This window comes from Rhopalosiphum maidis, chromosome 4 (assembly GCF_003676215.2).
Source record: "Rhopalosiphum maidis isolate BTI-1 chromosome 4, ASM367621v3, whole genome shotgun sequence".
NCBI lineage: Eukaryota > Metazoa > Arthropoda > Insecta > Hemiptera > Aphididae > Rhopalosiphum > Rhopalosiphum maidis.
In genome coordinates, this window is record NC_040880.1 from 15,502,190 (window position 1) to 15,557,572 (window position 55,383).

General features: G+C 31.5%; 1 protein-coding gene across 5 annotated transcripts; it reads right to left on the minus strand.

Moving 5' to 3' along the window:
* Positions 1–632: 632 nt before the first annotated feature.
* LOC113550243 (protein pangolin, isoforms A/H/I/S) lies at positions 633–53,723 on the minus strand. 5 transcript variants are annotated; one of them, XM_026951971.1, is made up of 13 exons: positions 52,734–53,723; positions 49,256–49,322; positions 44,152–44,252; positions 26,938–26,976; positions 17,224–17,344; positions 15,921–16,011; positions 15,020–15,112; positions 12,219–12,359; positions 7,296–7,378; positions 7,080–7,210; positions 6,706–6,880; positions 4,539–4,611; positions 1,276–1,798 (listed from the first exon to the last, which is right to left on the minus strand). In XM_026951971.1, exons 1-13 carry the CDS (start codon positions 52,896–52,898, stop codon positions 1,276–1,278), a joined length of 1,803 nt encoding a protein of 600 aa, XP_026807772.1. In that variant the 5' UTR covers positions 52,899–53,723. The 5 variants fall into 5 exon arrangements, with proteins under 5 accessions (XP_026807769.1, XP_026807768.1, XP_026807772.1 ...); XM_026951968.1 differs by lacking the exons at positions 6,706–6,880; positions 26,938–26,976; positions 44,152–44,252; positions 49,256–49,322; positions 52,734–53,723 and adding exons at positions 5,081–5,234; positions 17,567–18,738 and having other exon boundaries at positions 633–1,798; XM_026951967.1 differs by lacking the exons at positions 26,938–26,976; positions 44,152–44,252; positions 49,256–49,322; positions 52,734–53,723 and adding an exon at positions 17,567–18,738 and having other exon boundaries at positions 633–1,798.
* Positions 53,724–55,383: the final 1,660 nt, after the last annotated feature.

Here is a 55,383-nt window from a genome sequence, read left to right on the forward strand (position 1 = left end):
TATTAGTTTTCATAACTGGCACAATCAATAAAGGAGGTAGAAACACAATAATATAGGGCTGTGTAGTGTATCGGATATGATTATATAATACATACAGATTATACATATTTGATTGGCACCTACGGTAATATTCATGAACGTTAACACAATGCATGTAAGTAAAATATAGGAACATATTAAAAAATAACAAGTGATTTCGGCGGCAAAGGGTAATATTTGCACATCGATTGGAGATAATAATTTTTGGAAAATATGGACCACGAAAATACAACAAAACGCATCGTCTCACTATGTCCAATCATACTAATACAGCCCTATACATACGAGTACAATAAATACGAACGAACCGTCGGTTAAAGTATCATTATGCTTATTGTGTTATACATAGCGTCATATTATTATCGTCATTGTTATTATTGTTACGATGTATCATGAAAAATAACGCGAAATAACAATATTATTGTTCGAAACGTCGTTTTGCTTTGATCGTCGCACAAGTGAATAATAATAATAATAATAATAATAATAATAACAACGACAACCACGAAGCATTGTGTATTCGTTTTTTTTTTCGCGTGGGTGGGGGCGTTTTTGTATTTTTTTTTTCGATTTTTTAGCGGCAAACAAACGTCGTTTATATTATTATCATCATGAACAATTATACACACACAACATGATTAAGAACTAATTAAAAATTAAAAAAAAAAAAAAAAAACAATTGCGTTTAGTCTTTGAGGTACACAAAGGGATTCTATACGTAAACATTCTCGAAATGGCAATAAAATAATATCAATAATAATAATAATCATAATAATTTAAACGTTATCTCGTTTCGAACGAATTTAATTATACGGTCAAGTGTAAGTAGGTAAAGTCCAGCGGCGAACCGCGAGCGTCCGCCGTCCCGTGTGTAGTGATTTTTGTCCGCTTAATTTGCCTCTATATGACCAAAACGATCGTCGCCGATCGCACAACACGCGTCCCGCCGATATCGTGTTATCTATCGCGGTAGGCACGTTCGCAAATACATCGACATAACGTTATATAATATAATAATATGATATATACATATATATATATATACTTCGTTCGTATTGCGCGGAGAATAACAAAAAAAAAAAAAAAACTATACGATAAATTGAGCGGGTGGGTCGATAATAATAATAATAATAATAATAAACATCATATATAATATCGTATAGAACTACGTAACAACAACACAATATTATTACAATTATTATTTTTGTTACAATTATTATTATTATCATGTCTTCGCTACGTCACGCTGATGGCGGGCAGCGTCCGGTTGCTGTTGTTGGGTCGTTGTTGTTCGGGCTGGTTGTTCGGGTTGGGTACGGTTTTCAGATCGTTCTGCTGCTGGTGCTGATGCTGCTGCTGCTGCTGCTGCTGCTCCCTGGTGTTGTTATGGCACTTGTTGTTGACGACGCCGCCCGTCAGCTGGTTGACGCTGAGCGGGTTGTTGATGTCGTGCGGGTTGGTGCCGACCGGCTGATGGTGTCTGGTGGGCACCACCACCGCCAACGGCATGCGCACCGCCATCGGCGGGCACTCGTACTCGGACACGTGCGGCGTGAGCGGCGTGGCCGGGGAAAGGCTGGCCTGCGTCAGCATGCCCGGGCTGGTCAGGCTGGACAGGGCGCTCAGGCCGCCGGGGCTGGACGCCGAGTCGGCCTCCTCGTTGTCCGAGTGGCCCATGCTGCCCGTCGATTGGTTGTCGTCCGACTGGTTGCCCGAGTCTCCGCCGCTCTCGATGTACCGTATGCAACGTTTTTTGCGCCTAGAAAATCGCGTACGAGCAAACGTTAGTACATACAATAATCACACCGTGTGGCCGACCGACGTCGTCGTAGTCACGATAAAATATCAAAAGAATAATATTATAATATAATGTTATATATCATATAGATCCGTGTACGCATAATATATAATATACATTGATTTAGGGCAGAGGACTTCAAATGTTTGTGCGTTTGTTAGTGATATTGTTTCGTGTATCGGACATGTACACGTTCAAGTTATAATGAAGTTAGTTTTTATTTTTTGTTGCGTATTTGCAATAAAGGTGTATTTTTTGGTTTTCATTATTTCATGGGGAGGGGTGTATTTTTGCATATATTATTGAGCGATTAAGTTTTTTTTCAAAACTACAATCAGTTTTTTACCATTTGATTATTTAGAAACCTCCGCGCACACAGCGACAGTGGCCGACAGCCTGTGCGTACGCTCGTAGTTGTTATAATGAACACGTGTCTTCTTATTGAAAGTCGTTATTTTATAGATATTATTTAATTTATTTTTATCCGCAATATTAATTAATTATGCTATATAAGAAAAATATTTTTAGTGCTATATGTCCTCTGCCTTAAATAATTTTGTAGATAGTGTAACAGTGGAGCATTTGACGATTTAACGATGAGTAATATTGTAATTATCATTTTCAAATCGTCCAGATACATCCCTGTTCTACATATAATATTTTATACACGTATGATATAATATTATAATATTACAGATAGGAAAAAATAAAATTAAAATATAAAAATCGTACAAATATTAGCGGTAAAAATATAACGCACGCATAACCCTCAGAAAATGTGGGTTTTGTTCAATCATAATAATAATAAAATTATATACATATATTTAAAAAATAAAATAAAAAATAAATAAACTCTTATTCAAATTCCCCTCATTTTTATTAAATTAAAAATCTGTATACAGACTAATAAAACTAATAATGATACTCCATACTTAGCGAACGAGCATGATGAGGCAGAGATACATTCAAGAACCGTATACCTTTCTTAAGTCGCGAAAATTAATAACAACAGCTAACAACAGTTAAGAAAAAAAAGTGTTGGTGTCAAAAAATTATTCTGTTCTTCTAGTTGTTATTATTTATTAATATCGATTAAACAAGTTCTTGTTAGAAAATAGTAGCGATAATACATTATTAATACAGTGGCTCAATAATCAAAATAATTGTACGAACAGAATAAAAAATTGAGTGTAATGTAAAAAATATTTTAACTTATGAGAGGAGTTTGAACAGTTTTTAAAATTGCTAGCTAAAAACAACAAGGGATCACACGCAATTAAATGTCTACGCTAAACTATATATTGTCGTAATCCAAAAATAAATACAAACAAATCCTACAATAATTAGATAGCTTACTATAATTAGTATAGGTAATAAAATGTTTAAAAAAAAAACAAACGTTAATGCAATAGAAATAATAACAAAAGTGACAAAATCAAAAACAACAACAACAAACTAAAAGTTAAAAAACGAGTAAAAACTGATGGACGAAGCGCATACAACAACATAATACATCGTCATTACTAATAAAAAATATATAAACACACGCATTATCATATAGGGAAAATGAACTCACGAAATTGATGATTATTTGGGTTATTTATAATTTGGATTTGTTTTTTTTTTTGTTTTTTTGTTTTTTGTATTTTTATTTTTTACAGATTAACATATGTGGGCCCCTGTGGGGAAGCAGCGTTGGAAGGGCCGTGAACGTGTTGTGCTAAGATGCTTCCTCCGCCTGCTCCGTCAGGGCTACAAACCATATCAGTCGTCATACACACAATACATATAAGTATAGTACAAAATTCCACAATAATATTAGAGGTATCCTAATTTTTTACATACATATTAATATATTATGGTAAAATATCATTACACAAGAACATTCAGAATTTTAGACGGAAAAAATCGACTTGTAAGTTACAAATCGTTTTGATATCGTTTATTCTGGATGTCTTACTAATATTTTTTTTTAATATACAAATTAAAGTGTATATATATATATATATATATATATATATATATTACTAAATATATTCAGAAAATGTGTCTACATGCTCTAAAATTACTCAAAAAAGTGGGTAATATGTATATTTTTTTTTAAATATAAAGTATTTCCGTGCTTCAGACTGATATGGTTAAAAAGCTTTGTATTAAGGATTAAGCTAATAGGCTTAAAGCTTTATCATTAAAATTACTTTTCTCTGGCAAGACACATTTTCTGAATAGGTTTGCGGCAATTAATACAGATTATTAACGTAATTCGTTTGTTTCAAATAACAGTATTGATAAGGAATTAAAATCATTTGGAATGATTTGAAAAAATATGAACGAGTATAACAAAATTGTAACTGAATTGTTAAAAGTTAAACAAGATTTTTATTTTTGAAATTAATATCGAATACCCACGGTTATTTGAACAATGTTGTAGCGGACAACGTTATAAGAAAAATGTTATTTTAAAAAAAAAGTTGGCTCTATATACAGTTATTTGGAAATTGTAGAAAGTCGTAATAATTGTATGTTTTGGAGGCGTAATTCATATAAATATGAAAAATATTAAAATTAATTTAAAAACGAGGATATCACGGATATCACAGGAGCCAGAACAAGTATTTTTATTAGACATATTATATTCGTGAAATTATTCTACATTAATTATTTGATTATAGCAAAATATTATTGTTATCAATATAATTACCTGCAAGGTTTACACCATTGGCTTTGCTGGTCGAGTCCGTATCTTGCACGGCATTTTTTCATACTGTTATTACCTATTTGATAAAAAATGAAATAAAAATAAATTAGAAATAAGATCGTTTTAGTTTTATAAAAGATCAATATAATTATTATTTATTTATTTATTTTTAAAGCATAGGCGTTCATAAGCAAAATACGAAAAAAAATACAACAACCATTATTTTTAAAAATAGCCTTATTTTGGGTACCATGCATACATAATTGCGCCAGACAAACACCTCGTTAAACTCCAAAATTAAACAACAACAAATAAACAAATTATGTGTTCGCTTTCTTTTCTGATTTCGATAAATTATATATATATATAGGGGGAACGTGCATCAAAAAAGCGTCTAATGTTCAGGAAACGAACGCATTAGCGTAAAATTAATAAAAAAAAGTATGAAGATAGAAAATAAATAAAATATGACAATTTTATTTATTCCACATTTTTATTATTATTTTTTGTTTTATTTGTTTTTTTTTTTTTTTTTTGGGTTCTACCTCCGTCATGGGTTTCTTGTTTGCGCTTCCTCTTCTTGGCCCGTGTCGCATTAGTGCGCGACGACCAGTCTGGATAGAGCTGCATGTGTATCTGTCTCTCACGACGCGCCAGCTCATAGTACTTGGCCTGTTCTTCGCGACCTAACGCGTGCCACTATATTGCCACACACAGATACACAAATGTAAGGTGACAAATCGTTATGAGTTAAAAAAAATAATAAAAAATAAAAAAGATTAACACTAGGTATACATTTGTTTCGTACAAATTATTACCACCAAGAATTAAAACGGAAGAAAGAGTATCACCTAGTTGGTTACAAAAAAACTAAAAAAAAATTTATTTTATGATTCTATACATTTATTGTTTCTCCTTAAAAAGTATGATAAAAAAAATAAATAAAAAAAAATAAAAACATTATGTTCAATTATTTGGAGCTAAACGTGTGTTTGTACGGCAAAGTTCTTGTGAAACAAATCTCTTGGATAAAACAAACGTTAAAAGCAAGCTACCAAAAAGTTGTTTTTCAAAAAAAACATCCCAAACTATATATAGTATATAACATTATATTATATCTTGTTTGGTGCACGATCACCGGCAAGCACGCATTTCGTTTTGACCATTATGCTCGAGCTACGACCAGGCTATAAGATTGTTAATATATAGGTATATATAGTTAGTATATTATGACGATTCTTAATGCTTATACACACATGATATATGTATATAAAATGTATAGTATATAATATATATAAAAATATGAATAAAAACATGTTGTTCGGGTTAGATGCACATACGGACACAATTTATATCGATCACAATATATCGTCTAACATGCGGCTAAAATATACTTAACGTAAATTAAGTTATTGAGAAATGGTTGAAATCAACAAATGTATAAGATACGTTGGTTTGTAAATAGTTCTGAGTGGCTGAATTGAGAGCAAGTACCTATATAAACTTATACTGCAGGTATGTTTTATCAAATTTTTAGACAAAATGGTTCATCGATACACGAATGTTTATTAATGTAAATGTTATGTATGAAATATGATTATACGTAGTATAAATGGATTTTAGTATGATAGTGTGAATGTTAGCATTTTGACTTAGCGTCCTGCACACGCCGAATGATATGACAGTATATATCATTTTGTATAGACCCGGCAAATGTTTGATTATTTTTTTTTCACAAGTACACCACGGATAATATACCTATGGTCACTTTAAATAATCTGATTAAGAGTTGTCATTAGAATACACAAGTTCATTTTTGTGGGAAAACTGGTACAGGCTTGGGAATAACGTCATCTATAGGTTTAACAACAGCATAATAAAAACCATTATGTCCATAAAAGGCAGTCAGTCAGCCAGCCAGAAAGTACTTTTGAATTGATTTAATAAGCGCACCGCAGGAGCTATATCCAGGGGTATATAGAAAAACAAAAGTGGTCCTTTATATTATATATTATATATTGGGAATATAAAAAATAAATATGACAAAAACTGAGGTATAAAAAAATCTTTAGCCTGGATCGGTACTGCATGCTGCTATTTGCACGTGGACACGAAAAACAAAAAATAAATAAATAAAAAAATATAATGCCGATTAATAACGAGGGACTACCTCCTGAGCCAGCATCTATGACCGGTACGCGCTCTTTCTTCCGTTTCTTCTTCTTGGCGCCGTATCCATAGTTATCCCGAGCGCTCCAACCAGGATACAGTTCCATATGGAGTTGTCGTTCCTGGCGCGCTTTCTCGTAGTACTTGGCCTGCTCGTCTCGCGACAGAGAGTGCCACTATATTACACAAAACCACTTTTTCAGTTCGGTTTTTTCCCATTTATTATTGATATTATTATCTTTTTAATTATTATTATTCTCTTTTTTTTTTTAAAAAAAAAAAACAAATTCTCTATATCTTTATTATTATTTCAAAACAAATATATAAGTATACACCAATATATTAAACTATAAAAATTGTTTTATGGACACTTACCCGTCGCCCTAATATCTGGTTGATCGCTGCACTTTCTTTGAGCGTACACTCCGCCACCACCTTTGCCCTCATTTCTTTCATGTACAACATGAACGCATTCAGAGGTTTCTTTATATGAGGCTTCTTCTTATCTATGTTCATAAAATGAGAGAAAAATATTTAAGTCAGGTATATCGGTCACGAAATCATGTGCAGTACTATAAAATAAGACATTACCTTGGTTATTACTGTTTTGGACAGTATCATGGTGCTTGGATCCGTCTGAACAAGAAGAATTTTTACTATGGTCGTTTTGCGGCCTGAAAAAAATAACGTTCGTTGATAAAATAAAATATGTTATACGGTATACAAGGTATATAATAGTATAAGTATAATTAAGTAAAAACATTAACATTAATTGTAGAGTTACGCATTTATATAAGTATTATGAAATGCATACTAATTCGATTTTAACGAGAAAATCGAAACAAAACAACGATTATTCGAGTGTGAAGTAGTGATATATAATCATTTAAGATATCAACCAAACAAACTAAGAAACCTATAAACACGCAGATCCCTGTTGCCCTCAAAGTTTGTTTATACAGTTTATTTTATACGTAAATTATTAGTATTTTAAACCGTTATTCTGGACTATAATATGATATATTTTATAGCGGAGACCAAAAGACCAACCGAGCCGCGGATCCGCTGCACGAGTTGGCGGGCGAAACCGATCTCTTTCTATCGTCCTTGTTCGCGGCGGACGTCGATGCGACGATCGCCGTCGAGGTGACGGTTGCGGTGCAGGAAGACGACGTCGACGAGGACGAGCAGGAGGAAGAGTAAGCGTTGGACGCGGTGGTAGTAACGGTGCTGCAGGTGGCGGTGGCGGTGGTTGCGGAGGCCGCGACGACAGCGGCGGCGGCTGCGGCGGCAGCCGCGTACTGTTGTGCGGCCGAGTTGTGCTGCTGCATCACCTGCCAGAACCTGTTAGCCGGTGTCCAGAACGACGAGGCGGCGGTGCCTGTGGTACCGTACTGTGCGGCCGCGGCAGCCCGCTGGAACAGTTGATCGTTGAGCATACTGTTCATGTACAAGCTGGACAACAGGCCAGACGGGAACACGGGCGCCGTGGCGGCCGCCATGACGGGTGGCGACACAACGGTGGACGGGGCGACCACCGCCACCGGTCGGTTTTTGCGTTTCACGAGGTTCAGCGGTTCCATGTATGACGACGCGAGACCGCAGAGACCGTTGTCCGTTGCAAACGGCACACACGTCAACGCGTGATATTATATTGTATAATATATATTATAATAATGATAGAGACGTTATTGTTGTTGTGTCGTTATGACTGTGTTCCGAGCGGACGAGTAAACGATAACGACGACGACGACACGGCACAACGGCGCGAACGACGCGTGCCGGCCACCGTTCGTGGACGGCGTACGGGCGGCGACATGGCACAGGCAGCACGACCGCGGTTACTCGTCGTCGTCGGACGAACGGGCGAAAACGCGTCGCGCCGGCGACCGATTTGCTTTTGAATACGTAACACACTTACTCGCGCTCGCACGCGACGCAGCGACGCGGTCGTAAGACACAATGACCCAGAGCAACCGGGACGACAAATAATATCCGCCGGAACGATAGAAAAACACGAACAACGATATTATTGTATTATATATATTTTCGCGCAGTCCCGCCGTCGCCGACACCGCCGCCGCCGCCGTCGTCGTGACATTTGTCTTTCTCCCTTGTCCCCCTTCCCCTCCACCGACAGCGCCACACCCTCACTCAGCAGCCAACCCCACCCCCTCGCCCATCGCACGACCCCAGCGGGGTCACTGAGCTCTGCCCATAAACGTCAATAATGATGGAATGCCGACGGCGTTACGTCATTCATACCACCCTTTGGTGTACGAAAAAAATAAAAGTCCCGACGACAACAACAAAACCGTCACCGCGCAAGTGTACCACTCGTCCACACGCGCATACGCGCGGCGCGAACCGCGGTTTTTTTACTTACGCGAGTCGTGTACAAAACGAACTCTTTTCGTCGATAGTATTTGGGAAATTAGCATTGCAGAGCTTTCCACACCGTTATAAATTGATCGTATCGTGACGATTCGGTGGAATCGGTCGTATAGATTTTGTGTCGCTTCCAAAACCCCCACCCCAAATACCGGGCGGGTTAAGTACTACCCTTGGAGTAAAGAGGGCGGCGTTTCACTAAGACTCATTCGACATTATTCCCCGAGATGGCGACTTTTTAGGGGATGAATTCGTCACCGACAGATGGCACATAGCATTTTAAAAGTTATTTCAATCAGTAGGTGCGTTATAGTTACCAGATAGAGTTGTAGTATTTTCAGTAAATCTTTTCCGGGACCGCATAGTACGTATTCAGACGATACAAACATCATAAATAAATACCAATGTTGTAAAAATTATAACATCATATTCTATAGCATTTTAAAATACTATATTATTAAAACGAGGATATAGATTATAATTAATTATAACTGTATTAGGTGAACGAGAATTCAAGCAAGGAAGTCAATATTATAGACTACGCTACATACGCGAGTTATCTAAATCTTACTTCAGCTGAACCATTTTGTGTTCTTAGATCTATTGATAGAGTGAACTGATCTATAATGAAACTTAAAGATAGAACATTTATATGCTTAAACGTAGGCTTTTTGTTCAATATTTAAATTCCCACACATTATTGCGTGAGGTATCACAAATTAAAAACGCCCATGTTTCGCTAAAAATTAAAATATCAAAAAAAGATGTATAAGCACCGATAATTTTATTACTAGTTAGTTTGATAAAAGGCCAATTAACTCTAATATAATAGAAAGAAGCTAATAAAAGAAAATTGGTTTTACTGAACTTAAATTTAAGAGGATGCTATATCCGCATGTGTTGTCTCTGTCTTACTAACATATATCATAACAAATTTGCGTTCAGCAGAACACATTTTGTGATGTTAGCTTTAAATTAGAGTAAATTTACCTATCATCAAATTTAAAGGTAAGAATATTATCTAGAAAATGACAGGCTTTTATTGATATTATCATTTTAAAGTGAGTTATAGCTATGTAAAATATTACAACTTTTAATTTTCTATTAATACGTTTTACGTTTGTAAGACGGAGTCAAGAGTATAACATACGCATCCTTGTTAAAAGTAAAAAGTTATACGATATTATCACCTGATTTCAAATAAAATGATTTCAATTTTAGTTACTAATCATGGAGAGATTTTTTAGTAATTAAAATATAATTGTTGTAAAAAATAAATAGAAAATAATATTTATCGTACCAGTATATATATTTTAACATATTGTGTATTTTTTTTTAAAGTTTATAGTATAAATGATACATACATGAATAATTGTGCTTTTTCATTTTAAATTTATTATACCTAATGGGTTGCAAAATAAACCTATTTAGTTTATACTAAAACCAATCGTAAAATAATATGCATGATACATTTTCATATACTTCCACGGGTATTCTGGTATTTATATATATTCATGAAATTTAATCAACATAATGATATATTTTTTTTAAGCTGATATAGAAAAATTAAAATTTATATTTTATGATTGATTAGACTATTAACTGCCTACCGATTATTAATAATAGTAGAAAACAGAATATTTTATAAATTATATATTACATTATTATAGTACTTTAATATCAAAGAAATTTATTCAGTTAAATACAAATTAGTTTAATAATTTATGTATGAATACCTACAGGACTTTTATCAAGTTCGATTAAATTGATGTTATCGTTATTGGGTAGTATAATTTTAAAGAAATAATAATATTAAATAATTGATGACTTAAAACTCGTAAGTGTCAACAAATTTCAATGGATGATTAAAAAATAGTATTTAAATCTCAAATAAATCAATATTTTTAAATAAAAAAATACTATTTATTGCAATTGAATAATTATATTATATTAGCATTAGCATAATATAAACTATTATTATTTTTATTTGTATACATATTTAATGATAAATTAAAATTGAAATGTAACAAACAATTTTGTTTGTAAATTATAACATTTTATTATATTATAATAAATTTCATAAATCACAATACGTATGTATAATGTACTGATTATATAATTTATACATGCATGCTACGTAATATTATAATCCATATCTATATAATGTTAATTATTTAAATTAATATTATTAAGTATTGTTTATTAATTTTTTTGTAAGAAAAACATTTAAATTCTATAGATCTTGCATATATAAGTGATTGTAAAAGTTTACGTATTTATTTTTTCTATTGATCTTACCAGTAAGTAATTACAAATTTTAATTATGCTGCAATAAAACAAATTACTAAATCCAAATAGAACGTAGGTATGTGCGATTTGTAGTGGGAAAAACAAATTCATCATTTTTGTTAGACAATACGATAATACATTTAAAGGTGTTATTATACGTGTAAAATGAGTTGAACGAATATTATACATTAATATATTATGTTATTAATTATATATTTTTAAGCAATAAAGTTTACGAAACATTATCAATAATTAGTCAAATACAATTTATAATTTACAACGTCTATATAAACGATATAAGCTATAAAACTAAATTCAATGATGCGCATTCTTAATAAAGATGTAAAAATATAACTTTTAATCCTATAATTGAAAGCACATCTCTCACAAATGTTTTAAATACTTCAAAAAAGTAAACAGAATATGTACATCAAAATTAACGAAGTACGATTTAAGCGCTCGAGTTGAATCATTTGGACATTTTCAAAAGGGTAAAGTATAAAAATAAATAAAAGAGTACATACAAGTAGAGACGAGGAATCCCTGACTGAAACAAGGGGCGCGTTCGATAAATTCGTAACCATGGATACCATCTCTCGGAAAACTACCAATGGGAGCGTTTTAAAAAAAGCTCCCTACCGTTTGTAATCCACATGCAAATTCCCCCTCGTCATCCCTCTTTTATTCCCTCTATACTATAGTATGACTGCAATTAAAGAGCTTATTCAACCAGCAAAAACCCCTTCCCGGAGGCAGCTTAAAAGCAAATTCTTCTTTATTTTCATTTGTAAAACTAAAATAAAGAGTAATCAACATAAAATTCTGAAAAAATACCTGTGATTAGAATCCGTATGCAGGTCTTGTCTCACTCCTGGAGTTACAATCGCAGGATGAGAATGATGGGTATGATGGGATAAATGGTGATGGGGTGATGGACCACTCATCAGTCCCGTCGGTGAAAACCTATACAGCTCACTAAAATAAAAATACGTAATATTTTAATATGAATATAAATGACAAAGATGTATTTAAGACAGTTGTGCCTAATTAAAGAGTATTTTATCCGTATATTTGGTACATCTATTAAATTCAATATATGAACTGTGTACCAATATTATACTTTTCTATATATTAAAATAAAATTAAGGTGCGAAGTATTATTAATAAACGTAGGTAAATTAAACAACTGATTTTAATAAATTAAACAATTACATTTTACAAGCAATATTAGATAATTATCACTGATTAGTCATTTTTGGTTATTATAATAACGCTTTTTTATTATTACAAATGATATTATTAGAGTATTATTATAATACTAAGATAGCGTTTCACATACTTTTTTTCCACCGAACTCATTAGAGATAGTAAAAATGGTTAATAAAAATAAAATACAATAATATAGCATTTTTATGGTGTATAAAATTGATAGAAAAATAAATGGATAAATATATAGTTTGTATAATTAGTTGAAAAAAGTTTAATGTAATGGGTAGTAATGTATCTTTGATAATAAATCGGATATATTAGGATATTTATTAGATAGTATGATCGGTGGCGTATTTACATCTTATTTTTTTAGGGGGTGAGGGAGGTTGAAAAGTTGTATTACATTATATATTTATATGTAAAATATAGTTTATTGTAAAATGAAATAACAGCTTTCTGTTCTTATTTGCTAAATCGTTTATCTTTGGGGGACTCCCCCCTGTAAATCATCTGATTCTACTTATAATCGATTTCTATATTTATCTTTCATATACACGTTACTTTGTTTAAAAAAAGATCAATGGTCTTATTGCTGTTTTTGTTATTTTTGGATAGTTTTGTCTTAAACTCAATTGTGTACTTATATTTAGCAGTATGTATATTTCTAATGTGATAAAAATTGATTACATTTGTATTTTCGTTTTTATATGATTTAACGACCAGCTCTGCAGGTATACATAAGGACCCTTATACCTGTGGACTACTGTTTGGAAAACGCTATATTTAGGTATGGCTAATAAAAAATTATTACAATGAATTTATATTAAAGTTAAGTTTAAAAAAGGAATTATAAAAAGAAGATTTGCACAACAACATTTTTATCGATTTTAAACATTTCAATAATATTTTGTGTTTACATAAACTTTATAAAATTAATTTTTTTTCATTCTTGAATTTATTGGAAATTCTTTTGTTGATATGAAATACTTACAAGGGTACTCTTCCTCACAAAGTCAAACAAAAGGCTAGCATATTATAACATTGATAATAACATATTTATTTTTAATATAAAAAAATGAAATTGTTTTTGTATTCTAATAGCACATAATAGGTATAACAACATCAAATGTATAAAAAAATACTAATTGATCAATTATAGAATGTACTCGGAGTAAAAAAGTAACTATTATTTAAAACTTCTACACAAATTTAATATGCCTATGTAGTATGCACACAAAGTTCAAAGAAATATAAATGTATACATACATATTTAGTACCAAGTGCTAGTAGGTATATATCAAAAACAGTTAAATAAATTTAAAAATGGGGATGTTGGTCATTGAGAAGATCACTGTGATTAATGAGTTAATTTGAATACAATGACAAATTATTGCATAGGTACGAAAAACGATTCTGAGCATAGACAATGAATCAACCTGTATTTCTAAGAATATCTTATTAATAATAAGAAAATAAAATAAAAAATATAATAAGTTATTATATTACTATTAGTAATTTATTTTTCAATTGGTAACATCTACCATATACTGGCATGTAGTAATATAGTAGATTCATAAATGTTTACTAAAAATAAACCACATAGTTATGATAATATTAATTAATAAAATATCTATTTATTATATGTATATAATATATACATAGTAAATAATAATATACACAGTATATTGACAAAAAGTTTCGTCTTAAAAAAAAATAATATTATAAATAATATTTTTGAATTACAAAAAATAACTTAAATCATTTTTTTCGTTTAAATATCTAATTTTGTCAAACTTTTAAATTGAAATATCTATATTGCTTTTAAGATTTCTAGAAGAATAACTTTTGTAGAACCTTGCACATAATAAAGCCTATTACATTCTACTATTTCAATCCTTGCCTATTAAAATTTAAAATTTAAACATTTTAAAAATAATAAACTGTAAATGTTTGTGATTTTGACAAATATTATACAAAAAAAATGTGCATATGCATTTTCAATATTCCTAAATTGCTTTATGTGGGATTTTTTATACAATTTTTAAATAAAGATTATAAATCTCTATAAATAGCTTACAATCAATTTAAATATTTTTAAAGTTTAATTGTATATTGTATAAAATGATAATTTAAGTAACAATAGAATTTTTCTAGTTTCTACGATTAATATTTTTAAAATAATTTTACAAAACAACAAAAGTTTTGAGGAAAAAAGTGTACAAACTATCTATATACACTTGTTTTTAGTTATAATGTAATAATTTATAAATTTATCGTATACCTATATGATTAAATGTATAGGTAAATCTTTTTATCATAACATAGTTTATTAAAGTTAAATACTTTATTTGAGTATATAAACACTTAGACAGATTAAAATTGTTAGTGAATAACGTATATTAACACTTAAAATGGTTTAAACTCACCTAGTAAGGCTTGTTCCTAAAGAAGGTGGGTAGGATCCTCTGAAACCAGTTCCAGCCGATGAGATCTGATGGTACATACTAGCCGGCGTGTGCCTGAAAAAAATAAAAAAACAAACACGATATAAAAACGGCATAATCTAAAAGCTAAACCCTATTATTTGAAAAGTATATAAAGGACGAAAAGCACAGTGGAAGAAAAGCGGCTTAGATAAGTTTTGTGGGGGAGTAGAGAGATCGTTTCTGGTGAATTACGGAAGCCGTTGGCTACGAAAAGCCGATTGATTTCCCAAACTGAGAAAAAAGAGGGGAGAAAACCGATTTTCCTAGTAACAAATTGACCGGAATAAGAACAAACAAGGGTTAGTGTGGTGGACAAACTAGATTAGAGGTTTTCACGGGGCGTCAACTGACCACGCCCCACTACTTTCGATAGCTCACACGCAATAGTTTTATGTTAAATATTTTTTAATATTCACGGTGTAAATGATTACTTAAGACTTTATGAGTTAGGTAGGATTTTTATTTATTCAACGGAAATATTTTGATAGAATTAAATAACAGTTTGATACTTTAATATATATTTATCTATAAATATGATTATTACACCTATATTATTTCATCTATAAATTATAACCATCAATAATATTGGTTGTAAGATAAAAAGTTTATAAAATATTGTCTCTTTCAGGAAATAAAATAATTTCATACATATGATTTTATATGGATGTATTAACAATATACAAATATAAAAATTAAAATAGTATATTCATTTAAATGATTCAATGTTTCTGACATAATTGTTTAAACTTTAATAATTAAAAAAATGAATATAAATAATGTACTATTCAACTGAATTTATTAAAATAAAAATCAAAAATAATAACATATTTTATGTACTTACCATGTGGCTGCAACTTGAGACATGTCCGGACTTAATAACGGATAAGGGTACTGGCCTGTGGGGAATGGGTACATAGAAGGCCTCGGAAGTCCTAGATAAAATAAATAATAATTAAGATTTCATATTTTTTTTAAATATATTTAAATTTTTTTTTACAAAATTTAAATGTTGTATATTTATTTTAATAACTAAAATTCAAATTTTATTATACAATCTGTACTTAATTGAATATTTTTTATTTCACTGAACCGAATAAACGTGCCATTTGGTTCCATCTAAATTTTTAGGATAATAGAAAAACCACTCGGGCGATGTAAACGAAAGGGTCTTAAAATGCGTTTAGATTTTTGAAAGGGCACTTGACTAAAAACAAAGGGTATTGATTCTGTATATTATGGATTTTTCTACATTGGTAATGTTAACATTAACAATAAAACCTTCTACAAAGTTTTATAAAATACATCATATTTATTATAATTCATATGATATTCATAAATAATAACTGTATATATATTTTTTTTAATCTGTAATAAATAATAATGTTATGGTGGAAATAGTATTACATATTTTTAGTTAAATACAGTATTTTATGATGTTATTTAATCTAAATAACATATATTATTATACGCCGTATAGTTTTGATGAATATTTATTTACCTAGGTATTTATTTGAATTGAACATACAGTGGCTTAATTATAAATATACACTTGTAATTGTACAATTTATATTATGAACAAATTGTATAAGTTAAATTAATCGTATTATTTTTATTCTATATTTAATAGTATATATATAAATAAATACAATGTATATATTAGACATATATAATGCGAACATACACGTATACATAAAACAGTTATAGTTAAAAATGATATATTACGTAAAATTGCAGAAAAATTAGGTCGAGAGTACTATGATGTTGAACTCAACACACTCGAACTTTTCACACTCTTAGACGCATACTTAGGCTTATATACGAGAAAAAAGTAGTATACTTTTACGCAGAACTTTACTTCAATTAAAATATATAAACCGTACAAATGAGAGACCGATTAAAATTTGACCAGGAGGTTCGTTATACATAGCCATAGGGGCGAGCAAAATAATTGTTAAAAAGTCGAGGACTTTTTTTTAAACCCCTTTTTTGTGTCACCGTAATTATCATGGCATAACGGTATTGTTTTCACCGCAGGCCTTTTTAAAGGATTGGCTTCGTCAATGTCTACACGCACTCATATTTAGGGGTTCTTTAGCTTTAAAGGGTGAGAATAAAAATCGATATTATAAAAAAAATGTACTCACCGGGTGCTTTGTCAAGTTGGTAAGGAGGTATGCCCATATGGGCGGGTGGTGGTTGGGTACCCAGCTGCTCGCCGTTGTGGCAAAAGAACGGATGGGCTGGTCCTAAACCGATCTTGCTTGCCTGTAACATAATAAGATTTAAAAAAAATTAACTTAATCAAATTGTATATAAGTATTAAACAGATGAATCTTTCAACCAAAAACGATATTTTTATAAAAAAAGTTTGATTTATATTTTAATGTAAAAAATAATAAACCATTTTACGTGCCAGCATCGTTTGAAAATATATTTTTTGCTCGTTTTGAAATTGTAAGATGTAGAGATAGCGCATACAATACGTGCCTGTTTAGCATAAGTTATTAAGTCCCTTATCGCAATAACAAACGACGGTTCAAGTGGCTGAGTCTCGACCCATAATAACGCCTTTTTTAGATAATCCACAGTTTGTGTAGCAGAAGGTGGAATTTCAATGTCCTCGGAATCTGTAGATAAATTTTCCGGCTCAGTGAATTCCGCGGGGTTAGATAAAATCCAAACCAGCATATCGTCGTCTGATACTTCTAGTCCAAGATCATGAGCTAACCACTGCACTCCCAAAATAATACCATTCAGTGCTGATGTATATATACAATTTTTCCAACAAGTTGAAAACGATTCTGTGGTGACTTGTAACCAAGCTCTATGTAATAAAATGAATGCGTCTTTTAATGTGTATTTTCCTAAAAATCTTTGTATTGATCGTTCGGATTGTTGATCTAAAGACGCCTGAGTAAGAAGTAGAGCTGTGTATGTAGCTTTAAATTCAACGAACAATGTAGATTTAGAAATCGAATCTCCGTCGTGATTTTGTAAAGACACTCCGTTACATTCACACTTTTCTGGAATAAAAGATGCTTTATCCATAACCAACACAGCTTTTGAATTGATAGACAGAGCAGCTGGACAAAATTCTGTCTCAAACCACCATTTAAATAAATCTTGTGTAGGAAAACCATCACCACCCCCTGCGTATATAACAGGCTGCCCCAACATATTCACAGTTTCCATACAAGGAGGTCTCCATCTCTTACCTATAACTAATACTCTGGTTCTGTGTCTTCCACTTTTGTTACCAGCCATCAGAAGCCACACTTTTCGGTCTGGATTTACAGTGGTGTCTAATGTAACATCAGGAATACCATTGACATCAAAAGGAATCAATAGTCCAGCATAGATCTCGTCATCATTGTATCCTTCCAAGTCACCTCGATTCTTCATAAACTTTTTAATCCAATCTAGCGTGATTATAGATATGATGTCCGCAGACACTTTGAGCGTTTTCAATAGCATTATGGTTTTTTTCTTCAGATTTAATGGAGTAAGAGGTCGCCCAATACTTTTTGTCCATCGCGTGTACCAAATTTCCAGTTTCTTAATAATATCAGCTTCGCTAGCAATTCGAACTTTGACTGATTTTTTTATAAGGACTTTCCTTCTAGTTTTCATCTTCATCATCTGTTACTTCCTAGCGGCGGACATATCGCACGAACGACGACTGTGACGCGACTGAAACTGGCGGGCTGGCTCACTCCAAATATATAAGTAAAAGGAGATGGACGGACATCAAAGACCAACAACGGAGATAGCTTTTGGAAAGGCCAAAGAACAAAGCAACTTTGACAGAGAACTCCACAGTCGACACCACATTATATATATTATGGTAGGAGAGCAGGACCTTTGATGTATGTCTCTTTGATGTTGCAATGCCTCCGCCCCAACAGATAAATGCACTTTACCCCGTTACAAAGAGCTCTTTGACTCAAAGGCATATTTGATTCGCTTTTAATAACGATTATTTTTTAAACTTCAAAGAGCTATTTTTTTAAATATTCCGTTATGTTTTATAAAATAATACATCAGAAGGAAACGTGGTTTACATTTTCCTAAATAAATAATCTAGATGTATAATTTTATTCGTATGAAATAAAATAATAACGTATGCAGCAATCTTTATATACTTTGTAAGTGGGGTTTCAAATACAATAACATTTACCAAAATAATCGAATGACGTATGTAATTCTATAACTTAATCAATACAAATTTCATAAAGTCAATTCCAACATAATCGAGTTTAGGACCCTAAGCTCGATAACTTCCGGATATATTTTTCGGTCTCACGCCAAGTTGGTCAATTCGGAATTCACAGTTTCACACCACATACAAATGCCAATTTCCTTATTAAAAGAAATAAATAAATAAATGAAATACGATATTAGTGAAGTTTGAAAAAACGAGGTTTGTTACTGTGTACTTCGTACTTTCATTACTATTGAAATAATTTGATTATCAACAAAGAACTCGCTAAAATTAAAATAATAATTATTAAGGAGTTTCTTTAAATGATTTATTATTATTATTACTATTATTATTATCTATTATAGAGCAAAATGAATATTTACGTAGTTAAAAAAATGTTAACGTAAATTTATTATTATTCTATAATATTTTGATTATAACGTTGTATTACATATATTTTATATACCGTATATTTTATTTAATTGGATATTAGAATAGCTTTTAATTATCTTATATATTTAATTCATGACGAATCTTATAAACCATAAATAATAATTAAACATTCAACTTTATTAAGTGTATTCAAACTCTGATTTTAATTATAACGACATAATTTTGTTCAGTAGGCACTCGCCTGAACTACATACATTATATATTAATTTGAAAAATGTTGTCATTGTATACACACACTGGTGAGGATTCAGTGAAACATATTGAGGGGCTTTTTTTTAAATACAATTGTAAAGTCCCTTTTATCTTGTCATCATCCCCTATCAATTTTTATAATTGTTATATCTTGGATGGCACGCGTACCTTAATATGAATGAGCACACGACATAATAAGGGAACGGTATTTTTCGTTCATATATATTACACCGGTTTAATAAATATTGTATCAATATTAATTTTTTTTCACTTCCTGTCAGTTTCAGTAATATTTTTGTATTAGGTCATGAGTACATATGATTACTTCTCATACCCATATTATAATTTTAGGAAAAAAATTAAATACTATTTTACTAGTGAATAATATTATGCAGCGTGGGAGTTATGAATATAATTATATAATGAACTAAAAGTATTTTATTCAACCACATATTCATCATAAATTGTAATACCAATTTGTGTATATTTTACATAGCATCGCTCATTAGAATAACATTAGGACTCCCTGCGGCAGAAGTGGCCCTGCTGCGAGGATTTACACCAAAGTCCTCGCCATGCATAGAATAACATTACCATTATCTACCCAACTAATCCTTAAATAATAGACACGTAAATGGGGACATGCAAAAATCCTTGTGACAACGTATTTATGGTCCTTTTGTGCATTTAAAAAAAAAAAAAATAAAAAAAAAATAATAACCCCCAAAAATAATACGTGGGTACAAAAACAAGCCATACTAAACAATTTCTCAATAACATTCATATTTTTTAAAGCCGTTGAACCACGCCCACACGCTTTTTCAATCAGGATCTGATTGCAGATCAGTGAAAGGTTTCCGGGAACAATGTGGACCGATGAATATCTTAACGGAAAGCTCCATAATAGAGAGGGTTGGATAATATGAGGGTGCAGTTGTAATATATAAAGCCCATATGCACGATGATTCTTATCATTTGTGCAAGTAATGCCACGGTTAAGTGCATTGTCAAAACTCGGAATGAATCTGGGCTGTGACATATTCTGTGATAAAAATTAAACTGTCAATCAACTTTGAAAATATAAAATTTACCTACGGGAAAATTAAATAGTATTTTACTAGATAAAAGTAGGTACAATACGAAAAATAAAATAATGACAACAATAGGTGGCAATATTTTAAATGATATACTAATATAGATGTAGTAAAATAAAAACATCAAAATAAAATACATATTTTAATGTAAGTATACATATCGTCGTAAAAATATGGCTCTTAAATAAAAATATAAAACTCCATATAGCTTGTTATAAGAAGATTAATTGTCATATTTTAGACAATAGTTTGTAAAAAAGTTACGAAAATTCAAAGTATATTTTATAGAATATATCATAATAATAATCTGTATTAATATGAATTATTGCCTATTTGAATTTTAGACTGGGCATAACGGTCCGGCAGTAGTATTGCAAATATGTATATATTATTATTTTAATAAATTGTAATATATAAATCTCTAATAATAATATTATTTTATATTGGTTGTATCAAGTCGCAGAATTATTTACGAATTTACGATGATAGAAAATGACTATTACTTATCTTAATATAATATTGTGTAATTATTAACTAATTAAAATGCATAAATGTATACATAGTATTAAATAAATATGACATTTCTATTTAAAAATAACATTTAATACTTTTTATAATTATTTATTATACCTATAAAAAAAAATAATAATGAAATAAACATATTGAAACTTTTGAAACATAAACTAAGCTTTTTGGGAATGTCGACAATATTTAAATGTATTAAATAATAAATAAATATTTAAATAACGCAACATTGAATAGGTTTATGATATTAAAATGTATAAGTGAATTTTCTATTTTCTATTTGATGCTTCCTAAAAATTATATATAAAATATTTAAATTAACAATACCAGCAAAAATTAAAGAATGTAAATATTCAATAAGTTACAGTATTTTTATAATTTGTGCATAAATTAAAATATTTTGTCCCTCCAATACTTGAATATCTAGTAGAATAACATTTTAATTATTATACCTTTCAATAGTACTTGACTTATTCACTAACATATTTTTTAATATTTAATTGGACGTCGTCACAGGGTCACTCAACTACACTCACGAGGACGAAAATGCACAGGATCATTATATAATTTTCGAATTGTATAATGAATAAACAACAAGAATGATTGGTTGTGTTATTATATAAGAAAAGCCGCGTGCCTTTTTTTTTTGCATGAGCAGATTTTTTTCATAGGGACGGAAATTAAAGTGTCCGGTATCCATAAGAAAAAAGACCCTTTGGAAAAAAACGTGGGATACTTTTTTTCATAAGAACCCGCTGTCGTATACGGTTCAAAGACTTCAACTTTTTTTAGGTATATAAAATAATAGTCGAACGGGTATTTTAGCCTTTTGGCAAGAACGCAAAGGGCCACCGAATGTCTGGAATTTAAATTTTCTCTTTATTCATTCCATTTTTACTATTATTACTTTTTTTATGCAATAATCAGTTACTCTTATTTATTTCGATATTTTTAAACTATGTAAAAACATATATTACTCTTTATGAAATATTTATATATTTTTTTTTTTTAGTATATGACATATGAGGATGTATTGTGTACGTTTAAAACTTAATAGTTCATTAATGAAAAAAAGTTATGTTATAAAAAAGAACCTTAACTATATTAATTTTAATAAGTTAAAATTAAATAAATAGTAATTTAACAATGAGTTTATTTTTTAAATATTATAATACATTTTTTATATACAAAATAAGAATACAATGTATTTTAAATTTTGAAATATAAGTTATATTATATGATTACATATTGTTTATACACTGTTTTTGTATTAATTATGCTATTTATTTTTAATAATTTATTATTTTAGTTATAGTTTAATTAAAATAAATAATAATCGTTGAGAGACTTTAAAATCGTTAATTTACAAAAAATAGGATTCTATGGGTAAATTTCCTTGTTTATTTTACAATCGTTTTCCCATTTTACTAATACACAGAGGGTGAATGGCTGAATAATAATAATAAAGTATAAATCCCCAACGATTTCTTTTCATCCTCAAACACAAAAGGAAAACTTATAGTATTAATACTAATAACTGGATATAAAAAAAAATATAGGAAAAATGGTGGCTGTGTAAAATATTCATAGTTTCTTGTAAATTATGCTTACTACATTATTGCGTTATTATGATCAAAATTTATAATGTTTATATTATACTCTATGATGAATAAATAACAATATAATGCTATTTAAATTATTAATTTTAACTCTAGTTTATAATATGAGTTTAAAGTTAATTTTAATCTAATTATTCCAAAATTAATTTTTACATATAAAATAGTTACTATTTTATTCTGACTACACAACTCGTGCAAATATAATATAGACTGCATGCGCATACATTTTCGATAATAATTTAGTGCCATAGGAAGAGCTCATCCTTCTTGATCACTGGGACTGTCATCAGGGGGGTGTAATGGGATAGGGTTGATTGGTTACAAGACAAGTGGACCGAATATGATGACTATCCCTCCCCTGGGCATTTGTATGTTAATGACGTGCATATAGTTAGGACTGGGAGACTGACGAGTGCAATTTTCATCCCTTTGATGTCTCCCTTAATCCTGTTACTCGCCTCTACGGCCCAGTTTCTTCGTCTCAGGCATTTCCCAATGTTTCCGAACTACATCGAAATAAAAAATATACACTATGTATATATAAATAGGGGAAAATCCATCGAAAAGGGCTACGAAAAAAAGTCAAGTGCGGGTTGTACATGATCGTGTAGTGCAAACATATAAAAGGGAATGACCACTGTAAGTGGTTTACAAGCCCAGCAGGCCGTGAAATATGGATTATGATCGGCCGCATGGGGGTATTGAAAAAGGGTTGGTTAATAGATTTATTATGATTGTACCAATTGGTTTGTAATTTGACCGTGGTGGGTTAACTTGTACTATTAGAATTATATGCAAGTATAAATAATTATCGTTTGACTTGTAGTAAAAAAATTCCAGGATTAAGCTGATACCTAAATAAACATTTTTTTTTTTTTTGGTTTTAACTTGTATAGGTAGATTTGTAAATTAAGTTATTTTGAAAAATTAAGAAATCTATAAAATGTGATGCATAGATTAAATAAAGACTAAAAATATTAAAACATCAATGTTTAGAAAAATTATAACAAGAAATTATTTTTATATATTTTGTTATCATAAAAATTTTATAAACAGGATATTAAATACAAAACGTATTGAATTGTTAAACTAAATTATACAAACTATTATACAACATATTATGTGCGCTATTTGTCTAAATAAATTTCTCAAAAAACAAATATTATATTATAATATAGTATAAATTTCAAATTATTTTTAACTACTGCGTACCAATAAAATATAAAAATAAATGTTTGCTACAAAAGTTGAAAATTCTAGTGTCTATATGACACTACATTATATATTGACAGTTAAGGTTGATATTCAGTTTAATTTCCACGTATAAAACTAGAAATGCTAGAAATAAATCCGAAGCTTCATATTATATATCCATCGTGTGTCTACCCTAATCGCAAATTCATATTTGCTTTTCATATTTATTCTCTTCCCTCGATTCTCATTCACCTTATTATCTCGTCTGTAACTAATTCGGGACCGGTGGTAGTAATCGAAACTATACGGTGTACATGGAATTTAGTACCAATATTTGCTCATCGGCTACCCTTTATTGTCATTGGTACTTCATCGTATACATGTTAAAAAAAAAAAATCATTAGATTAAACTAGAATGTCCTCTCCGAGCATTAATAGATTTTAATCTGATGGGGACCGATTGTTTGGTTTAAATAGCGCGTGGTGTCCGAGGGAGGTATGTAGAGAGGACTGAAACATACATAAAGGGTTGACAACGGCAATTTGTCCTTTATGTCACCCCCTTTCTGCTCATAGCTTTTGAACAAAGGTCTCTTTGAAATTTAAGGTACGTGACATTTGCAACTGGACTTCATCATGTTCTCATATGCAGGTTATAGTCGGTTATAGTTAATTAAAAAAGAAAAAAATATATGTCAAAAAAACAAAACTTTACCTAAATTGTTTTCATTATAAATAAAAATAAAATTTATTTAAAATCAATGGTGTATAGAATGTGTATAAGTACAATATAATGAAGCGACTTTGAGATTATTTTATCTGTAATAAATGAATAAAAATAAAAAAGTGGAATTAATACCCAAATTTCTTAAGTACCTACACGTAGTTTTAAGTAAGATTATCGAAGAAGAAATACATAATTTAGATGATTTATTATGTTTAATCAATAAACATTTAAAAAAACCTAACTTTGAATGCAATATATTTTTAATAAATTTTACCAAAAATAAAAACCAATAACGAAAATGAATGTATTATTTTAAAAATATTAATTATTTTACAAACAAATGTATAATGTATTTTATCCAAGTTTGTCAACTGAACTTCAAACGCTTGTAAAAAAAAGTTACGAAAAACCTAGTTTAAACAGTCAATCTTTAATTATTAAAATTTTAAATTTAATAAATTCCAGCTAAAAGAGTGGGAAATTATTTTGAAAATTATATCATATCGAGGGAATAATAATATAAATATTTCATTATAAGTCTCTACATAGTTATTCCTTAATTAAGAACAAAAAAAAAGAATATCGATTAATTCCAAAACTAAATGTTATGTAAACTTTTTTTTTGTATTTCTCAGTTAAAAAAAAAAATCCATTTTGACCTCAAATCAAAGTACAGTCAAAATAACGTTTTCTACTTCCTTAATTTTGAAGTTTGAAGGAAATCCTCCAAAGACACACACACATAAACAAAAATAAAATAAATTGTAATAAAACTAATACATCCCTCGCTCTAATCAAAATCAAAAAAATATACACAACAAATACAGATTTATTTGTATTAGGTTATATACAACTTGTTAAAAACTTGTAGATCAACAATAAATACATATATATATATTATGTATAATATCATATTTCAATTATAAATATAGCAACGATATTGCATTACTTATAAAATACATTTCAGACTTCCGAATTTAACATAAATTGAACGATATTTGAAGCTAATATTCAATGGTCCCCCATTTTGTTGATTCTTTTTTCCTATTTATTTTTATTTTTAACAAAAAAAAGAGACCGAGGAATGGCATTGGAATTTTATCAAGAGGCTGGTCGCAAGGGAATTGAAGCGAAAATTTGATTTGCACCCTTGGAAACACCGGGACCTTTTCTACAAAAAGTACGTGGGGGCCTTTGATCTCGTGGCGAAATTGCGTCAACACCACACCACGTATCTCCTCTCTCCCCCTCCCCGAACCCCGCCTTTAACTTCCATCATTCCTTTGTTTTATACCCAGAAATTACCTTAAAATAACGCCCTTTTTGTTTGCTTTTGTCACACTATAACTTATCATTCTTGAACTTTACTATATATAATCTGCACCGTATGAGAACAACGTTAGTAAAAAATATTTAATACAGTTACCATTGGTGAAAAATATTTTGTTATATTTTTACAACGCTTTTTCTTAATACTTATATCATCTGTTAAATAAACTCATTTCGATTAAAAATACATATAAATAAATATTAAGGCAACTATTGATCCTAAAGTGTCATTACAACTATCGAAGTAATAAAGGATATATAACAGTATGATGATTAGGTTTTGGGAATTTCAAAGGGTTGGGCGCGTGCGCAAAAATGGAAAACCCCTTTCGCCCTCCTCCCGTCTGTGCTTACACCATCGATTTCAAGATGGGCGACGTCGAGCCGCTCCCCTATACCCCACCAACCAATTCCTCTTCTGATTGCTCAAGGGATACAGGAGAAAATAAACACAGAGATTAAAATAGTTTGCACGAGAAAAATATTCGTTTTTAAATAAGCAATATAAAAAAATGTGGACTTACGGTTAAAGGATCCCTTTGAGATTCGAGATAGGAACTCATCTGAAAAAAAAAATATTGTTATTATTATTACTATTATTATCATATTAAATAACTATGAATAGAGGAAATTAATAGAATATTTCACAAACATAGAAAAACAATTTTCCCTAAAAAATTTCTACATTATAACAATGTCTTTTTTTCGTAATAAGATCAAATATTATTAAAACTATTTTAAACTATCTATAAATTGTAGGTAATTTGTTCAATAAACAAATACGACTCTGAACCACAGTTTAAATCTATGTGTATTTTTTCATTATTTAATAACTAAATCGATAATTGATGAAAGTATGAAAAAATTTCAAGTATAAGGGATAATAATCTTAATAGACGATTTAAATTAGCGCGCGAATCGTATGTTCATAAAAATACATTTAAAATATCATAAATATTCTCTTTGGAATAAAATCATAAAAACGTTTAGCATTTAAATCCATAGATATACGGACGATTCTAATTATTTATCAGTTAATATTGTAGGATATATAATGATGTTCACGTATGTCCATTAATTTTTTTTTGAGTGAAGATATTTATTAGTATTAATATTTATTTAATTTAAATGTTACATAAAAATATTAAACATCACTTTATTTTAAATAACAAACTTTACTTATGCCATTGGTACTATTCAATTTAAAAAAAATGGACATAAATCATTCCACAACTAAAAATATCGGGAAAAAAGAAAAAAAGAAAAATATAATTAACAAAGGTAAATCAATATATTTTATATATGTACAATATATGTATGTATATATATTCATTTTTATATTCGTTCATATGTGACAAGAACATATTTAATAAAATAATGGATGTATGTAATAGATTTATTTAAATAAAAATATAAACTTTGTTAATTTAATTGTGAACTATAATATAAGTAACTACTTTTAAACATTTTTATCAACTATATTTTTATACTGCAAAATTACTTAATTTAATATTGTATTGAATTTTCGTATTACAATATAGTTACAATTTAAAAATGTAAATATTAAACATAATTTTCATTAATTTAAAATAAGTATAATACAGTTTTTTTATGATTAATACATTTTTAGAAGATCCAACAAAAATGTCAAAAAGGAAAAAAACAAATATTCAATTATCAATGTCAAATTTCCAAAGTACATCAGCTTCAAGTACAGAAATCAACCATCATCTGGATAAGCTTATATTTAATAAAGTTGATGTAGGTATATAGTTTATACTCTAGTATACGAGTATATTAGCTACAATCTACTACACAGAATAATCGATTTAAAACTAGTATCAATTTTTTTTTTAAGGTAAAAGACGAAACAGAAGTAATTTCTATTATTAAAGACCAAAAGTCTCAAACAAATACTGATGACAGTGACAATTCGTCAGAAGAGAAAGGAAGTTCTAGAAAAGACCGAAAACCTTTGCCATTAATATTTGATAAATCTCATCCAAATTGCACGGATAATGACACTTCATCGGAAGCATCAGAAGACAAAGAAACTGGCTCAAGTAAATGTGTATATTTGGGTGAAAGAGAAACATTAAGATCGTTTTGGGACAAATGTCTCTATCAATGTTTCAAATCTAAAAGATGTGTAGCTGGAGAAAAACCTAAACGGAAATATCGGAAAAAATTAAAAACACCAAAATCGTCATTTAAAAAAAGAAAACAGCTTGATCTCCCATTGTCATGCATCGATACAAGAGGTACTGGGGTGATAAGAAATGGTTAGTTTTATGAACAGAATAGTCCATAGACATTGACACACCTTTGTTATTTGGAATTTGACAACCTATTTTTTTAACAATTCCTTGTAAAATAACTCAATTTTTTAAAATTAAAATATATTATTTCGTGAGCCCCAATTACATAAAAATAAAGATAAATTTAAAAATTACAATATCCTAAATTATTAAATTGTAATACAATATACAACCTTTTTAGTAGTTAATACACATTATATTTTTGTATTCTGTCTTGATTATGTCAATATAGATTATCTAAGTCGTTACGAAATGTTGTTGTACGTGGACCCGTTAGCTCATTCTATGACCCCTTGGCAGAAAAATGATTTTGAGATGGCATTTCGTATGGTAAAGCCTACTGATATATTTTCATTGGTTCAAGATACAAATGGCGAATCTACAGACTATACCAACTCTGACACTGACTAAGCAGTTTATGGAAACTGTATTTATTTCGTACACCAATAATAGGTGCATATATTTTTTAAATTATAAAAATCATATTTTTCGATTTTTAATGCTTTATTAATTTATGATTGTTTGTAATTTATGTGATTGAATGAATAAATATAAATTATTTTCAATAAAGTATATGTATATAGCTCAATTATTTTTATAAAAATAATACTTAAACTAGGTAAGGAAATTAAAAATTTCTTGGAAAACTATAAAAAATATTTTTACAATAGAATTTATATAAAATTAAAATAAAATAATTTCAAAACTATCCGATTTAATTCTAAATTAAAGTATATGCAATTTAAATTAAGTTTACCCATTTTTGTTTTGTATAATGAACTATAAACAAATTATTGCATCTGACGAGGACACGTTTATTCACATAGGTCAACGGAAACTATGATGCGAAAATAACTAAGTTTTTTAATATTAATATTTTCAAAAGTTGTATATCTGGCCAGTTTGTCGATTTGGAATGTTTTCAAAATCTAAATTTATACTTTTATAAAGTCTGGTGCAACGACCACATGTTCATACAACGGAAAAGGATGCTGTTTTTTTATAGTCAAGAGTAAAGACTCCTTGTATAGATTTGAGGTATAAGGATAATAATTTATAATAATACTTTACAAGAAAAATCTTCAAGATATTACATAAATGTATATAACTTATATCACTAAATTGTATTAAATAATTAATATTAATAAAACAATTTTCATTAAAATTATATAATTCTATTTCTTTCTTTATAAAAAAACCGAACGTTTTGTTGGGTTTCAAAAAATAATAAGTTAAACTAATGCCATATATACATGTTTAAACGATTAGAAACTAATCTATTCGTTTTCTACAAATATCTACGTAAAAACAATTAAAATTTGTTTTGTATATCAAACGAAAAAAAAAATTCAAATTAATTTTGTATACAACTAAATACTTGGTATCAATACCAATATTTATAATTTAATTCTACTTTTGCTGTTAAAATTATCATAATTATACTTATGCACTATGTAATATGTACGTATTATAATCTAATTTGTTTTTGTTTTTTTTTATTAGTTTAAAAAGTGTTTATACGTCAAAGACAACAAATATTAAAATCATATTGTAATCCCCAATCTCTTATATATTGTTTTGACACTTGACACAGTATGACAGAGTATGAAATGAACACAATGATATTGTCTGATCCAGTATTTTCCCCTATTTTACAAAGCACATAATATTATAAATATTGTTTTGTAAGTTACAAATTGAAACATATACCCTCGTGTCACATACATATAATGGTTTAAAACTGGTACGAAATACAAAGTATTATATGAAAATAAACGCAAGGAGAATACAAAAGTATAATGACTGTTTAAATTAATTGACTAATCAATCTACAACAATTTACAAATAAGGATTTAAGATACATCATTGTTACGTCCATGCATACCTACATTATACAATAATATACCGATTATACGTGAACGCACAGTATACGTTTATATTATAACGAAAAGACGTACGAAAAAAAGTAAGAAACTATAAGTACAATATAATATATTGTCTGCTATTTTATTTATTTATTATTTTATCATTTTTTTTTCGCTTTTTTAAAGACGTGAGAATATTTCATGGTTAATAAAAACGGACACAATACCGTCCGATATTGTATACACGGTACCGGTTTTAAAAGGACGAAAAAAAAAATCAAAATAGTATAATAATAATATTTTCGTGCATAAAAATATACACACGCATCGCATCCAATTTCGAGTGAGCGACGCCTACGGTCTGTTTTCTGTAGTATAATATAGAACCGTTCGTGGTGAAGTACCCTGTTTAGCATGCCACTTACCATGTGTGACGTATTGAGGCGGCGGTTACACCGCAGCTGCTATATGTGCGCGCGCGGGTTGTAGTGCAAACGGAATATTTTATGTGGAGAAAACGCCCGACGGGGAAGCGAATAAATAATGCAAACCCCCTCTCAGAGTGTTTTTTCCTCACTAAACGTCTAAACATAGAGCACACGCGCGAAACATCAACTTCTATACATATTATATATTTATGTCAATCAAAAACCATGATATTTGCGACTATCGCGGTATTGTGTATGTGTGTGTGTGTGGTGTGGCTATTAATGACACTATAAATCTGCAAGAAAGTTCTTTAAAAAATTCAGGACCGTAACAGGTATATTCTTATGGGTGTATTTTTTGTGTGTTTTACAGTATATTTGTCAAAATTGTTGAATTCGACGACACTGCGTAACTTAAAGATATTTATATATCTATATATACATACCATAATACAGTACAAAAATTTGTATTGCCACACCTTGAGTATTCTACCCATAGACATGTAATAAATAAACTTGAACTATGTACCTATTCCACTACCTCATCACTAAGAAAACAATCCATCGCAACGAGACAGATAGTATAATATAATACCAAACTACTGAATACCGAGTCATAAAAATACATGACGATCAATATTCTCTTGGTACCTTATGTTGTACAAGACAAGCTAACCATATGCGAGTGTCGAGAATGAAAAAACACGTATAAAAGATTTATCAATACATAGTCTTTAGTTATTTATTCGCCCCATTCTAACTTTACAAACAAAACATTGAAAAATTGCATACATTTTTAAATATTAGTATAAAACTATATGGGTGTGGACTCAAAGGGACCGACAAGAGTCTACTTCAAAAATCCCCCTCCCCCCCCAAAAAAAAATACAATTATTAAATATTTTTAAATTATTTTTAATTGTTTTGTCTTTTAAATTTTAAGTTATCATTAAAGATAATTTTAAAATGCTTAATAGTTAAATTTTTAAACAACACTAAGATTTTACTCAACTTTTCACAAATGGTATATTTTATTGTTTATAAACAGTACTAAGTTTTTACCTACTTAAAAAGACATCAAATCCACAAATATTATCTTCGTCCTACAAAAACGTACAACATAACACATCTACATTCAGCAAAACAAATGTTGTGATGTCAGCTATAATATTAGCGTGAATTGATTACCTAACCATCAAATTCAAAGGTAAGACTATTATTTAAGGCATATCAATAAAAACTTATGAGATGCCTTGATAATAGATTACCTTTAGGCTTTAAGTTTGGCTATAGTTCAAAACCCGTTTATGTTCACTGTAATACTAAAGAGATAACAAGCAAACAGCTTATTTATTTATAAAACCAAAATTTTAAAGCGATAAATATAAAGCAGAAAATAAATATTTTTATTTTCATGTTAATTAATTTAATATAGTTCGATACCTACACAAAGTGTTGTTTTCAACTTATAATTAATATATCTACCTTGTTTTTTAAATATTTAACATTATCACTTTTAAACTAATAAAATTCCTCGATTAAAATTAATTGATATAATACACCCCTTTCTAAACTCTTCAATGTATTTCTATATTCACACCTATATAAAACACTATAGGTATATACTTATCTACATTAATAACAAACGTATTTGGTTTTCGGACGCGTTAAAAATAACTAATCACCAAAGGCTTTCAATTTTCTAACAATTTATTGATCATTAATATACACATTTTAAAATTACATACAAATTAAACAATAATTTATTGAATTGTTAAATTTCTGAAAAGAATCTATAATTCAACTTGAAAATAATGATACCAATTAATGTACAAAATACCTAATAACGTGGACAAATACGTAATAAAATAAACAAGCTAAACTCGATTGCATGCCAGAAGTTAATATACATTCATTGTACATAATTTTTATATCAAAAAAAAAAAAGCTGAAAGGATGATGAAGGTTTGCGTGACCGACCACTTAACCTACTAAAAAAAATATCCCCATACATTTTTAAAGACAATTATACCTCAGTTAAAATGACACGAATGGTGGTCGATATAATTTTATGCTTATAGTAGTTCAGAAATTCAGATTTTTCAATTTAGTTTAATTTAAGGGAAGGAGGCGAAAAGAAACAAACAAAATCCTAATAATTTTCTTCCAAACTGGTTTTTCTATTTTTTTTTTTTTTTTTTTTTATAGGTTTTTTTGTGTAACTGCTACTGGGTGCGTTCTATGTATTTTATTTTACTTTTTTTTATTCACATTTTTAACGACCGGTCCGCTTACCATTATAAACGCCGGGTTGTTTATGGTCGTGTTTATACTGGTTTCTTTCTATTTTCCTTCGCTTATTTTGACTGCGGACCCGACGGAATTTAAATGGAGCTTAAGCAGAGCTTGAAAAAACATGTCTCGTTGATAGTGGGCGTTGTGAGTCACACGGATTTTAAGATGATTCCCTGATATTATAAGGATTTTTTTATATAATCTCGTCAGTATATTTTGTGGTTATTCTTAAATGGTATGCAAGAGTTAATAAAAATTAAAAATAATGAATACAAAATTAATTATAGAAATAATGTACCTAGAGAAAAATTACTGTGATGATTAGATATTATTAACTTGATATGTTAGAATTAAATTTCAGGTGTATAAGATCTATATCTATTTATGATGGTATTAAGATATACAATTAACGACCAAAGCGTATCATCATGTATACGTCTCAAGAATAGATTAATAGTATATATAGTGTTATTGTAAAATTATCATTTTAATTCGTTAAGAATAAAAATATTTCGGCGTAGCTGTAGAATACCATGACAAATATATTTATTTTTATAATGAATTATTTTTATCGATTTATCATCAACCACACAAATTTAAAAGCGAAAATAATTTGTAAATTATGTGTACGAAAACATACACATAAAACATTATTTATCAGTTTTCAAAAATAAACGATTTAATTATCCCATATGGAGTTTATACTCGTCACTCGTCAGCAAGTGTTTATCACTTGGCATAAGCGAAATATGAGTATGAATATATTCAAGTGATATGACCATCAAAAATAATTTGTACTATGATCAGCGAAAAAAATGTTACTTATTAGTTATTACTTATTTATCTTCTGTAACTAACTATAATACGTAAAAACATTTTAAAAGAAAAGAAAAATCTAGACTACCAAATAATCAATATAGTATATTTTAATATATGCATATTGCATAGATATAGTACCTATAATATAGTTCAATACTAAATATTATCTATGTTCAAAATAAATAATGTTTAATATTTTAAAAGATAAAAAAAAATTCACATTATTAATATTATGACATAGTTACAAACTATAAGCTGTACCTATAAATAAATTATCAACTATTATCATACTAACAATTTCGATTTAACATTAAAATTATAAGCAGTATGTTATTACATAATATTTTAATATCATACTATGTTTATATAAATTATACATATATAATTTGCGTTTGAATAAAAACATACATAAGTTACGTTTACGTGGGAAATGTAGGGAATATCAAAATAGCCTTGAAGGATGTATAAGGACCAAAGAGCAAATACTAAAATCCCATCAGAAAGAGGTTGTACATACCCTTAAATAGAAAAACAACCCTGAAGATATATTGACCGAACCGACCACTCCAAAACACACAATAAACATACACAGTATAAACCGAAATACAAACTACAAACATATATAATCAGAAATAACAACATGTTGGAATACTTGTTATATTACTGTGTTATATTTTATAGCATGATCATTTTTATTATTAGAATATTGAATTTACTTTTTTAAGGTCTTAAAAAGTAATTCATAGTCTAGACATCTTTTATAATATAATTTTTAAATAGGTTTGTTTATTTAAGTATAACATATCATAATGCTTGCAATTTAATTTTAAAAATTAAATTTGATTATACTTAAATATTTGTACCTATTATTAATCAACGCGTATTTTACTTGGTTATTATTTCTGCATAAATATTGAAAATATAATAGGCTCGAGACAATCGCAAGGTTTATACTTCAATATTTTTGATGATAATTCAAATCACTAAATTGATTCTTAAGAGATTACTTATCAACGAGTATAAACATATTTATATGTATAATAATATGTACGTATATTCAAGTTTTTTCTCTGCTATTATACTCATAAATTATAATATAATAGACAACGTTATTGATACAATGCATTCCTTGTTTTTATGTGAATACTTAATAAGTATAGTATATATGGGGACAATGTAAGGCCAATGGAACCCTAATAGTAGGTACAATAGGTACATAATAAATTTATATACATTGCATGACGTTTAAAGTAATATTTTTTAAAGAAGAATTATATTTTAAAATATAACATCTACACGCAATAACACGAAAAATGAATAATACCATGTCATGGACACTGGATACGCTGTCACCCAGCACTAAGCTACTCTTGAAATAAGTTACCTATAATACACATTATACACATATTTAAGAATAGGCAATATATATAATAATAATTTATATTAAATCAATTTGTTTAAATTATTAAAAAAGTATCTAATTGGTCATTTTTTTTTATAAATTATTACAAATATTATCTGCAAAAATAAATTTTCAAAAAAGTAAAAGAAGAAAAATAAATTAAAATAGCAAATGAAAAGTTATAGTGTAAAAGTTAAAAAGTTCTTCTTATGTTTCATTCAAATTATTGTCAGGCAATTTTATCGGAAATAATTGTTACTTTGGTGTCGATTGTGATACATGACGGATATGATGGCCGACTAACGACCCGATAATATACGTGAGTACAATTTTAAATTGGTATGTCAATACGTGATTGCTGATCAAAAACACTTAAAATGCATGCCCTCTAATCGGTAAAAAAAAAATGTTGACACGATCTGAGGGATAGCCGGGATAGGTATATTATAGTCGTAAAATAGTGAAATGTTGTAAACATTAAATGTATGTCATGAGTGCATTACAAATCACAGATAATATTATGATCATAAGTAATAACTCATAACAAACAATCGAGATTGATCTATTTGTAAACATATTCCCGTCTCCCGTAATAACAAAATAATTTATTTAAGCGCATAATATATTGAAATATAAAACCGGATCCTCACCCTCGGTAATTCGAGACCGTTGCAGGTGCTTATCAATTATCAATATTATGACATAGGCGCTGATAAGTGAGAAACCAAAAATTAGAAAGGAAATTCGATGTCGATTGTTGATTTACGAAATGAACAAAAAAGATAAAAGGAATACAAATTAAAAGTGATGTGCAAAATAGCATTGGCAAGGCAGTTTGGGAACCATTGAAAATGCACTATACCCATGCATTATGTGTATTATATATGATGTATATGCGGTATATTATATAATGGCTAGACAGGACAAGGGGATGCTTTAATCCAGAAACAGCCCCGACGGCCAATGGACGACAGGAAAGCAGTATCCTGTTTAAAAGAACAGTGAACAGACCCCAAGGGTCGAAGGATGGGGGAGGGGGCAAAAACGATGGGAAATGAAAAACAACAATACTATGTGGAATTTTTCGAGCCAATAAAGAAGAGTTTCCATTCTATTTTTCTGTGAATAATAATTAAAACTGCCTAAAGCGAATCTTACGGCTTTTGTTCTGCATCCGAGTACGGCCCTAGAAAAATTGGTAATAAGACACTTTTCTCTTTTTTACACCCTTTTTTTGCGTGCTGTTTTTACGACGAGATTTGAATTGTTCTCCATATACTTTAAAAAAAAATTATATTTGTTCCCGTTTATCAGTATGTTATCGTTTTGTACACAATAAACGAAGCTCTTTGTCGTTATATACAACGACAGGAAGCAATGTGCAACGTTAGCTTATCGTTTTTATATTAAATGATTTAGAAACAATTTCTTTATTTGGAAATTATCTATACCTATATTGAGTTTAAATTTAAGAAATATTAAAATATTAACATTACAGATGGCATTCGCCAACATACATTTTTATTAGATCTAAACCCTTAAAACACCTGTCTCTATTTGCCTTCTAAATGTGCATTTTCTATATATGTTAGAAATGAAAACAAAAACTCAATGATTTGTAATTTTTACATTTAAAATATATGTTTATGTATATTTTTTTATTGCTAACGGTCAGTTTACACTAACACAGCTGCACATCCTGCGAACAATTCTACATTCTTTAATTTTTCGATTTATTTACAAATATATTATTATAATCATTAATTGCGACAGAATTAAAATAAAAATATAAAATATACATTTTTATATATATTATGTATGTTAAACTATGAAAAACTTGAAAATAAATAATTTCCTGTAGTATATTATAGTAAGTCGATATAGAGTTACCCCTACTAGAATTCTCCTGCGCGCCCCACAAAGAATCTTCGTTATTCGTTATTATAAAATAAATAACAAACATTTTGACATTCTACAAGTAAAACCGAGAACGTTGGTAAACATTTATTTGAAATATTTTAGGGTTTGTTTTAAGTTGTACAAATACACTTTCAAGTTTAAACATTATAATGAAAATCGAAAAAACCATTTTTATATAACTTAATTATTTTATATTATTTGCTTATTCAACATAAATGTAAGTACTTACTTTGATTAATAAGCAATATTCATTGCTTTATTTCATTGAACTACAAATTCAATATTTTAGTATATTTAATAAAAAATTTTCAGTACAGAATTTATAGGTTATAATTTAATATGGGGTGTTGACATCTGAACAGAAAAATATGTGCGTTTTATTTTGAAAAAAGGATATCCTTTAAAGGGGTGTGCAAGGCATATGGTGAAGGTCAACGTCATAAACATCTCCAAAATGACTAAACAACATTTTAAACGGCCGCCGCAAATTTTATATTTATAATAGTGTTTGAATAACATTGACAGCTGTGACGAAACTGGTTATAGGTCCGGACTCCGGACCAATCTTCAACAAGTATAATAATAATTATAAAAAGGCATATATAGGCGGTGTATACAGCCGCTGGGCGTCTAGTAGTTTTCGCATGATGTCGATAGCCATTCAATAGGTTGGTTTCATTATTTTTTTTCTTGTTGTCGAAAAACTACTTGGGAAGCAGTGTTATTTTCGTACTGTAGTTAAAAAATCGACGGTCTTTCATTCATCGTGTGCACAAGAAAAATTGTATGAATTTTTTGTTCGCTTCGAGCGCCGTATAATCAGCGTTTCAAAGCAAACACATTAATCGAATATTGTGTGGATAATATTATAATAATTACAGAGTATTATACCTATCAATATGTGATCAAGATAACGATTTATTGTTGGGGAATTTTTTTTTCATTTTATAGCTAAATAACTTTTTATAATTTCCTAAATATATTTTTTTTATTTTGGAGTTATTATACTCATGAGTCATAATAAGTAAGCACCTAGGGTGTAGGATGTTCGTCTCGTTTCTCTTATCTCCATGCAAGTCAGTAAAATATTGTAAAACACTGTATATACTTTGTAAAACGAAGATCGGTTTATAATAGGATTTGTGAAACTTATTTAAATGTAAAGTTGTTCTAAAACAATTATTACACATAAATGCAAAACAATTTTATTTTTTAAATATTAAATATAGTAATGAATCTATTATCTATGAAAATTCGACAGTTTGGTATTAAAATTTAAAATGTCTACACCAAATATCTACGTATTGATGATAGATTGCTAGTACCTAATATATAATCAATCAATGAGATTATTTTAATTTCATCTAAAAACACGTTAGTATTAACTCTTAAAAAAAATCAACAGTACTATACTGGTATAGTACTATACAACTAGGTACTATAAGCTGATTAAAATTGTAACACAAATACAGTAAATATGATTTTGAGATTTAGAATAGTTTGTATCATGAAATAAAAAAAAATATGTTATGGCTAATATAATAACAGACTACAACCTAGTACTATAACTTATACGTATTCAGCATAATTTGTATTTACTCCGATCTACTCGGTGCTGCCTAGATTATAACTTATGATAAACGGAAAATAGCCACCATTATTCATATTGGACATACATTTAAATCGTTGTGTATAATTTTATATCGTTATATAATATACACAAAAGCATTATAGTAAATTAAAAAAAAAACATAATCTAAATTAATTTAATCTAAAAAAAAATATTTGTCGTTACTCAATAGTATTTAGGTAAATATATTTAAAGGATAGTTGGGTTTTTACTATTCCACAGACTATACTACTTAACATAAGACAGTAATAAAAAAAATATATTTAAATATTTACCATGTGTATAACGAGTATTTTTCAAGGTAAATAGGTTGACAGAACTTTTTGAATTTCATAACAAAAAAAAATAATTTTTTACTAACGGCAACCTCCGACACTGAATTGTCTCCACAGACAGGAAGTATTATTATACCTAAGCGAATTATTATTATTCATTAAAGTAACTTTATGGCAGACAGTAACCTATGATATATTACTTCATAATATATATCATATACCTAGTCAAATTTACATAGATAAATAATATTATTTATTATCTTAACACATTTCTATCACTCTTGATCGTCTCTACCTATCATCGTTAAAAAAATAACTCTACGAAGTTAGGACGCAAATAATAGTTATTCTTAATAGCTATTTATGAACCGATGGACAATTTTAATAAACTTCACACTGTCTAATAAAAAAAAATCCTACTGTACTAATTTTATCACAACAATTATACATATTGTTCTTAGTCTATATCTATTTATGAATTTAAATACTTAAATATTGTTTCCTTAATTTTGGTTACACGGTCAATTATATTATGACTAAAGCATTACTAATATTTTTCAATAACAGATTGTTTGAATAATAACGGTCGAACAACCACCCGGTTTTATGTTATGTTATATAAGAAAAAAACCATTAATATAATTTTATTTCATTCTATATAATATATACGTATCGAATTCCAAAGCACATATTGTTATATTATGCTATATTATTATTATTATTATTATTATTATACTTCGAAAACTAACAGTCATCGTGTGCCCGCTTAGAGACGTTTTGAACGAAAGAAAAGAAAAAAATGACTGGGTTATTTTTTTCCCCGACACGATAATAAATAGGTATCATACCGTTTATCATAAAATACTACACGGACATTTTTTGACCAAAACATTCATAACCGACAAGATCGACGCGTCTTCGGGATCCTGTGAGCAAACACATCAAGAAAGTGGGTAAATTATATGCATTTTTTAGTGTGCCTATTTTTTTTTTTTTTTTTGTAAACACCTTCCGTCCCACCAATTATACTATTAATGTGCTTACATGTATGTCTATATTGTAAAACTGATATTGAATCAGTATTTCCTTAACAACGAAAAGAAAAATATGTTTAACGGTAATCAGTAAATTATAATATACCTATGAATATATTATGTTATGTTATAAAAGGTAAACAATAATAAAACAATAACCGTGCAATGCATTTAAGTCTTAATCCTTTAATCGTCATACTCATAGTTTAAGCTGGCAGTCAAAAAAAGTCGCCAACAAAATGTCAAAAGAAAAATATAGTGTGAAAATTGCATTCCTGGTCTACGTTTCAAATCTCGTCGTCTATACATGTACACTACCGGTATATACTTGTACAGTGGTGCTATGACAACATCACCGGTATATTGTGATCTGATGATGGTAAAATTGATTTTGAAATTGCCCACAAACAAATTTGGTACTAAGCACTTCTAAAAAATAAAAAAAAAATTGAAATCTCGTGTGTCGCATGTGCCACGAGACATGCATACGATCGCGACACGGTATTGTCCCGTCGAAACAGGACGAAAAATTCGGCTCACGAGTGGACTGACCGGTCCCTCCCGTGCCGCGTAAAAAACGCGCGCGGTAGACGGGGACAAAAAATCGAAAACAACACAACAAATCTCGTCCGTCCGTAATTTATTATTATTATTATTCCGCCGACCGTCTCGTACACCACCACGTATCGTACGTATATCATACACACATATGTATACATTATAATATATTGTGTATAATATAATCGTTCTCACGCCGCGTGCGTTTCGTAACGACGACTAGACACCGCGTAGAGCGACGGGCGGCGGTGGTGGCGGCGGCGGCGGCGGCGGCGGCGGCGATTTACTCGGTTGTTAATATTATAATAGCGTACGGACGGACGGACCGAGAGAAGAGAGCTCGAGTTCGGGTCAATCACGTCCGATTACAGGCAACGAGGTGCGGAGTACGCGCTAGGCCGAACGTGTACGCCGTGTGTATATGTGTGTACGCGCGCGCGCGCGCGAGTAACATGGTTAGAGCCGGGGCTCCTCCGGTTGTCGGAAGTCCGGCAACACCGTCCACACGTACGCACACGCACACACAATGGCCGTATAGTAAGTGGCCGGCGCGCCGTGGCGGTTGTTCTTCTTCAAGGCTATATACCTAGAGCTCCTAATGCCGCCGCCGCCGCGTCGTCGTCGTACACGGCGCGCGCGTTCTCTCTCAACAGGTATGCCACACCTCGCGCGCGCGCGCGTCCAGTCCGTCGGTCCGATCCGAAAAACCAGTGTCGTCCACCCCGGCGCACCACTACCAACACCGCCACCACACACACTCTCACACACGACTCGCATTGATACGAACGGCCGACGGCGGCAGGCAAACCAGTTTTCGACCTATACGACACTACGCGCGGGACGACGACGGCGGCGGCGGCTATCGTGGTGGGAGCGCTTGCGGCAGCGGCGGCAACGCGCCCGCGCGCGTGTGTGTGTCAAGCGCCGCCGAAGCCGCCGCCCCGCCCGTCACCGGTGGCCCCTTGTCATCGGCAAATTACCCGCCTTGTTTGTAGCCCGCGATACCGAACGCGTCCGTCGTAACCGCATTAACCAGACTCGGGCGCGCGCGCTGAGCGCACACACACGCACACGATAACATACGCACACACCTACACGCGTTGACCCGCCGACGACGACGGCTACGACGCCGTTGTTGTTTCAACCGCCGCCGCCGCCGCCGTGCTGCTGTTGCCGCCGCCGCCGGTTTAAATAAAATTACCGCCGTTCTCGTTAAATATAATTATTGTAATTTTTAATGATTCCGAAGAACACACGTCCACAGACGGTGTTATTATATTTGACGCGAATTAACTGTCGTCGTCGTCGTCGTCGCCTATCGCTCGCTATATTATTATTATTATTATAGCGGCAGTGCGGTAGTAATACTACTATAACTACATTAGTAGTAGTAGTAGTAGTAGTACTAGTACAAGTAGTATTAGTATTAGTAGTAGTAATAGTGTTTACAGTTTTACACTTAACTACGCACACGTCGTCGATACAAGTGTGAACAATTCCGCAGACAGCGCGCGACGCGACTTAAAGCAGAGACATATTATTATTATACGTATTAGGCATAACAGCAGCGCGACGTCGTGTTTGCCTTTGTCGAAAGGCAAAACGTATCGACAAAATGTGATATATCTTTTTTTTATCTGACGACCGTCGCCACGACACGCAGCTAGGTTTACACGAAACGTTAATTTTATAACGCGGGCGCGATGTAAACAATTGTAGTTACTCGTCTTCGGATGTTTCGAAACTCGAATAAATATTTATATTCTTCAAGATTCAACTACCGTACGCCATACGTCGATTTATTATACGCGTATACGAAAAACCTATGTCTAATATATTATGTAAATAAATCATTGTATATCTCAAATCGTAATGTAGTGTCATACCTATAGGAACTGTTTGTTTTTTTGGCCAAAGAAATTCAATATCTTGTTCTTTAAAACTTTATACGATTGTTATTGGTCATACAACATTACATGTTATTTTTAATCGTTTTCCCGATAAAAAATGTTTATGTTACAATAATAAGTATACATATACCTAACATAAATTTTAATGTAATATAAAATACATAAAAGTATTTCCGATCAAAAAAACAAACCTATTGTATTTATTTATTCAAAATTTGTAAAATAACATTTTATACATCTCGATACGGCTGCAATTTTCCTCCAATAATTTACAGAACGAAAACCATAAATGAATAAAGAATATGATTCAATTATATGACTACCTACACATATTTTTATTTTTTTATTAAATGAATTTGTATCTTCGGATAATTTAGTATTAATTCAAAATTACTAATATATTAAGTTAATTTTATTTAGTTTTACTATAATATGTTTATGTTGTTATAAATGTTCAAAATATTTAATCATTTGTATGCGTATCTTTAAAACTTTTTTAAATAAACTTATTAAACCGAACTCAGTTTAGATCTATCTTTGATTTCAAACTTATAATAATAACACCTACACTATTACTCTGACCCGATGCGACCAAAGATAAATGAACACCTGGCTTCAGTATTCTATTAAGCTTTTTAAGAACTTTAGTAAAATGGTCAATAGTTTACATTATTATTATGATCGAATCTGGTATATTATAAATAATTCAGGATATTTTCTACCAACATCATTAATTTAGAAACGTCTTTTTTAAAAATCTCAAATCATTATTTACTTGGCATTAGACTTATACGTATCAGTCTTCTCATCAAGCCAGTAAAATATTTTTACTTCATAGCGAAGAATCTCATTGGTCTCTAGTTCAGTAAAAACTTCTGGTTAAGGGTATACAACATAATTTTCGCAGTTCAGTGAATTTTTACAATACATTTAGACCATGTCTTTGTAAACGATTTCATCAAAATTCTTCGATAGTTTGCTTACCATAACATTCATAACAAACCACAAAAGAAATAAAAGGCGCAAAGATTTATTGATAAAAGACTAAGCATCAAACGTCTGTAACCTTCTTTAAAATACATAGACCATCTGAATATTGACAGGTACCTTTCTATCTACATACTATATCAATCGCAGAAATATGACAGATTATTTGAGAATTTTAATTTTTAATGCAAGTGTAAGTATTAGATATAATCGTTTTAATTTTAATTTTTAAACATATAGCAATTTGTAAAATGTTTACGCTTACAATAAAGTTAATTATAAAATTTTATAACTTACCATTGACACAGACGTGGTGCCGTTCGTGTAGGGCGATGGATAAGGTGCAACGAGATAGCCCATGTTGAAAGCAGGTGGGTGGGGAGTTGGGCCTGGTTTACCTGTAACAAATAAATATTATCTTTAATCGATTGCAGCAAATAAAGATCATCCCTGCAGATATTAAAAACTGATATATTGGCGGATTCAATAAGGAATATACTATTTACAGCCAATTATATTTTTGGCTGAAAAGACCTTGTTATTTTATTGCAGTATTATAAATATCAAAAAAAAGATAGGCCTCTAGAAACTATATTTTTTTTCTTATTCAGTTTACAGATTGTATTTTCTTAGGCTATTTAATACTAACGTCTAACAAACGAAGAAATACTCTTAACAAAACAAAAAAAAAGTCTTGTATTTATACAATATTCCGGTTTGTATTTCATAATAGCAATTTAGCAACAAATAACAATATTTAAAAATAAATTATATTTTATGGTTGAAGATTATAGTCACTCAAATAAAAGAAAATATCTATTATCAAAAAATGTAATAAGATACATGTATAATATACATGTGAAGTAATGAACCAAATTATCATTAAGAGTACGACGAGAGCACACACTTTACTTTGTTTGAACAGCACGCGTTGATTATGCGTTTAACACGAACATAGTAAGTTAATCATTTTTCTAAAAAACAGAAAAATATGGTTCAGTCAGCGAATGCTGTCAACACCAAAAACAAGAAGTGCTAACAATAGCCGTTAACTATATTATATTTGAATAAGTGACCGCCTCATTATATGAGTTGCTTATTAATTTTAACGTTACTATAATAGTTATTAGGTAAAAACTTAATTTTAACGGCTGCTTAGTTACACTTTTATTTGCGGGAATCAAGTGATCCTTGACTAAGCTAAAGTATAACCATATAATAAATACATACAACTGTCATTAAACCTATTCAAATAATCGAAATATTAAACAAAAACGTATTTTGATGTATGTACAAAAAGAAATAGTATTTGGAATATTTTATGTTCTTCTTAATATTAATTTATTGCTGATACGTGACAAAATGATTTCTGTACTAAAAACAACGACAACCGAATAAAATTTAAAAACACCATATTCAAATTAGTATGGATCGAGTAACTAAATAAAATATTACCATACAGAAAGGGTCCACAAAATATTAGTTGCGGTCATTTTTTACGACTTAACGTAAATACAATTATAGTGTACAGAAAAATTAAAAATCATTATTAATAAATCAATTTCATGGCCAAACAAAAAAAAGAAAAAATAGAATAATTTTTTTTTTTATATCACTTTTTATATTAATACACCTTATATTCACGACAATAATATAATTTAATATTAAAAATAATGATAACAATATAATATGACGTGTATATGAGCATTAGCTTGATATTGCAAAATATTTAATATACATATATATATTATGAGAAGGCGAGAAGTATTATAATATTATGATTGAATCAGAAAATAATATGATGTTCATTGGATGGTTTAGGACTTTTAATTGGTGTAATTGACTGATAACGGCTACAGGTTCACCTTTGCCGCTATGTTTAAATGATAAAATAAAATTATAGGACTTTGTATGAGTCGTAAAAAACGTTAGTAGTAGCAACACGGACAACCAAGGTTTTTTTTTTTTAAATAAAACTCTTTCATTCGTAGATTATGTATTTGTTACCCAGACTTAAAATGGTTTTAGGACCAATTTTTTTAACAATTGATAAATATTAAAATGCATACAGCACGGACTGGTTGATATAATCATCATACATAATAAACCATATTTTTCCAAGAAACACGATTTACGCAGTGATTTAAAACAATAAATAATAATGTTCAGAAGCGACGCCATGGTCAGTAGTTAAAATATGTTATCTAAAGCAGTAAAGCAGCAACTGGAAAAGAAATTAAATTTCTATAAACTATATACACATATATCACTACTTATACATGTATTATGTAGGTACACAAGAATATTTAACCCGTTCAAATACATTAGATGTTAATTAAAATAGCGTATCAACTATCAAATATAAATTAATATGATTACACAACACGCCAAATCTATCTATACCTATAGTTGAAACACTTGAAAAAAAATTGTAAAAATACAAGTTATGTAGGAAAAACGAATTGTATCATTATAGATGGTACAGATTATACATATTATATGTATATACATATAGGTATTTAACAATATAAAAACTGTTGTCCACTTTGACATTTCAATTCGGGTGTATGTTTTTGTTTTTCTTTCCTCTAAGTTTGTCGTAAAGTCGCCGTGACTACTGAATCGTAATATGTAACTAAAGAAGTTATTTTGGAAAACCACTTATCGTGGCGGAGGTATATGGTATGTACACCATGTGCAATGTGCATTATTATAATACGCCATAATATTAGCGTTTAATATATTATATATAATTTTATTGCGTATGTTGAATGTTCGCGCGGTGATGCTGATCGGCAAAGACCGGACGACGACGACATAAATATATTATATTATTATATGTTGAAGTTTTATGACCGTCGACGACTAGACACGCAAGGAAAAAACCCTTTTAAGATAGCCGCTCGGTCGAGTTTCTAAATATTATAGTATGTTATATTATTGTGTTTACGATTTTTGCCCAAACTCAACTCCTCGACGTAGCCGTCATCTTCGGTTCGCGCATGCAAGCACACTCACACGACTGTCTCACATAGTAATAATGATAATGATAATGATGATAATAATAATAAAATGCATAATAAGCTGCTTCTGGTGCTGCGGCGTGTGACGTCGTCGTCGGGAGAGACCATGTGATATACACGGCGCGTCACCCACCGTGCGTGCGGCATAATATAATAAATCTCCGAAGATTCTCCTCTCTCACTCGCACGAACACATCGGCAACGTCGCAACTACGGCGGCGGCGATTCTCCTCTCTCGCGTGCAGTAGTCGTGTACGGTTTTGGTTAACGAGCACCGCTTGAGAGATAGCACTGGCACACACTCATACACGGCTAACAAAGATCCGTCGTCGTCGTCGTCGTCGTCGTCGTCGCCGTCGCCGCCAGGTTTACGACGGTGGTGTGCGGGAGGCGAGCGGGCTGGGAGGGGGTGCGAAGAAAGCGTAAGATCCTACTGCTCTGCGGCTAGGGGAGAACGTGCGGCGCGGGGAGGGAGTCCGGTGTCAAAAAACAAAACGAGCCTCGTTTAGGAAGCCTTGCGGGACCCCGCCCCGAGACCGTGCGCGGAGCCCTGCCCAGAGAGAGACTACTATGGCTGTGCCTCACATTGCTCATAATATATACTTGTATAATATCTATGTATATGTATTTATTATACTGTACGTGTATATGTATATGCATGTGTATATACCTACGCGTATATATATATACATATACAAACACACGTACATAAGTACGCATGCACGCGCTGGAGAATTATTACGGCTACGACGTCGTCAGCTCTCGGGTTATTATAATGTGCTCGTCGGTTCGACCACCTCTTTTATTCTTTTATTGTTGTTGTTATTATTATTATTATTATTGTTATTAGCTATTCTGTCATTATGCGCGCTTCTCCTAGGTGGACAATATACGACGTTCAAGGTCGCATACGGCTGTTTAAATGTGGAGTATATATGTACATATGTAATATACGAACGAAAGGCGTAAGACTGTGACTGTACATAATATCGTGTCGTACACATAATATACTGCAGACTATACAACGCTGCAGAGGAAACGCGAAAGAGTGCGAGGGTTTTGAGATTTATATATTATTATTATTATTACGTATTATATTATTATATATAATTTTTTTTTTTTTTTTGCGTCAACGACCCCCACCACGACTACTACATCGCCGCCGCCACCGCAACCACCCCACCACCGTCGTCACCACCCAGAATGACATTCTTTCGGTCAGATTCCGAGAACCGCCACCCGTCGAGTGTGTTCAACACATGTTCGATGTGCGCGTTACCTGTGCGGCGAGAAATGGGATTTGGGTAGATATTTTTTTCTCGCTCAAAATTAAATACACACAATATACGCATACAACAACGATCACGCCACGTGGTGTAATTTTTTTGTTTAAAATACATAATCCCCGCGCAATAAGCCGTTTTGGTTTTTGTCAGACCGGTCCCTGCGCGCGGGTATTGTATACACTCGTATATACATAATATTATATGTGTACGGGTTTTTTATTTCCTCTCCACGAATGAATGACGCGTCGTTTTGTTTATTAAATTTATTGTTTGTTATACACGCACCGGTCTCGTTAATGTACCGCGATAAATTACGCACGGTCTTTGTAAATATCGGAAAATAATGTAAATTTACACCGGTTATCCGGTCAGACTATGCGTGCGCGCGCTCGCCGGATCGAAACGTGTGGGTCGGAGAACAGAAATAAGGTGCCGGACCTATTGCGCCTGGTATAGTTGTCGCTCGCGGCTGTCCAGGTACCTCCTAATTACCGATACGGTATAACTACTATTATATATACACAATAAGGCGACGGCGGCGGCGGATCACTAATTATTATTAAATACGCGCGAAGAAAAGTTTGTTTTACGACAAAGTCCATCGAAAACCGATGGGATAAAAATACTACGCATATATTTTAATGTATCATAGTTTAACTCTGGAAACAAATAGCCTTTTTCCATTGAACACCATTATCAAAATTACAGCCGTTCTTGAGCTCTGAACAAAATGTTATTAAAATTTAATAAAATTTAAAAAAAAATTATACTATGGTATCGTCGTTACATAAATCGACTAAAATTAATTATGCACTAATAAATTTTAGATATTGTTTTACTATTACATAACATATAAGTATATAACTTATACATTAATTTATAATGTGTTAGCTACCATTATTATAATATTTCTTATTTACAGTATTATTTGCCTCCAAGGTGTAAAATAAAATAATTATTAAATTTTTATAGTTCATAGATACATGATCCGATCCAGATAATATCCTCAAATAGCCAAAAAAAAAAATCAAGTAATTGTAAGATGCGTAAGTACTAAGTGTTATATAAAAACAAAAACTATTGGGAACTTACTTCGGTTGAGATCAGGAGTAGAACTGCTGTTTTTTACAGGAGAGCATCGATGGTTTGAACTGACTTTCTGAAATGAAAAAAAAAACATGAACAATTATTATTGTAGATACAACGTCGATTTATACAAAACAATTTTTTATACAGACTTAAGACAATTTTAAAGTACATGTAATCTCTTGAGATTAAAAATAACTACAAATAATACATAATATATTATCACTCATAATCGCCATTATATACTAACGTCAGCCGGCGGCGTTTAAGTCACACATCATAGGTATTATATATACCTCTAATATAGCCTAACGACAATTATATTTTATAACATATATATAATATACAATACGCTATAACGCGTGTCTTATATATAGGTATACACAAGTAACAGCTGACGATGATACGCCTAAGTTTGGTAATATAACACGGTATGTCTGTATATATATATATATACATATATATATTTAAATGTGAAACGGACGAGCGCTTAGCCTCATCATGCTGGGATGGCGCCTAATAACGCTAAAATGCAATGGGCCGTGGCGCCCCCGCGCCAATTGTTATCCAATTTTATACCTGGGCGCCAATTAAACCGGTCATGTTCTCTATAGTTTTATGTTTTTCGAACAATTTTATAGTGAACATGCGCGAGTTACTCTTCCACCCCTTCCTTCCGTATTGATATAAGTGCGTATAATAAAATTTATGTTTTATTAATATTATAACTTACTATACACGTATAGATATACGCATATACGTAATTCCATTACGCCAAAGCTTATGCAATTCTATAAAATATATTACATTCAATTAGTATAATAATAATATTATATTATAAACGAGACTTATGAATATACGTTTTCCATAAGCAGGAGTATAATATAATATATAAAGGTGCCCGATTGCAGGTCTTGCACTATAGGGTCATTATCCCGTATAGTTTTTATATCCAAAAAAGGAATTTAATACTTTTTTTTCTTAGTGTACATAGGGAGGAGGTGAGACGATGGTATTATAGCTGTAGTGGTCCATCATCTTGCGGACATGGTATATATAGGCATATTCTTGGAATTACGCAACGTAACCAGATTACGCCATTACCACCACCGAGTAAATTAAAGTAGCTCGCGCCAATCATCTATAAAAGTGCTCGTAATTACTATCAATCATCAAATACTTCTAATGGTACCGGTTATTGTTACTCGTGTACATAATATTATAACCATATACTTTACATTATTATATTATGTACATAATGCGTGGTATGGGTAAATATATTTTACAGAGCGTGATCATCAACCATAATAATGTCGTAAAAGACTGTTATAATACGGCGAAAACGCGCACCCGAAATATCGCCATTTTAACTATTGTTGGTTTATCGTTATTTATTTTATTCGTTTTTTTTTTTTTTTGTTTCATCTGAAATAACCTTTCATTAAATTCTTATTTATACCCATATATATATATATGTGTGTGTGTGTGTGTGTGTGTGTATACACGGACCCCCTTCCAAATTTTCGTGTGGGTGGTGCAATTCCGAAAACGATCGCCTGCGATAATAATTTATAGTAATTCCTTGACAGCGGGACACAATACCGAAACACACCGTGAGTCCGTTTCTCGTCGTAATCCCTGTGCACACAACAAACGGAACAGGTTTCGAACACTTGTAGGGTTGATATTTCCCCGGCATTCTTTATATAATGTTATGTGTTCTCTCAATACAAACGTATTGAAACCTTCTTCGCCCGTCTCTTTTTTTTTTGTGACCGCACAAAATATTATTAAACAAGAACCGAGAGGGCACACCACGAATCTCTCAATCCCAGGAGGTGCGCATTTTATTGTGTTTACTATTGTGTCAAAGGGTCCCCGGTGATCAAAACGACAACACACAAAAGTAAATCGAAATTTCAGAGAAAAAATATAAATAAATACATTTTCGGCATTTACACACACGCTGCACACTCCGCGGGGGGAGTGTTAGGCGGCGGTGGCCTAATAATAAGACGTATGCAATATAATATAACATTATGTACGACGATGCGTTTAGTGCATATTTCTTCTTTTTTTTACAAGTTACGTGTGCCGCCGTGGGTGGTTGGGTTACAATCACGGCAAAGTATAACCGCCATCATATTCAGAAAATTCGCTTATTACACGGTTTATAATTCCTTAGATTATTACACCACAGATATTTGATATTTCTCCGAATGTCAGGATGTCGCATGCTGGTCGGGAAAGAACAGCCTGCAGTTGTTGCAGTATGTACAGTATATGCGGCATATATATTTATTAACGCACATGAGCATCGATTCGAATCTCATGTATATTATAAAATTATAGTACCTATACAATAATAATTTATATACACAGCACTAAATAATAAGCAACGTTTTTAATTGATCGAAAGAAGAAAAGGTATGAATATAATACGGGTATAAAAATCAACCGCGACGAGGATATTTAAATGTGCATTGTGCGTACACGGTACAACATAATTACGTGTGCAGTTGCACGTGTCTTCCTTGTTCGCGGAGAGCCCGGTTATTAAAAATAAATTTTTAGTAACGACCTTGTCGGTAGTTGTCGCCTGATTAAGTGTTTATGATTGACGGGGCGTCTAGGTGTTGGTGAACGTGTTTGTGTTTGTGTTTTTGAGCGCTTATACATGGCATATATTATATTATTCCGAACAGTTAATTGAATTCATTACGACGCCGATGGGTAACGCGATACCCGCAGGCCCCGTAATTAACAGCGTCTCGGTCTGGTGCGCAAAACGTCTACGGAAACAAATAAATCCTCACGCAAACGACGCGAAAGAAAGAAAGAAAGGAAGGAAGAAAAGAAAGAACCAGAGAGAGAAAGACAGAGAGGCGTATGTGTGTATGTGTGCGTGTGAGAAGGGGAAGAGTTGGAGAGAAAGAGCACTAAGGAAACATAAAATTATCGAATATGAATTTTTTTACGCCTAGTTAACGTAGGTACGTGTGTGTATGTATACTCAACGGAGGGCTATTATTATAATCACGGGTTTCGGGACGGTGGCGAGAGGGGCTTAACAATGGCGTATTGGTGTTACACCTGTTTTCACCTGTTCGTCGTGAAACAACCCCTCGTATTGTAATTGGACTTGCCACGGATAAGATAAACAACGATCTAGGAGATCTTGGCAATCGTCTAACTAACGCCGGCGTTCGATTTCGGTGGGCTGCAAGGTCTCGGATTTGAATTGTAGCTCGGGATTAAAACAAACAAAACCATTAAACGATAATTACTATTATAATATAATGTCGCATCTACAGTATAATAACTATGATAATGGGTTGGGTATGTGGGTTACCGCTTCGGCGCTACCCGCGTGCAATATGGACACAACGGTCGGCAACCCGACCGAGTGGTGGTGGTTAAGAAAATAATGGGCGGCAATGACTACTACTTATACTACATCATACGGAGGGGTGACGATGTTTACCTCAGATTCTGACAAGTCGATCAGGTCAGACTTCTCCTCGGTGACTTTATCGGAAGACCGCTTGACTACGTCTTCGCCGCCGTCCTCGTCCTTGAACACGATCAGCTCGTCCGAGCTGCACGCGTCCTCGCCGGCCGCGCCTCCGTCTTCGCTCGCATGGGGCATCACCTCGGCGGCTCGCGCGGCGGTAACCGCTACGCTCGTTTCTGGGGGAGGGGGTTCGCTGTGGAGACGAACGCCGACCACTCGGGTATCGACGGTACTCTCGCAGTTGTCGGCGGTGATGATATTATTATAATTGTTACGATTATTATGCTTGGCGACAACCCTACCGGCGGCACATCGTCATCACTGCGGGATCGGCGCACCTATCGCGGCGGCCGGCGTACGGCGGCCGGCGCCGCCGGAACACTACCTTTGTCCGCGCGCCGATAACGCACCATCACACGATAAGACACTGCAGTGACGCAAAACGATATCCAAAATTCCGGAGACGACACGACCGGACGGCAAACGCAAACGAACGGCGCACGACGACGAAAACCGGCGCGATAATGATATTTTACAATATTATTATTGTTATTTATGGGTATATAACCGGCTGTTCAGCGTCTCTTTTACTCGAGACTGACGTTCGACCGCGGATCACGACTACAATAACGTACGGTTACCTATTTAACCACCATCGCGAGAAAATATATACCTTATTTATTTATTTGTTCGTCGTTTATATCGTTACGTCCGACACTTGTTAACGGCGCGCACTCGTGTCGCGTATTATTAAAATATTATTATTATTATTATAACACTCGTGTCGCTGGCGCGCGAGCGCGCGTGTGTGTACGTTTACGTATTATTCTGTCTGGCGCAAAACCGCGCGCGTTGTGCGTGGACTGGCGTACTCTGAGCGCCGGCGACGACGGACGTGTTTTTGAACCGGACGGTACACTAATGTCGACGATGCGAACACGCGCGGCGGACTTCTCGACTCGTCGTCCGGTCGGCCGCATACCACACGGGGCAGAGCAGGGAGCCGACCAATCGACACGCGGATAACCTCCCCCGCAGCCCGCAGTCCCCGCGCCGCCGCCGCCAGGCTCGCAATGCGCCGTGCCACTCCGCGCGCGCACACGCACAAGCGCCTCGCACCGCACACACATACACACACACGTACACACACACGTACACGTCACGCACACGTATTATATATTAAAACTATACTCTGCGCTTGCCGGCTCACGCACGCACACACACACACACACACACACACACACACACACACACACACACACATGGTCGCTACTAACGCGTTAACGCTAGCGCAGGGATTCTCAATATAATATTTTTATAGTTACCATATATTATTATATAAATTATAAATTATATATATCGATGTGTTATAATATTGCTGTTGTTGTTGTTGTTGTTGTTGTTGTTGTTGTTACTGTTGTTGCTGTTGTGTTGCGTCGTCGTTAGTCGTCATTATTTGTCGTTGTATTGTGTACGGTCTCGGCGCGAAACTCGTTCGTAACCGTCACGGTCGTAATGTCTTCGGTGGTTAGTTTTACCGCCCAAAGTCGCCTATGGTCACAGTGGTTTCGTGTGTTGACCGCCACTACGGGAGACCCGACGACGTCTCTCCCCGAACCACCACCCCCCACCCGGCTACCCACCTTGCCTGAAACGACAAAAAGTATACCACCACCGGCCGGTGCTTGTTGCTTTAATTTATAGATTTATGCTTTGTATTACCTTATTATATTGCAATAATACCCTTCCTCGGCCACAACAACGTCCGAAAATATAATAAACAAATATAAAAGAATATAAAATGCGTTAATTATAAATTATTACAAATATTATTGAAATATGTGAAAAAAAATATCTTATAAAATGTGGTACTATCAAAGCGTAGTAAACCATGTGCCATTAAAAAAATATAAAGATAATAACGACGATTTGAGTGAATTCGCTTGTTTGTAGGAAAACATTGAGTAATGCATTATAAGTGAAAAAAGTTGTTGATGTGAAACTGCTGCATAGTCCTATCAGCAAACGAGTATTTCAATAATAATTACATTGACAATATTGTACAGATTTCAAAACAATGGTGCCATCGGTATTTGTTGTACATACTTATTGGAATTAATCAGTGAAATGGAAACTAAAAAAACCCAATCTAAATTAAACTAAAAATTCGTACACGAACGTTATCAACGGTTAGACTTGAACGTCTTGAACTATTTATCTTATTTATTAAAAAAAAATCCTACCTATGTGACAAGGTATTAGATTATATTAGATTATTAAATTAAGCCAATGATATAAAATGTGGATTATATTATTTACTTACTTAATTTGTTGATGCTGCGTCCTGTGTATATGTTTAAAATCAGCAAACATCCAGGCGTAACAAATTATTACTAACAATAACATATTTTGCCACCGTATGTGACTGGTGCGATGTTTACATATTAACCGTACCAAACCAGCTGGTATCAGACCAGTTATCAGTTTATCACTTATTATTATTTCGACAATTTAATGAATACATTGCAAAAGCACTGTAATATAAGGCAAATGATAATGATTAATGAGTAATGACAAATATTGATTTATTGTAAGATACCTATGTATTACCATTGATCAT

Coding starts and splice junctions, on each gene's coding strand:
- LOC113550243 (XM_026951967.1), bottom strand. CDS start 18,718: ATGATGAAGATGAAAACTAGAAGGAAAGTCCTTATAAAAAAATCAGTC. Junction 12,360..15,019: donor TTAGGAACAAGCCTTACTAG/GTGAGTTTAAAC, acceptor TTTTTATTTTAG/TGAGCTGTATAGGTTTTCAC. Junction 7,211..7,295: donor CCAAAACAGTAATAACCAAG/GTAATGTCTTAT, acceptor TTATGAACATAG/ATAAGAAGAAGCCTCATATA.